Source organism: Gorilla gorilla, chromosome Y (genome assembly GCF_029281585.2).
Source record: "Gorilla gorilla gorilla isolate KB3781 chromosome Y, NHGRI_mGorGor1-v2.1_pri, whole genome shotgun sequence".
Classification (NCBI taxonomy): domain Eukaryota; kingdom Metazoa; phylum Chordata; class Mammalia; order Primates; family Hominidae; genus Gorilla; species Gorilla gorilla.
The window spans coordinates 18,957,199-19,029,287 of NC_073248.2; positions in this window are offsets into that span (position 1 = coordinate 18,957,199).

The window sequence follows — 72,089 nt, forward strand, 5'->3', positions numbered from 1 at the left end:
ATTTGAAAAATACAGAAGACTAGATGAAAAAACATGTCTAAAGTCCTGCCTGCCAGGGACAAACACTGTCAATGTTATCGTCTACTTCTGCCAGCCTTTTTCCCACTGGGCATACTTTTTTGGTGTGTTACGCATGGTCAAGATTGTACCCTGGGTTCGGATTTGCACTCTGCTGTGTGGTTGATTTTGGTCCATAGTTGGTTTGAGGCCCACTTGACTAATGGAAGAAAGAGTCAGTCGGTCTCATTTTAGTCCTGGCTATGCTGTTATTTAATCACTTTTTCAGCTATATTGGTATGTGTTCTTTATCTGCAAAGTGGAGGCATTGAAGTAACATGACCTTTGATTCCTTTAAAGTTATTGTTTTGAATCTGAAGTCAATTTTAACAAAAGTCCGATAAAGAGCTCTCTTCCTTAGCATTTAGTGAATAGGAAGAGACAGCAGTATTTTCTGACTTTAACTGTACTCTTCAATTTCTGTTTCCTCCAACATTTTATGATGAACATTTTGAAACATATAGAAAAGTAGAAAGAATTCTATCAAACACTTATAAACCTCCCACCTAAATTCCATTATTACATTGGCATTATAAATGCTTCATTACTTTTATCTGTTTATCCACACATCCATCTTTCTTTTTTGTGTATTTTGAAGTAAATCGCAGACACCCATGCTTTCCCCTAAGTATACTCTTTACTTTTGAAAAAGAAAACTGGCCTCTTACACACCTGACCAAGCTTCTATGTCCTCTTTTGACATGCTATTTTTTAATACCTGGGAAGTTTCAGCTTATTGATGATCAGTTTGCAGATGCTTACTCTCAGCATATCAAGGGTGAGTCTTTAGAAATAAAGCTAAATGAATATGAGAGAGAAATAAAAGAGCAAGTTCAGGCAGAAATGTGTCAAAATGTAAGCTTTACCTTGCTATTGTTAACAAGAGTGACATTTTTGTTTGTCTTCTGTGTGAAAAAGAGTATCTGGGTTGCCTGATGAGTTGGTCTCCCCTGCGTGAGACACCCATGGGGAGCCATGGGTGGCCTCTGAGGAGAAAAGTCTCCTTATTGCCTTCATGTCTTCATGCCCTGAGAGCATAACCACTCAGAGAGCATATCCACTCAGTGGCATTCTACAGGTTCCTCAGGGAGATAACACTCCCTGGAAAGAGTGGAGTGTAATCAAACATCTTGGCTCCTCCTGAAACCTGCTCCCGCCTGCTTCAGTCCCAATATGTTAAATATCTTAAGTAGTTTAGACACACACGTTTACTCAAGAAAATTCACAGAAACTGCCACTGCTACACATCTTATTGAATGACTCATGACTTCTCCTTCATTGATTAATCCTTTTCTTCATCCCTTCCTCCCCCCTCCCATCTGACATAAGAACAAAGAGCTTGTAAACCAACAAATTGGGTGGAGCCCAAGAACTCTGGGCCATGAACAAGCCTTTGACACTGCAGTCCCCTTAACCCACCTTTTAAACACCGATTCTGTCTCTTTCTAACTCCTTTGTCTGTGCTGGACTCAGGGGACATGCTGGGTGGTGAGGGGATGGTTTCCCCATGTGGCACACAACACAGTGCTCCAAGTAATCTCTACAAATAATCTGGTAAAGAAATGCCAGGGAGTGGAAAGTGGAGGATGCCTGATGAAGGAGGCCTGAGTACATTTTCACTTCAAGCTCCATGGGTAAGTAGGGCACTCAGAGAATTCCAGGGTAACCCCAAGAAAATATAGGTCAGACTGAAAGTAAGTTTGCCAATTATTTAGCCTGCTGCAGCAGTTACTGTGCCTCAGAGGGATAATTATGAGTACCCAAAATCTCACTTCTTTGTTCCATCACGTAGAAAAGTTTTCTCCTTGGTTCCTGGAATATGGAACCATGAATGTGGAAGATTGGGATAAAGTTGGATGAGACTTAAAACAAGCACAGCAAGAGGGCCATGATATTCCCTACTCTGCTTGGTCTGTGTGGTCAGCAATTAAAACTGCACTGGAGCCCTTCCACACAGAGGATGAGGAGGAGTTTCAGGGTGACATACAAAAGTTTAATAATCGTGAGTCTGAGGATCAGCAAAGTGAACCATCACAGTCCAGTTTTAAATAAGGGGAAGAAACCAGAAGCTCTATATGCTAACCCCCCAAAAAATTATGAAAGAAAGAGTTCCACCTACAGCAGAAACAGTGCCAACTACTGCGCCCTTATGGGAACATCCGGAACGGCCAGCCCCGCCTTAGCTTTATGAATTGTTGTTAAAGGAGCCTGTGACTTGGCTTGCCGCTCCCATTGTTGCACACCCAGCCATTAACTATGGCAAAAGGAAGCTTCAGGCTAACCCAACAGCCAGTTACAGTGAGGGAATGATCCAGGCTTTTCCACCTGTTAATTATGGTAAAGGAATGCTTTCAGCCAGCCCAAATACAAATTATGGCACAGAGACAATGAAGGCATCTATTCGCCAGGCACGAGAAATGGGGGATTTGGATGCTTGGCCGTAACCAGTAATTATTTTTCCTGCTGAGGAGCCTGGAGAACATCCTGAGGCACTCTGGGAGCCATTTACTTTTAAAATGTTAAAAGACTTAAAGCAAGCAATTGGAAAATATGGGCCAAATTTTCCTTATGTTCATTCCTTGTTACAATCTGTGGCTTATAACTGGCATTTAACCTATGGAATTTGTCCAATTTAAACCCTGGTGGATGGATGAAGCAACAAATAAGGCACACAGAAATGCTCAAGCTCAACCTGCCATTGATATCACGTCTGATCAATTCTTGGAATTGGACAGGCACGGGGTGCTGTAAATGAACCGATGGTAACGGGTGATGAGGCTGTTGATCAGTTCAGAACTCTATGCCTAAGAGCCTGGGAAAAAATTCATGGTGCTGGTACTACTTATCCTTCTTTTAACTCATTTCAACAGTGTCCAATGGAGACTTATCCAGATTTTATCGCCTGTTTCCAAGACGCGGCTCACAAGGCTGTTTCAGATTCTCATGCCAGGGAAGTGATTATTCAGCTGCTTGCTTATGAAAATGCTAATACAGAATGTCAGGCAGCAATTAGACTTATTAAGGGGGAGGCAGATCAAAATTACACTTACTGGGTCTACATTCCATTCCCACTACTGATTAGGCCTGTTGCATGGTTAGACCCTCCTGGTGGATGGACCAACAGATAAGCAAGTCCCTACTCATCTAGAGCAGGTGGGAATGTTGATGAATGTTTCCATTGATTATCGCTTTCCTCCCATCTGCCTGGGGCTGGCAGCAGGATGTTTAAATTGTGATAAAGTGGGACATAAATGTCCCTACACAAAATGGATCAAAAGCCTCTATTCATGCAATCAATGAAGCAACATTTTAATCTTTGGACACTATTAAATACTTGAGCACGGCTATGTTATGACACATTGCCAGATTACTGAATTTAAACAAACATGAATCCCTGCCCTAGGCAGGCCACTAAATGGCCTGAAAAGTTAGAGGTGCTAACTTGGGAAGATTGTGTTGCAAACAGTGCTGCGCTACTGCAAAATAATTCCTATAACATCGTCATTGATTGGGTCCCTAGTGGACACTTTGCAGTAAATTGTACTGGACAGCGCAAAGATTGTAGAGGGACTCCTGCAAACGACTACCCAGATAATGGACCAAAATTATGTAGAAGAATTGAAACAAATTACCCTATTAAGTGGGAGGAGAATGGTATGGCTCCTCCAAGCCCAAAAATGATTGATCCAGTTATAAGACCAGAACATCCAGAATTGTGGAAATTAATGATGGCTCAAACCCCAGTTTGGATTTGGAAAGGAGAATATAAAACAGTGACTCATAGTAAAAAACTTTGATTTGCTGTAGCCATGACCTCTGATCGGACGGTCCCATTGCAGAGTTTTGTTAAACCTCCTTTTACGTTGGCAGTGGGAAAAATTCATTTCCTACCTGACTCCAAAACCATACCCTGCCTTAACTCTCATCTTTTTACCTGCATTAATTCTACCTTTAATAAAGATAATAGCATTTTTACTGGTTAGGGCCTGAGAAGGAGTTTGGATACTTGTTTCCCTCAGTAGACCTTGGGAGGCCTCTCCCTCCATACATATTATCACTGAAGTACTAAAAGGAATATTTAATAGATCAAAGAGATTCATATTTACTTTAATAGCTGTGGTTGTGGGCCTTATAGCTGTCACAGCTACTGCTGCTGCACCGTTGCTGCTTTGCACTCTTCTATTCAAACTACGGGCTTTGTGGATAGTTGGCAGAAAAATTCTTCTAAGCTTTGGAATCCCCAAAGCCAAGTAGATCAAAAATTGGCAAATCAAATTAATGATCTCTGTCCAACAGTAATTTGGATGGGGGATTGGACTACGGGCTTGGAGTGCAGAAGTCAAATGCAATGTGATTGGAATACTTTGGATTTTTGTATTTCTCCTAGCCCTATAATGTCACTGAACATCATTGAGAGATGATTAGACATCACCCACAAGGAAAAGAATATAGTTTAACACTAGATATTGCCAAACTGAAAAAACAAGTTTTTGAGTCATCTCAGGCTCATCTTATCCTGTTGCCTGGAGCTGATATTCTTGCTGGAGCCACTGATGGCTTTTCTAATACCATTCCTTTAAAGTGGATTAAAACCATAGGTGGATCAACAACTGCAAATTTTATTTTGGTTTGTGTCTGCTTATGCTGTTTGTTTTAGTCAACAGATGCAGACAGCCCCTTGGGTGAGAGGCCAGACACCAGCCATGATAGCAATGGCAGTTATTAATCAAAAAATTAATATAGACAAAAAGGAGAGACGTGTGGAAAGGAGAGTTTCTGTGGTGCCAGTTGAGCTGTTCTCCCCTATGTGAGACACCCATGGGGAGCCATGGGTGGCTGCTGGGGAGAAAAGTCTCCTTATTGCCTGCATGTCTTTATGCCCCCAGAGCATAAGCACTCAGCGGCATTCCTCAGGTTGCTCAGGGAGATAACACTCCCTTGAAGCGGTGGAGTATAATCAAACATCTTGGCTCCTCCTGAAAGCTGCTCTCACCCATTTCAGTTCTGATAAGTTAAAGATCTTAAGTAGTTTAGACACATGCCTTTGGCTCAAGGAAATTCACAGAAACTGCCACTACTATATAGCTTATTGAAAGAACCACGAGTTCTTATACACTGATTAATCGTTTCCCTCATCCCTTCCTTCTGCTCCCATCTGTCCTAAGATCAAAATGCTTGTAAACCAACAAATTGGGTGGAGCCCAGGAACTCTGAATGGTGAGCAAGCCTCTGATGCTTTGGTCCTCTGGAACACCCTTTTAAATACTGATTCTATCTCTTTCTAACCCTTTGTCTCCACCAGACTCAGGGTACGTGCTAGGTGGTGTGGGGCTGGTTTACTCAATAGCCTTCTAGAGTCTTAATCTAAGGTATAGAAAAAAAAACTAGGAATTTTAATAAAGAATGGGATACTCCACTATTGCGCACATTACTTTTATTTCTGTTGACATCTGTTTATGCCTTTTGAGTGAGTCCTACAAATACAGTGAGTGAGATAAAACTAAAGATGAAGTAAATGTAATGTACTTGGACAGAGCATTAATGTTGAGCCTGGATGTGAAGAGAGTATTTGTTACACTTGTTGGAGTATAATTGTTAAAATTTTTAAATTTTTGTGATCAATTTGCAGGTAAACTTTTGTTAAGCTGCTGAGATAGCAAAAATTAAAATAGAGCAAAAAGAAAGTATGGAAAGAAAGTACCTACATTCAGGAAAGATTTTGAGAAGGCTTGTCAATCAGAGGCTGAAACCATCATTTTTTGGGAAAAGAGTATCCTTGAGAGAATTCAAAACACCAAGAGGTGGTATTTACAAATATTTTACTGTGTAACTATTTCCTGCAGCTATTAGTAGGTTGTTTCAAGATCCAAGAATGAGATGGTACAATTGAGCTAACAAGGTCCCAGGAGAGCAATAGGAATTGCGCTAAAGAGTGCAAAGAAAAAGAAGGGTGGCCCTTGAAATATATACACGGATTTGCTTCCTCTGGGACAAATGGAAAAGGAAGAGTGTCAGAGGTGAACAGTCAAGTTGGGATTAAGAGAAACACACCCTAAATAAGCTCCCATCTTCTCAGGCAGATTAGAGCCTTAGATCATGGGTTTTAGGAGCAGCTTAGAGGTGCAGAGTAGCTCATGGGAGTAACAGAAGAACAGCTCTTTAAAGCTGAGAGGACTGATCACTTGTATTGAGGGCCCAGCTGTAGTTGGGGAAGCCTGAAATTAAATGAGACCAAACCATGTGCTTGTAGGTGAGTTTATTTTTTATTTTTATTTTTTGGCAGGTCTGGGGAGGAATTGTAAGCATCTATCTCTTCTGCACTTTTCAGTGAGGTTGGAAAGATGGAGATGTTTAAGGACTGGAGCTTTGCAGAGCCTAAGTTATTTGATGTGAGAATGGCAGCCTATTAAACTGCAGATTCAGGGCTTATCTTGCATAGTGAAGGGAAGCAGGGGAGAGGGCAAGTGACTGCTACACCAGGAGGAATGTGAGTGTTAAGTAGCAGTCCCAGGGATCAAAGACTAGATCTGGAGAGACTGGCAGGTGTAATTATTACAATTGTCCAAGAGTAGAGAATTGCAGGATTAGGTTTCAGGTGGAAACTGGAAACAAAATGCATGATGCTGTCATTATATGGAGCCATGGAAATGAGGAGAGTTCAAGGTCTCTGGGGTAAAGGAATCATCAGGGCTGCAATTGTCATCCATGTGGCCTTTTGATCTGGTCATCCCGGGAGTAAACGGACAAGAGAAGGTGAGGATGAGCAGTGACAGGGATTCTATGTTGGCAAGTGGGAGTGAATCTCTTTTTTCTTAAGAAAGCATATTCTCTTTCTGAGGGTTTGTCTTAGACCACACTGGATTTATAGCAGTATTTTTGGCCTGCATCGCAAACTGCTGCTGCCAGATGTTAAAAGTAGCAAGGCTTTACCCTAGCGTCAAGTCTTACTTGGGGCTTCTCAATGATACCCAGTGGTTTAATGCTAAGGGCACACCCTCTGCAAATTTATATAACATTCCTGGGAATTGGGCTTGCTCCAGCTATAAAAATGATGTACTGGATGTGAAGAGAGTATTTGTTGCTCTTCTTATAGCAACATAGTTAAAATTTTTAAGTTTCTGTGATCAATTTGCAGGTAAAGTTTTGTAAATCTCCTGAGATAGTAAAAAAAAAAAATAAAATAAAATAAAGCAAAAAGAAAGTATGGGAAGAAATTCAAAATGTCTTGTTTCCATAGTTTACAACAAATTTACCCTTAATTATGGTGCATAGTGTACACTTAGACATTAGAATTTTAGAAATTCCACACAATTTTGGAACATCTGTTACTATTATTCACTAAAATTTAACTTAAAGGAAATTGGACATCATTTTGGCAATACCATGTGACTAAACATGCCCTGTATATGTCTTTTCTTAATGTTTCAGAAGCCCTCTCACCACCCAGAAAGCCAGGCATTAGGAAGGGCAATTTTGCAACTTGAATTATGGTTTTAGGATGCCTGTTAAATGTTAGAGGCTTAGTACACTCGGTTTGATATAGGAATCCAGATTTCCACAAATTACTTGTTTTGCCAAAATGATGGCTCAAAGGGTAAAAATCGTTTATTAGTGTTTATTATGATGTGGCTTGTCATTTGAGTATGACATCCTGCTCAAAGCCAAATTTTACCCTTTCATCAGTTTGTTAATGTTAACCTCAATTTGTTTAAATTAAATCTTATAGATCATTTCATTTAATCTCAACCAATTTGACCATGAGGTGAAATATTTACAAACCTTTTAAAACTCTTTTACTAAATGGCAGATTCGTTTCTTAAGAACTCATTGGTATTCCTTTATTTCAATGCTAATGTTATAAAAAAGACCATACAATAACCTTTTGAGTTTAGTTCATGTTCACTGTGAACATTTAGCAACTTTCATTTTTGATGAACACCCTGGTTAATAGGCGATTTTACTTACATACACGGTGTGGATCCTACAACTCAGACAGAAGTGCAGATAAAGCGTGAGGTTTCAGCCTCTCGCTCCATGTATCCCAGGTTTTACCAACCTGTAAAGCAGGTGAGAAACAACCTTGGAACATTTAGCAAATCTGGTGTCTAAATTGAATCATTTAAATGACCTATTTTCATTTTGACAACACTTGCATCTTACCAGTAATTCTCAAGACTATATTACTTAAACTCACGTGAACTAAAACATATTCAAGTGATTACTTCTCTTTAAGACAATTAATTAGAGTTTGCTTTTATAGACATTACACACACCACATATATAGCGACACAAACAGAAAATTCAGAGATGTTTCTTATGTGCCAGTTTCTTAATTGGATTACTGGCTTCAGGTTGTAGCCCTTGGAGGAATAGGATCATTAAGTTGCAGTTTTTAGGGAGTGATAAGCAGACACAGCAGAAGGCAATTAATCCATCTCCTTTGGGAGTCTTGTTTCTTAGTGGAGGGAGGGGGTGGTGAGGATGTTTCTCTATGTTTTAGGTAGACAAGAGCATGCTTCTCTGATTTATAACTACTATTAGCCATTTCATACAGTGCATTTTCTACCTAGTTATTACACACCAAAGCGCTCTCGTAATGTGAAGGAACTTGCTATCCTCAATACTCACAAAGGTAAATAACACAATGCATAACAGTACGGAGCCTTTGGTATTGGGAGGGAAACATCTGCTTTCAATTTGGGGGTTTTCATGAGCAAAACATGGGTGTTTGGTTTTGTTTTGTTTGCGTGTGTTTTCCCATATGGAGAATTTGGCACCTATTCTGTTTTTCCCCAGGAGTCCCGTGCTATCAGAAGTTATGTTAGGGCCTCTCAGGCATGCATTAAGAGGGTGAAGACAAAAAATGGGGAAAAATAATTCAGTCTACTGAGAAGAAAAGGCCATTTTTTTCAGAAAAATAATTTTAAATGTATCAATAACTTGAATATCTACTTTTAATTAAGCTGAACATTTTTAAGAAAATTCCTAAAACATTTCTTATTACTTAACTTTAGCCATGTCAAGTAGTTAAGATTTTTGGTTTTCGAACTTTAGAAAATGTAACCTCACAGATCAAACCAACCTAGGCTATGACTTAACCGCAAGTGTCCAAGGTATTTTCAGAGGAATGATAGCTTTTGAATCATTCATTGCAAACCTGTGAGGGAGACAGTGAAAGAGAGTTGACCTAAACAAATTTATTTCATTTCCCGCCCCCAAGCTGTCTTTGCCCATCTTTGGGTTAGGCTGAGCCAACTTTAGGAGGAGCCTTGTATACAGTCTGTAGTCTAAAACAAAGAGGATAACAGCTGCTTCCAAAGGTATACTTTCCTCTTGCCTGGAAACCAGAACAATAAGTTAGCCACAAGGTTAGGGACCATGGCTTAGGTGTCAGGGAGGCAGAGGCTACAAGATTTTGACCTTCCCTAAACTGCTTTCCAGATCAGTGCTTGAGATATTTTGTAAACCCTGCGTTTGACAGATCGGCTGGGATCACCCGGACTGAAAAACTGGCTTATCAGATTTTGTGGCCCTCTTCTATGAACTGACTTATGGGATGAAAAAATCACCTCCTAAAATGGCAGAGACTAAAACAAAATATTGCCACACGGTTACAGGTTATGTTCCCAAGGACATGGAACAAGATGTACGACTATAGCCCAGTTTGTTACTGGCCATTAAGTTGGTCTGGCTTGAACAGCAGGCTCATCGGGTCCTGGGCCTTCACCCCACTTAAGATACCCTTTTATTGACAGAATCGTACAGAACGACATGCAAAGCACACAAATTGTCTACAACTTAAGACCAAACTCACAAATCTTTTTTCGTTATTTATAAATTTACCTAGAATATAAACAATAATCCCCTTTTTTCTTTTTTTACCAGTTTGCTCAGTGAGAGAGAAGCCGAAAGCCAAATGGGTAAGAAATTTTTCCTTTTTGCCAGCATATCAGGCTTCTAAGTTTCCTTTCTTCTAGCTCAACTGTAAGCCAAGCATTTTAAGGTTTGTAAAATTAACTTATCCCAAGTTGGACAAACATTATGAAACAGACAGATGCCATTTTAAATTACACACACAAAAAATGAAAAACACTATAGAAAGGAGTTCCAGCTAAGCTTTTCAAGAGGTATTGCCCCTTTTCCTATTTGGAATAGTACTTCCCCTATTTATTTGCCTACCCTAGTTGCTCTTTTCCCTTTTCACCTACTATAGAAGACATATTGCTCATTTCCACAATTTTCTTTTGCTTGCAGAGCTGCCTCTTTTAGCTGAAGTTAAGGTTTAGCTTAGGAGGATAAAAACATTCCTTCATAAGAGGTCAAACACCTAAGTTAAATTTTGGAAAGCTTCTATATGCCTATCAGGATCATCAGAAATTTGGCATAAGCCTCCCTTTACTTTCCAAATTTCCTCCAATGAGAAGATAACTTGAAGGGGCCACAAATAAGGGAATCCTCAGATGGTTCCCCTGAAACTTGCTTCTCTAATTTTGGGAAATTTCTCTCTTTGGGCTTGCCGGATATGACCGCTAAATGGACTTGGTTATTTTGCAACACTTACAAAGGTGTAGAAAGAAGGCCATCAAATTGTGCAAAAGTAAATAGGAAATTTTCCTTCAACGTTTCAGGGCTGAATGAGTCCAGTTGCTTTAAAATACTCCCAGCCAGGTACGGTGGTTCATGCCTGTAATCCCAGCACTTTGGGAGAATGTGGTGGGCAGATTTTGAGGTCAGGAGTTTGAGACTAGACTGAGCAACATGGTGAAACTGCATCTCTACTAAAAATACTAAAACTAGCCAGGTGTGGTGGTGTGTGCCAGTAATTCCAGCTTCTCATGAGGCTGAGGCAGAAGAATCACTTGACCTCAACAGGTGGAATTTCCAGTGAGTTGAGATCTCCCCAATGCACTCCAGCCTGGGTGAAACAGTGAGATTCTGACACAGACACACACACACACACACACACACACACACGCACAATATGTATATTTATACTTATATGTATTTATACATCTATATATACACATTTATGCATATATAACAATGTGTGTGTGTGTATAAATATATGTATGTTCCAAGGGAATGGATGTTAAAGATGATCTCTTAGCAATCTAGAAAGAGACATAAGGATAAAAACATCTTTTTAGTCTCCTTCTTTTAAGTATATGATCCAGAATGGAGACCAGTATTGTAGGGGGCATTCTGTAACTATTTTTCTTTCTTTGCTCCTGAATTTCAGCTCCCATTTAAAAGTGACACCCGTGACTGAAGTCATGACACTTTAAGCCATGACACCAGAGAAACTAAATTTCATGTCTTATTTATGCCATCCACAGCAGTGTATTCCTCTGTCTTTTATTTCCCTTTTAATTCTTAGAGTTGTGTTGCCTGTATGACTTTCTTAAAAAAGGGATTTCTGGAAAAACCATGCAATTAGGCAAGACCCCTTTAAGAGATGTGTCTGTTAGATTGAACTCTATATTCTGCTATTGTGGCCAGTACTAAAGCTTTCACCCATAGTGAAATGGTTCCGATTAACTTCTGGACTTAAAGTCCTCTCACTAATTAAATCCTATCTTAACAGGAGAGATAATAGATGCTTTAAAGGAATATAGGGACCGAATTGAGGATTATTTTCCTGCCAGTGGGACACTATAGAGACTAAAATTGGTCTTCAGAAAACATCTTACTCCTAATTGCTAAAGGTAGAAACTGCCCATCTCAGAAGAGGCCCAGAGCCTTAATGCTAACAGTGTAAAAGAAAGCTTTGGAGATGTATTGGAAAAACAGGAACAAAGTGTGCTTCTTAGAGGATTTCCACTCTCCGTAGGTGGCAATGTTGGCTTAGAAATGCTGTGTCCTCACCAGAGAAGTGGTAGCAAGTCATCTCACCACAGATGAAAAGGGGAAATCTCTTTTCCTAGGCTGTAATAATCCCTGCCCATTTCATGCAGAGAAGGAGCGAGAGGCTGGAGATGGAGAAGAAGAGTTTTGCAAAAGGATAGTTAACGATTCTCTGCAAACACCCTGAATGGGCTGTTGGAGGCTGCATCCAGACCATAGGGCTCTGAATTATGCCAGGGTGTGCCCTGGCCAGAAATTCAATGCCCATGTGTAATGTGGTTTTTCTGCATGTTCTCTCCAGCAAGTCTCACATACAAGTTTTTTTATGGCAGTCAACGCTAACTGTATGTACTAGGCTGATGGATTCCCATTGATTTATTGGATTTATTTTAATATAGAGGCTAAGAGAACCTCAGAATGATACAACAGGTTTTAATCTTGCTTGCATACTCACCACCCTGACAAAGACTGTACCTTGGATTTCCGGCCAATGCACCAAAATGATTCAGCTCTGATGAGTGGAGAAAGACTAGGGCTTTTGTATGCTGCTAATTGGGTAGGACAACACAGACACACTTGGAATAGTTTTAAGAAGCAGAGAGTTTAATAGGCGAGAAAGAAGGAAGAAGCTTCCCTATACAGCTGAGGGAGGAAACCCCAAGTGAGGCAGGAAACCAGCCAGTTACATGAGGAGGCTGGAGGAGGTGGTGCCTGACTTGCATAGGCTCAGGGGATTGGTTTGATCAGGCATGTCACTCACGCAGCCCCTAAAAAACTGGCCCTCCCACATTACACTTTTAATATGAAGATGCGGGGTGCCATGATGTTCTGCAGACGTGAGGATATGTGGGGGCGGCCATGTGTTCAGGCACATGAGGGGGTAAGTCAAGGAAGGAGGGTAGGAAGCCATGTTTTGGTGGACCCAGTTTCTAATGGCGGGTATTTGCATATCAAATTTTGCGTGCCAGACTCCAAGAGCCAGGGCTTTCCTGCTAGACAAGAAACTTTTCTGGAGCTGCTTTAAATGAGACAAAAACTTTCCAAGGATTCTAGGTTTTCTCTATCTGCTTAAAATGATTTCTTAATAACTCTTATGACTCCATATTATTGCAGTGAATTTTTAAATTTTAAACCATATGTAAATATTCAACTTTTATATAGTTAAATTGATAAATATTTATGATTATTCCTGTCACATTTTGTAGCATACTTGGACTGGTCTTTCCTCAGATTTATTCTTAGAAGCTATAAGTGGACACAGTGGCTCATGCTTGTGATCCCAGCATTTTGTGAGGCCCAGGCAGTAGGATCACTTGAGGTCATGCGTTTGAGACAAACCTGTGCAACATAGAAAGACCCTGTCTCTATAAAAATTAAAATTAGCTTTATGTGGTGGGTGGTGGTAGGTGCCTCTAGTCCAGCTACTTGGAAGGCTGAAGTGAGAGGATTGCTTGAGCTCAGCAGTTTGAGGCTTTCGTGAGCCATGATTACACCGCTGCACTCCAGCCTTTCTGAGAGAGCAAGATTCTGTCTCTACAAAAAGGATCGATATATGATGTATAAAATGATATTGTCACATAACTAAGATTGTGTATACAGTGACTGAGCAGTGGCCGAAAGCTCTGAGAAAAAAAAACCTGAATGCATTTTTTTTTAGGTTTCCAAAAACCTAAATCATCAACAAGCTAAAATATCGTCAAGTTAAAAATAGTTGTAAAAAATTGTCAGATTATCATCAAGCTAAAAAGAGTTGTAACATGGAAACGCAGACAACTTCGACATTTATGAGAGATTCTCTAGGTAATTATACTCTTTCTTTCTTAATTTCAATTCTCTTGTTTTCATTTTGAATGAAGGAAGTTACCTGACTTACCAGATTGTGTGGTTCCTTCTTGAACTAGGGGGATGCAACCTGCAGGCAACAAGGGAATTTACTTTTTCTGGAATCATCCTGGGAGGCCAGGAAGTGCTCTCCAGTGTCATTTCCTGGCATCTTGCATGCCAGGGCTACATTTGCCAAAGCATGCAGTGATTCAAAGGCCCTGTTTGTTGAGTTTTACCTCTCTTAACTGGAAGGTCCTTCCTCATGTCTTGTTTTAACTTCATAGCCACCAAGGTACAAGATTATAGACTATTTGTTTTGCAGAGCAGTAGAGAAGTCATTGACTCATTGCTTCATATTCTACTTGAGGAAATCGAGGTCCTCAGAGGGAGAGCAAATTGAAAATATTTAGTCTGCCTCAGAGTAGCCAGTGAAGTCTAATTTCTCCCATCCATTCTCTAGAGCTTTTTGTACTACAAGGCCGGTCAAAAATACCATCCTGCCTTTTGGTTTCATGCTCAATAGAGATGGGAGAAAGTTGTTTAAACTGATGTGCTTAATTAATGTTTGGCCTTCCTTATTCTAAAATAGTGACGGTAACATGTTAGAAGATAAATTGAAATTTGTATTACATGACTAGGCCTTAAATTAAGTGTGGGTTTAATTCCATTAGAAACATATTACTGATAATTATGAAGCAGTGCGGTCCAGCAGTTGAACCATATATATAATGTTCAGCTTTCTAGTAGTCACACTGAAAACAGTAAAAAGAAGTAGGTAAAATTAGCTTTAAGATATTTAATCCAATACATCTAAAATATGATTTCAACATGTGTTTCATAAAAAAAAAAAATACGAACGAGATAATTCACTTTCCTTTTTTTTTCACTTAGGTTTGAAATCTCTTTGGTTTTTTTTTTCATTTAAGGCACATCTCAGTTCAGACTGATCACCTTTCCAGTGTCAACGGATGCATGTGGCTGGAGAGTCCTTTATTGGAAAGCATTTGAAAAATACAGAAAAGTAGATGGAAAAATATGTCTAAAGTCATACCTACCAGGGAGAAACACTATCAATGTTATCGTCCACTTCTGGGCCATGAGGAAGCCTCCAATAGTCCAGTCCCCTGGACCTGCCTTTTCAACACTTATTCGGTCTCTCTCTTTCTTTTTTTTTTTTTTTTTTTGTACTAATTTACATTTCTTTTTTTTTTTTTTTTTTTTTTTTTTTTATTATACTTTAAGTTTTAGGGTACATGTGCACATTGTGCAGGTTAGTTACATATGTATACATGTGCCATGCTGGTGGTATATCTCCCAATGCTATCCCTCCCCCCTCCCCCCACCCCACAACAGTCCCCAGAGTGTGATATTCCCCTTCCTGTGTCCATGTGATCTCATTGTTCAATTCCCACCTATGAGTGAGAATATGCGGTGTTTGGTTGTTTGTTCTTGCGATAGTTTACTGAGAATGATGGTTTCCAATTTCATCCATGTCCCTACAAAGGACATGAACTCATCATTTTTTATGGCTGCATAGTATTCCATGGTGTATATGTGTCACATTTTCTTAATCCAGTCTATCATTGTTGGACATTTGGGTTGGTTCCAAGTCTTTGCTATTGTGAATAATGCCGCAATAAACATACGTGTGCATGTGTCTTTATAGCAGCATGATTTATAGTCCTTTGGGTATATACCCAGTAATGGGATGGCTGGGTCAAATGGTATTTCTAGTTCTAGATCCCTGAGGAATCGCCACACTGACTTCCACAATGGTTGAACTAGTTTACAGTCCCACCAACAGTGTAAAAGTGTTCCTATTTCTCCACATCCTCTCCAGCACCTGTTGTTTCCTGACTTTTTAATGATTGCCATTCTAACTGGTGTGAGATGATATCTCATAGTGGTTTTGATTTGCATTTCTCTGATGGCCAGTGATGATGAGCATTTTTTCATGTGTTTTTTGGCTGCATAAATGTCTTCTTTTGAGAAGTGTCTGTTCATGTCCTTCGCCCACTTTTTGATGGGGTTGTTTGTTTTTTTCTTGTAAATTTGTTTGAGTTCATTGTAGATTCTGGATATTAGCCCTTTGTCAGATGAGTAGGTTGCGAAAATTTTCTCCCATGTTGTAGGTTGCCTGTTCACTCTGATGGTAGTTTCTTTTGCTGTGCAGAAGCTCTTTAGTTTAATTAGATCCCATTTGTCAATTTTGGCTTTTGTTGCCATTGCTTTTGGTGTTTTGGACATGAAGTCCTTGCCCACGCCTATGTCCTGAATGGTAATGCCTAGGTTTTCTTCTAGGGTTTTTATGGTTTTAGGTCTAAGGTTTAAATCTTTAATCCATCTTGAATTGATTTTTGTATAAGGTGTAAGGAAGGGATCCAGTTTCAGCTTTCTACATATGGCTAGCCAGTTTTCCCAGCACCATTTATTAAATAGGGAATCCTTTCCCCATTGCTTGTTTTTCTCAGGTTTGTCAAAGATCAGATAGTTGTAGGTATGCGGCGTTATTTCTGAGGGCTCTGTTCTGTTCCATTGATCTATATCTCTGTTTTGGTACCAGTACCATGCTGTTTTTGTTACTGTAGCCTTGTAGTATAGTTTGAAGTCAGGTAGTGTGATGCCTCCAGCTTTGTTCTTTTGGCTTAGGATTGACTTGGCAATGCGGGCTCTTTTTTGGTTCCATATGAACTTTAAAGTAGTTTTTTCCAATTCTGTGAAGAAAGTCATTGGTAGCTTGATGGGGATGGCATTGAATCTGTAAATTACCTTGGGCAGTATGGCCATTTTCACGATGTTGATTCTTCCTACCCATGAGCATGGAATGTTCTTCCATTTGTTTGTATCCTCTTTTATTTCCTTGAGCAGTGGTTTGTAGTTCTCCTTGAAGAGGTCCTTCACATCCCTTGTAAGTTGGATTCCTAGGTATTTTATTCTCTTTGAAGCAATTGTGAATGGGAGTTCACTCATGATTTGGCTCTCTGTTTGTCTGTTGTTGGTGTATAAGAATGCTTGTGATTTTTGTACATTGATTTTGTATCCTGAGACTTTGCTGAAGTTGCTTATCAGCTTAAGGAGATTTTGGGCTGAGACAATGGGGTTTTCTAGATAAACAATCATGTCGTCTGCAAACAGGGACAATTTGACTTCCTCTTTTCCTAATTGAATACCCTTTATTTCCTTCTCCTGCCTAATTGCCCTGGCCAGAACTTCCAACACTATGTTGAATAGGAGCGGTGAGAGAGGGCATCCCTGTCTTGTGCCAGTTTTCAAAGGGAATGCTTCCAATTTTTGCCCATTCAGTATGATATTGGCTGTGGGTTTGTCATAGATAGCTCTTATTATTTTGAAATACGTCCCATCAATACCTAATTTATTGAGAGTTTTTAGCATGAAGGGTTGTTGAATTTTGTCAAAGGCTTTTTCTGCATCTATTGAGATAATCATGTGGTTTTTGTCTTTGGCTCTGTTTATATGCTGGATTACATTTATTGATTTGCGTATATTGAACCAGCCTTGCATCCCGGGGATGAAGCCCACTTGATCATGGTGGATAAGCTTTTTGATGTGCTGCTGGATTCGGTTTGCCAGTATTTTATTGAGGATTTTTGCATCAATGTTCATCAAGGATATTGGTCTAAAATTCTCTTTTTTGGTTGTGTCTCTGCCCGGCTTTGGTATCAGAATGATGCTGGCCTCATAAAATGAGTTAGGGAGGATTCCCTCTTCTTCTATTGATTGGAATAGTTTCAGAAGGAATGGTACCAGTTCCTCCTTGTACCTCTGGTAGAATTCGGCTGTGAATCCATCTGGTCCTGGACTCTTTTTGGTTGGTAAACTATTGATTATTGCCACAATTTCAGCTCCTGTTATTGGTCTATTCAGAGATTCAACTTCTTCCTGGTTTAGTCTTGGGAGAGTGTATGTGTCAAGGAATGTATCCATTTCTTCTAGATTTTCTAGTTTATTTGCGTAGAGGTGTTTGTAGTATTCTCTGATGGTAGTTTGTATTTCTGTGGGATCGGTGGTGATATCCCCATTATCATTTTTTATTGTGTCTTTTGATTCTTCTCTCTTTTTTTCTTTATTAGTCTTGCTAGCGGTCTATCAATTTTGTTGATCCTTTCAAAAAACCAGCTCCTGGATTCATTGATTTTTTGAAGGGTTTTTTGTGTCTCTATTTCCTTCAGTTCTGCTCTGATTTTAGTTATTTCTTGCCTTCTGCTAGCTTTTGAATGTGTTTGCTCTTGCTTTTCTAGTTCTTTTAATTGTGATGTTAGGGTGTCAATTTTGGATCTTTCCTGCTTTCTCTTGTGGGCATTTAGTGCTATAAATTTCCCTCTACACACTGCTTTGAATGCATCCCAGAGATTCTGGTATGTTGTGTCTTTGTTCTCGTTGGTTTCAAAGAACATCTTTATTTCTGCCTTCATTTCGTTATGTACCCAGTAGTCATTCAGGAGCAGGTTGTTCAGTTTCCATGTAGTTGAGCGGCTTTGAGTGAGATTTTTAATCCTGAGTTCTAGTTTGATTGCACTGTGGTCTGAGAGATAGTTTGTTATAATTTCTGTTCTTTTACATTTGCTGAGGAGAGCTTTACTTCCAACTATGTGGTCAATTTTGGAATAGGTGTGGTGTGGTGCTGAAAAAAATGTATATTCTGTTGATTTGGGGTGGAGAGTTCTGTAGATGTCTATTAGGTCCACTTGGTGCAGAGCTGAGTTCAATTCCTGGGTATCCTTGTTGACTTTCTGTCTCGTTGATCTGTCTAATGTTGACAGTGGGGTGTTAAAGTCTCCCATTATTAATGTGTGGGAGTCTAAGTCTCTTTGTAGGTCACTCAGGACTTGCTTTATGAATCTGGATGCTCCTGTATTGGGTGCATATATATTTAGGATAGTTAGCTCCTCTTGTTGAATTGATCCCTTTACCATTATGTAATGGCCTTCTTTGTCTCTTTTGATCTTTGTTGGTTTAAAGTCTGTTTTGTCAGAGACTAGGATTGCAACCCCTGCCTTTTTTTGTTTTCCATTTGCTTGGTAGATCTTCCTCCATCCTTTTATTTTGAGCCTATGTGTGTCTCTGCACGTGAGATGGGTTTCCTGAATACAGCATACTGATGGGTCTTGACTCTTTATCCAACTTGCCAGTCTGTGTCTTTTAATTGGAGAATTTAGTCCATTTACATTTAAAGTTAATATTGTTATGTGTGAATTTGATCCTGTCATTATGATGTTAGCTGGTGATTTTGCTCATTAGTTGATGCAGTTTCTTCCTAGTCTCAATGGTCTTTACATTTTGGCATGATTTTGCAGCGGCTGGTACCGGTTGTTCCTTTCCATGTTTAGCGCTTCCTTCAGGAGCTCTTTTAGGGCAGGCCTGGTGGTGACAAAATCTCTCAGCATTTGCTTGTCTGTAAAGTATTTTATTCCTCCTTCACTTATGAAGCTTAGTTTGGCTGGATATGAAATTCTGGGTTGAAAATTCTTTTCTTTAAGAATGTTGAATATTGGCCCCCACTCTCTTCTGGCTTGTAGGGTTTCTGCCGAGAAATCCGCTGTTAGTCTGATGGGCTTCCCTTTGAGGGTAACCCGACCTTTCTCTCTGGCTGCCCTTAACATTTTTTCCTTCATTTCAACTTTGGTGAATCTGACAATTATGTGTCTTGGAGTTGCTCTTCTCGAGGAGTATCTTTGTGGCGTTCTCTGTATTTCCTGAATCTGAATGTTGGCCTGCCTTGCTAGATTGGGGAAGTTCTCCTGCATAATATCCTGCAGAGTGTTTTCCAACTTGGTTCCATTCTCCGCATCACTTTCAGGTACACCAATCAGACGTAGATTTGGTCTTTTCACATAGTCCCATATTTCTTGGAGGCTTTGCTCATTTCTTTTTATTCTTTTTTCTCTAGACTTCCCTTCTCGCTTCATTTCATTCATTTCATCTTCCATTGCTGATACCCTTTCTTCCAGTTGATCGCATCGGCTCCTGAGGCTTCTGCATTCTTCACGTAGTTCTCGAGCCTTGGTTTTCAGCTCCATCAGCTCCTTTAAGCACTTCTCTGTATTGGTTATTCTAGTTATACATTCTTCTAAATTTTTTTCAAAGTTTTCAACTTCTTTGCCTTTGGTTTGAATGTCCTCCCGTAGCTCAGAGTAATTTGATCGTCTGAAGCCTTCTTCTCTCAGCTCGTCAAACTCATTCTCCATCCAGCTTTGTTCCGTTGCTGGTGAGGGACTGCGTTCCTTTGGAGGAGGAGAGGTGCTCTGCGTTTTAGAGTTTCCAGTTTTTCTGTTCTGTTTTTTCCCCATCTTTGTGGTTTTATCTACTTTTGGTCTTTGATGATGGTGATGTACAGATGGGTTTTCAGTGTGGATGTCCTTTCTGTTTGTTAGTTTTCCTTCTAACAGACAGGACCCTCAGCTGCAGGTCTGTTGGAATACCCTGCCGTGTGAGGTGTCAGTGTGCCCCTGCTGGGGGGTGCCTCCCAGTTAGGCTGCTCGGGGGTCAGGGGTCAGGGACCCACTTGAGGAGGCAGTCTGCCCCTTCTCAGATCTCCAGCTGCGTGCTGGGAGAACCACTGCTCTCTTCAAAGCTGTCAGACAGGGACATTTAAGTCTGCAGAGGTTACTGCTGTCTTTTTGTTTGTCTGTGCCCTGCCCCCAGAGGTGGAGCCTACAGAGGCAGGCAAGCCTCCTTGAGCTGTGGTGGGCTCCACCCAGTTCGAGCTTCCCGGCTGCTTTGTTTACCTAATCAAGCCTGGGCAATGGCGGGCGCCCCTCCCCCAGCCTCGCTGCCGCCTTGCAGTTTGATCTCAGACTGCTGTGCTAGCAATCAGTGAGATTCCGTGGGCGTAGGACCCTCCGAGTCAGGTGTGGGATATAGTCTCGTGGTGCGCCGTTTTTTAAGCCGGTCTGAAAAGCGCAATATTCGGGTGGGAGTGACCCGATTTTCCAGGTGCGTCCGTCACCCCTTTCTTTGACTCAGAAAGGGAACTCCCTGACCCCTTGCGCTTCCCAGGTGAGGCAATGCCTCGCCCTGCTTCGGCTCACGCACGGTGCGCGCACCCACTGGGCTGCGCCCACTGTCTGGCACTCCCTAGTGAGATGAACCCGGTACCTCAGATGGAAATGCAGAAATCACCCGTCTTCTGCGTCGCTCATGCTGGGAGCTGTAGACCGGAGCTGTTCCTATTCGGCCATCTTGGCTCTCCTCCCCCGGTCTCTCTCTTTCTATCAGCTTTGTCGCCGCTAGACTCAGGGTACCTGCTGGGTGGTGTGGGGCTGGTTTCCCCCAACAGTCTTCTAAAGTCTTAATCCTTGCTATATCAAAAACAATCTAGAACTTTTAATAATGGGATACTCTACCATTCTGCACATTATTTTTATTTATGTTGACATTTGTTTATGACTTTTGAGTGAGTCCTACAAATACAGTGAGTGAGATAAAACTAAAGATGAAGTAAATGTAATGTACTTGGACAGAGCATTAATGTTGAGCCTGGATGTGAAGAGAGTATTTGTTACACTTGTTGGAGTATAATTGTTAAAATTTTTAAATTTTTGTGATCAATTTGCAGGTAAACTTTTGTTAAGCTGCTGAGATAGCAAAAATTAAAATAGAGCAAAAAGAAAGTATGGAAAGAAAGTACCTACATTCAGGAAAGATTTTGAGAAGGCTTGTCAATCAGAGGCTGAAACCATCATTTTTTGGGAAAAGAGTATCCTTGAGAGAATTCAAAACACCAAGAGGTGGTATTTACAAATATTTTACTGTGTAACTATTTCCTGCAGCTATTAGTAGGTTGTTTCAAGATCCAAGAATGAGATGGTACAATTGAGCTAACAAGGTCCCAGGAGAGCAATAGGAATTGCGTTAAAGAGTGCAAAGAAAAAGAAGGGTGGCCTTTGAAATATATACACGGATTTGCTTCCTCTGGGACAAATGGAAAAGGAAGAGTGTCAGAGGTGAACAGTCAAGTTGGGATTAAGAGAAACACACCCTAAATAAGCTCCCATCTTCTCAGGCAGATTAGAGCCTTAGATCATGGGTTTTAGGAGCAGCTTAGAGGTGCAGAGTAGCTCATGGGAGTAACAGAAGAACAGCTCTTTAAAGCTGAGAGGACTGATCACTTGTATTGAGGGCCCAGCTGTAGTTGGGGAAGCCTGAAATTAAATGAGACCAAACCATGTGCTTGTAGGTGAGTTTATTTTTTATTTTTATTTTTTGGCAGGTCTGGGGAGGAATTGTAAGCATCTGTCTCTTCTGCACTTTTCAGTGAGGTTGGAAAGATGGAGATGTTTAAGGACTGGAGCTTTGCAGAGCCTAACGTATTTGTTGTAAGAATGGCAGCCTATTTAACTGCAGATTCTGGGCTTATCTTGCATAGTGAAGGGAAGCAGGGGAGAGGGCAAGTGACTGCTACACCATAGAGAAAGTGAGGGTTAAGTAGCAGTCTCAGGGATCAAGAACTAGATCCGGAGAGACTGGCAGGTGTAATTATAACAATTGTCCAAGAGTAGAGAATTGCAGGATTAGGTTTCAGGTGGAAACTGGAAACAAAATGCAGTGTGCTGCCATTGGATGGAGCCATGGAAATGAGGAGAGTTCAAGGTCTCTGGGGTAAAGAAGTCATCAGGGCTGCAAATGTCATCCATGTGGCCTTTTGATCTGGTCATCCCGGGAGTAAACGGACAAGAGAAGGTGAGGATGAGCAGTGACAGGGATTCTATGTTGGCAAGCGGGAGTGAATCATTTTTCTTAAGAAAGCATATTCTGTTTCTGAGGGTATGTCTTAGACCACACTGGATTTACAGCAGTATTTTTGGCCTACATCGTGAACTGCTGCTCCCAGATGTTAAAAGTAGCAAGGCTTTACCCTAGCACCAAGTCTTGCTTGGGGCTTCTCGATGAGACCTAGTCATTTAATGCAAGGGTGCACCCTCTACAAATTTATATAACATCCCTGGGAATTGGGCTTGCTCCAGCTATAAAAATGAGTGTTGAAAGCACAGTTTTTTGAGATGTTTGGATTGTGTTTAGACTGATAAATTCATCTGCAAGATAGGTGACTGACTAGATTCCTGTTTATTTAACTGTGAGTATCTGAAGACTTTGAGGAAGATTGCCATCCTCATACAAACCACCATGGCTGTATTTCCTCACCTGGAATGTCGATCCTTTTCTCTTGTTGATGAAACCATACTGTCTTTCAAGACACGGCTGGACAGTCACCTCGTTGATATCTTCCCTGACTCCCACTGAGCGAATCTTTTGGATTTCATTCCTGTGTGCAGTATTTACCTCACTTGTGAAATAATCATGTCTTATTGTGATTGTTTCTCCCTGACTAAATTGTGAGGTCTTTAGAGATGGGGACTGTATCTGGCCACATTTGTATATCCATCTTCCTGTATGCTGCTTGATATGTGTTAGGTAGTTGGTAAACTCTTGCTCTGTGAAAACATAAATGGAACGATAGTGCATTCATTTAGGATTTCACATAAGCTTGCTAACTCTGAGTCAGAATGTCCCATGAACTGAAACATTCAGACAGCACCGCCACTAAAAACTATGTAATTATATTCTTTTTGAGCATTATTGCTGATTGCGCATTTTGTTCAATGGTTCTTCCTGAAGAACTTAGAAAGTTTTAGTTAATGGGGCCAGGTATGGTGGCTTATTCCTGTAGTCCCAGCACTTGACAGGCCAAGGTGGGCATATCATTTGAACCCAGAGTTTCAGAGCCATCTGGGCAGCATGACAAAACCCCATCTCTGCAAAAAATTAGCTGGACTTCTTGGTGTGTGCTTGTAGTCCCAGCTACTTGGGAGGCTGAGATAGGAGGATCCTTTGAGCCCAGGAGGCAGAGGTTGCAGTGAGTCAAGACCACACAGATGCACTAAAGGCTAGGCCACAGGACAGGATACTGTCAATTTTTTTTTTTTTTTGATAAAGGCCTGAGAATAGTTAAAGCATTAAGTAGCATATATAACATAAGGGATGTTAAGAACATATGAAAATACAGTTTAACAGAAAGTAGGAGAGTCAATTTATATGCAGCTAGAATATCTAGTTGACTAAATTTGAAACTTTGCTTTCCAACAGATTGAAAAGATTCAAACTCTGAGGTTGGATTTTTTTTTTTTTTTTTCTGTTACCGAGGCTGGACTGCAGTGGTAATCATCAGAGCACCAGAACCTTTGCCTCCCAGGTTCAGGTGATTCTCCTGTCTCAGCCTCCTGAGTAGCAGAAAGTACAGGTGCCCACCATGATGCCAGGCCAATTTTTGCATTTTCTTACAGATGTGGTTTTACAATGTTAGCCAGGCTGACCTTGAACTCCTGATCTTAGGTGATCTGACTGCATTGGCCTCCCAAAGTGCTAAGATTACAGTTGTGAGCCACAGTAACCAGCCAAGTTGGATTCTCTTGAAATTGAAATTGTTGCTTTGTGGAATTTATGAAACAGTATATTTGTTTACACCCATTTGGCTTTCATCAGTTTTCTTGCTAAAAATTAATGATTTTCTATGTAGATTGAAATAAAGAGAATTTATGGCCACAGGCAAATGTAAGTAAAAGCCATGGATTTACTAAGAGGAAGAGAAGCAGAGGGTTGAAGCTTTTGAATTTTAAGTATGCATGTTTAATTTTCAAATTCAGAATTATGAGAGTACAAAAATTACTCTATATGCCAAAATATTCTAGTGTTTATTGCCAAGTAGAGTTCTTGTTTATAAAGGTGATAGCACCTAGAATTAGAAAGTAGAAATTCTAATACTTGAACAGATCATACATTTTGCTGTTAACTTCAGTCCTTCAGGTCTGATAGTTTTATGTGTTTATGTAGAGTAACTGAGTTCCATATTTCTATATCTGCAGCTTTTACCAGCTCTGTGCTCAACAGAGAAAGTATGGTAGTCTGACTTTGCTTTTACTGGGTGAACCTGTTTCTCTTGTGTTATTCGCTTGTTCTAAGTGCTGACAAATATTTCATTCTTCAGATCTTACCTGGGATTGACAGCAAGCGCATCTGTCTATAGTGTGTGCAATAAGCCTTATTTTCCATTGGGAATGTTTTCTTAATTGGCACCCATAGATACTCCAGGAATCTTCGTTCATTAAAGAATATGCCTCCATCTTCTTTAATGTTGTTTTCGCACTTCTATAGATTTGATTTGTTGGATTACAACCTCTGCCTGCCTTAGTCTCCTTTTGGCAATAATGAAAAGGTAAACTAATCGAGAGAGAGAGAGAAAAATAAGGAACAACATTTTGGCAGAGAGAGTTTATCACTTCCCTACCTCAATTTTCTCCACTCCTGTTTTCTCTCTCTCAGGATAGATACAAAACAAACGTAGTTTTTACCTTTCCACAGCTTTCCAGATTACCAGCAGAGGGAGCTAATACCTAGCGCCTTTAACTTTCCTTAGACCAGTCAGTGTTTTGTAGCACTTCTCAGAATGGCTGCATCTCAGCCCCTGTGAACCCACCTCCCTGGCTTGGGAATTGGTGCTGTGGTTAATCTGATGTCTCGCTATAAAGACCGCTCTACTCTTAAGTATTGGGAAGCCCATATTGATTCATCTATCTTTTGCCCTCTCTTTGGGTACTTTTTCCATGTTTAATCAACAGTTTTTGTTGTCTAGGTTTTTGTTGTTTGTTTGTTTTGTTTTAAGAGACAGGGCTTTGCTATGTTGTCCAGGTTAGTCTCAAACTCCTGGGCTCGAGTGACCCTCCTGCCTCAGCCTTCTGAAAAGCTGGGATTATAGGTGCTGGACGCCACACTTGGCTACCTCTGATAGATTATTAAATGACAAAAGGAAATATTCTCACTGAAATATCTATGGGATAATTAAAGCCCACAGTTAGAAAGAACATTATAAAAAATCAAGCATGTGAATCCACTTTTATGCCTTTGTAACTGATAGGATTATTCTTTCATCCCACAATTGACTTTGGCCATCACTCACCTACAACTATTGTTTTAAGTTTTAATTGTCTTCTATAGGAAATCACTTCCCACTAGAGAAGATCACATTCCCCTCCGTCAGATACCACAGCTCTGTGGTTCTGCTAGTTTCAATACACTGTAACTAGATTAGTTCATACACTGAGGACTTCTAGCTCGTTCTTCTGCTTCCCAGCAGGAATAGTCATTAGCAGTTTTAGTCTGTTGAATCAAAAACACTGAATTTTTTTTTCTAAATTTGTTATCTCAGCTATTGTAGTTTATTTAGTTTTTATGCCTTTGCTATATTCAGATCCCAGAAGCCCCAGGAAGAAAAACATAACACCATGACTGAGGCACTTAGAAGGCAGGAGCGAATATAAGGAGTCTTGAGGAGACCTGTGACCAAACTGCTAAAGTACATGTTTGACTGTTTTGAAGAACTAATATGTTTAAAATAAGTTAGTGTAAACACAACAAAAACTGAGGAAGTAGTCTGTGCATCACATTCTATGCAAACTTTAGTGTTTGAAAAAAATACATATTTTATTTTCATCAATACCCAATAATTACCTGTGTTTGAGATAAGGTACCTTTTAAAAGATAAGGTGCAGCGAAGCAAATCCTCTGCTTTTCTTACTCATGGCTTCTCTAACATTTATTGAGGTCTGTGATTTGCTATAATTTTCAGGGCACCTTGTTACTTGCTCAGCTTGCCTACTCGATAATCTGTAAAACTGGGATTATAATCACTTTTAGTGATTTTTTTTCTCTACTCCACTCATACTGCCACAATGATGGATATCTAACAATATAGAAATTATATCAATGGTCATAGTATTTGCCAGTGAACATGTGCCTTTAATTCCTTCACAATTCTGCAAAGCAGGAATGAAAATAAAAGGGCTAAAATTAACTGTGTGAGGCAAATGTGATAAAGGGAAAGGAGAATAATGGCAATTACAGATTCTTTGGCTTTTCTGTACTCTAAGTTTTGTGTATCAGTGGATAATATCACAGGGGTAAGACATTGTGCCCATGTGGGAACGTTTCACTGGGTGGAAAAGGATCTGGCACATAAAACGTGCCCAGTTAATATTTGTTGTAAATGTGCCACGAGGAAATGATGCGACTCAGGTTTTGGGGGCATTTATTTGGCCTGTTTTTATTGCCTTCCTCATGATTTGACATTGATATTTTATTACATAGTAGGTGCAAAAGTTTCTTGAGGCTGTTATTTAAACAAATCCTATTTTTAAAAAATATAGCAGTTTTTAAAATCGATTTTTAAATGAGGCATTTTACTCACATCTTCTATGTCAATTCCTCTGCTAGAACAAATAACATGGAGGTTGCTGTAGTTACCACATATTTAGAAATAAATAAACCAAAGTATGTGCGTTAATTTTACATACTTATGGAGCTAGTCAACTATTTGGGAGCATTGCGACAGCTTCCACGGGCTGTGTGGTGTCTGTCTGGCTTTAGGATTCCGCATATGATTTTGGCAAGTGTTAGAGTTTGGAGGCTGATCCCCACAAGAGTGTATGATGCTGTTGGCACTTGCCTCTCAGGACTGTTCTTAGTCCCTTGGCACAAAAATTCATACATTGGTTGAGGGTGTGCAGATATTACAGGAGGATTGGAAGTGTTTGTCTAACTATCATTTACAATTGAGTTTATTGTATGCCGTGTAAATTTAATTTTCTTCTTTGCTTTTTGTGTCAGATGAGACCAACGGAAAAGTGATTACTTCAGTAACCTTGTGACAACACGACCCTTTATTTTGTGTGTTTGAGTTTTATAGGATTGAGGCGGGGTTTTAGTGGACATTTTATCTATGGCTTTAGTAATGAGGGACTTTGAAGTTTACGCAACATCAGGTTAAGTGCTCTCAGGTATACCTGTGCCACGCATGAGCCCCTGCATTGATAGTGGGCTTTCTAGAATGATAACTGAGAAACTCATTCGGATTCTCAGGTGACAACTTGAGCTAAAGGATGACTATATCATTAGTACGAATTGACTAATTGAAGGTGAAAGGAAGAAATAATTATTGTTTTTTGAAACAGATTTTAACCAATATATGAAATTTTAGTGATAAATAATTTATCCTAAGTCATCTGCTAGAGACGCTTGCATTTCTATTTGTATGGCTAAGAGGATGATGGCTGGAGTAAATTAAGTAATATTTATTTTCAATCAATGTCACACAGAAAAATGGAGATAGTGCCTTGGGTCCTGAAGTCCTGCTTCAAACCTATTTGTGTGTCTAGTTGCTTGTGTGCTTTTGGGCAGATTCTGTGACTCAGGTTCCTGAGCTGTAAACTCTAGGAAGTTTTCCACATTTTAGGGCTGTTGAGGACATGTAGTGAGCTAACTGACATGCCTAAGTCATAGCAGGTGGTCAACACTATTATCTTCTACACCAGCCTGTTCACTCTTTCCATCAGCAACAGGTAAAAATTCTGTCATTACATTTTTGTCTTACAGATTAAAACAAAATATGGGGCATTTTTCACATGCCATTGCTTCTTTACTTTTGTCTTCATCGTGTGCTTGCTGTTGGAAGTTAGAACTTCAGGTACTTACAAAATATTTTGTATATAAAATTTATTTTTGCAACTTTGACATATGTGAGAACTTTGTAGACTCTCATACTCAAATATGAGCTATAGTATGTTAAGAAAATGGAGGCACTTCACATGTTCAGATTTTATTTTATTTTCTCTCTTACAAGGTAGTGTTATTCTGTCACCCAGGCTAGAGTGTACCGGTGTGATCTCAGCTCACTGCAACCTCCACATCCTGGCTTCAAGCGATTCTTGTGTCTCATGCTCCCAAGTAGCTTGGATTACAGTCGTGTCTCACGACGCCAGGTAATTTTTGTACTCCCCCCTAACCCTGCCTGGAGATGAAGTTTCATTGTGTCACCTAGGCTGGAGTGTAATGGCATGGTCTCAGCTCACTGCAAACTCTGCCTTTTGGTTTCAAGTGATTCTCCTGATTCAGCCTCTCAAGTAGCTGAGATCACAGGTGCCTGAGGCCATGCCCAGGTAATTTTTGTATTTTTAGTAGAGATGGAATTTCACCATGTTGTCCAGGATGCCCTCGAATTTCTGACCTCAAGTGATTTGCATGCCTCAGCCTCTCAAAGTGCAGGATTTACAGGCACGAGCCACCAGGCATGGCTATCTTTTCAGTAGAGATGGGGCTTTGCCATGTTGCCCAGGCTCATCTCAAACTCCTGAGCTCAGCCAATTCTCCCACTTCAGACTCTGAAATCACTTGGATTACAGGTGTTGACCACCATGCCTGGCCATTTTTACCTTACCTTTTCATATTCAAAAAATACGTATTGCTATAATGTGTGATTGTTGCTGGGTTCTTGGTGGACTCTGAAAAGTGGGGTGATAATCTTAGAAGGACTTGATTCATGGGATATGTTCTGTAAGTTTCCTCTGTGTCAACTCTGGGGCAGAAGATAATTTTTGTTAGCGTAGTTATTGCAGACATTCAGACATCTCTTTAGTGACCTTAATTAAATTTTGACACTATGCCTAAAGGAGCATGCCAGATTTTCATTTTACAGCACTGTAAAGTCATTATTCAATTGTAAATATTCCTTTTTAAATTCCAGGTTGAGTTAGAGTGTCTCAAAACCCAGTCTTGCCAATAACAAAACAAAACCTTATGCTGAATGAAAAGGCTAAAAGGATGAGTGATTATTCACTACTTAAAAGAGAGTAGAAATGAAAACTTGCATGTCCTAAACCATAGATCTTTCTTCCTGATTTCCATGTTTTAGTAATTTATATTAAGGCAGTATTATAAAACTATGCTTTGTACTTGTAAGGGGAAAGTTAAATTTGAAAGATTTATAAAATTAAGATCCTTGGATTAAACTCTGCAAACATGCCTGTAGGTGGTTTCAAGGTATCCCTTGCCCTCTGCTTGCTGATTGGGTTTGGCCAGTGAGGACTACAGACTCCACATACACTGGCCCAAGACTGGCCATTGTACCTCACAGCCAAGCGAGGTCATGGTGCCTGTGATGACCTCTTCCCAGTGTTCTGCACCACCTCTCTCTCTCCAGCGCTGAGAATTGCACCCTCCTCTGATTCTCCAGGCACAAGGAGTGCTAATACAGTGGCCCTGTTACTATCTCAGGGAGCTTTGCTATCATTTGTGGGCATGCTGCAAAAGTCACCCTTTATTAAAGCATCCTAGATGACTTTGACTGTGGGAACCATCTGCTTTCTGCCTGGATCCCAACTGCTGCTGACAGATGCACAGATTATGTTGAATCTTGGGGATGTCATCAACAGGTAGATCAGATAGGGAGCTCCTTCTGTGCATGGTAGAGGAGAGAAACAACCTTTTAGGTTAATTTGAGGATTTGAAAGGGGTCTTTTACTTGGAGTAGGACTCCAACGGTAATCACGTTTACATTAAAATGCACTAAATTCTTTTGTTCTGAAATTTGGGTGTCAGCATTACTCTGAGCTCCTTAAATAGAATTAATATTATATTTATTGCATGAGTACCAAGAAAAGAAACAACAATGTAAAACCCCTTTAAATGTTTTTGTTAAATGAAATAAGAAAACTTAAGGTAGATAATGACTAGGATTTCTTTTGAACTTCTTAGGTCTAGATCAGCTGGCTCATGAAATTGTGGTATTTCAGAAAGAACTGCAGAAAGCAGAAAATGCTATCATAGCTGAGCATGAGGAGTTCAAGAACCACAGGCCAGCTCTGCAATACAACTGCAAGATGCAGTGAGTATTGCTCCTTGCCAGTCCCAGTATGATACCAGTACACTTCGTCAATATGTAAACCGGGCCCAAGTCACACCTGTGCAAATCAGATTTATTTTTACATCAAACATTACTCCCCCAAATATAACAAAGGTAATGTTTGTCATCTCAGAAAATTCTCTAGTGATAATATGATCGTATATTCATAAAATAACATGGAGAAGAAAGCAAACATACCTAAACGTGAAATTTTTGGAGTGCCTGATTGTATCCACTGTTTTCCCTTGATTCTCACCCTCAGGATTTCAAACATTCACTGTGTCTTCTGTCCACATGCCCTAGAATTTTTTGATATGACTGAAAATAATGATGAAACCTGTGAAACATGCCTCATTTGTGTTCTGTTTGTCATTTTAAAAATAGGGACCCTGTTGTTTACTGGCATAAATGTTCCCAAATAAAGATTACAAAAGGATGAGAAAACTTTTCCTTGTGAAGCAAGCTGTGATTTGTTTTAAAATAATTTCTTTTCCTATTCTGAATCTTGTCATATTGTGCATTCTGCCTGGCTGAAGGCCCAGATACTAGATTACGAAGCTTCCATGGCAAAGTTAACTATTCAGGTGGCTGATTTAAAATTGCAACTGAAGCAAACTCGGACAGGTTAGAGACATGTTAAACCCATGAATATTTTTTCTTTCTGTAAAGCTTCTGATGTTTGTGAAAATGTAATGATCCCAATTTATTGAACATTAAGTAATTATTTTGTTAGAGGAAAAGCCACAGAAATATGTGTCATCTTAGAAGTAAAACTCCCTATCCACTTTGGTAATACTATCTGGACCATCAACAAAAGTGACTTGTTTCACAGGTGCCTCATGGCTCGGGAGAACCTCATGTCCCAAATGGGAAAGGTGTGGTGGTGATATAGAAGTCTCCAAGTTTATGTTAGAATTTTGTTTTCTGTTTGTTACCCCAATGTTAACACCAGTTCAGTAGTTTTACAGATTCCTTCATAGACAGATGTGCACTCATAGGAGGAGAAGGGTTATTTAGCAAAGAGAACGTTGCCCTCAGAATCAGAGAACTGTTCTTCTTTTGGACCCCAGTTTTGAAGTTACTTGTTTGATCTTGGACATGTTAACTTAAATTCCTTGGGCCTCTGTTTCCTCATTTGCAAGGGGAAAATTATGCCTATTGAGCCATAATGAAAATGATGAAATGAGATGGGTTTCAATGCAGTGTCTGGGACATAAGAAAATACTCAATAAATGGTGATTTGGTACGATTTTATTATTGTGTCTTCACTGGGGATACATCTCTGCCACTTCCTACTTCATAGGAAGGATGTTGAAGCTTAGATGCTTTCTTCTTCAGTTGCTTTCAAGCTCAAAGAAAGCGTGTACGTGTTACCAGTTCAACTGTATTCTCACACTTATTCTGAGCCTTCCTTGTTCCTATTTGCAATCTTTCCTCATAAGTCCCTTGCTCTCTTCTGCAAGAGCTCGACTGATTCTTATCTCTTTACTCATTTCTACTCATTTCTGTACTTCATTTTTCTGTCAGTTCTGTCTGTGAAACTTCTCACAGCTGAAACCACAGTCTCATGTTCATAAAAGCAGTTGAATGAGAATAGAACATTTGCATGCACGTGCATTGCTGAGGGCAAGCTTCTTTCTAATAGCATCATAGGAAGGCATTGCAGGAGAGTGAGATACATGCACTGGCTTTGCCTTAGGGAAGTCCAGTAGCTATTGGACCTGCTAACTGTGTAACCCAGCCTCAGTAAACTTTAGATCCCATCTATGAAATGGGAGCTGTGAGAGTTCCCTGAACACAGTGTTGTTGTGGAGGCAGATTCTTACCTCCTTGCCTGAAACTCATTCCGTATGCTGTGGATTTCATAGCATAGGAAATCCGCAGCATGCAAGTTCTGAAGCACCTGCTGTAGTGAAATGCATTAATTATTTTCCAGTCAACCGTATGAATATTCATGCTGGGATAAATAAGGATAATAAATGGGTTCACATCAGTTCAGGTCAAACTTTTCATTTTGTTTTTTTTTTTTTTTTTGATTTTTGAGATGGAGTCTCGTTCTTTCACCCAGGCTGGAGTGCAACGGTGCTATCTTGGCTCACTGAAAGCTCTGCCTCCTGGGTTCATGCCATTCTCCTGCCTCAGCTTCCCAAGAAGCTGGGACCACAAGTGCCTGCCACCATGCCTGGTTAATGTTTTGTATTTTTAGTAGAAGGCAGGATTTCACTGTGTTTGCCAGGATGGTCTTGAGCTCCTGACCTTGCGATCCATCCACCTAGGCCTCCCAAAGTGCTGGGATTGCAGGCATAAGCCATCAAGCCCGGCCAGGTCAAACTTTTCAACCAAATGAGTTCAAGTCTGGCTACGCTTTGCCACCAAATGACTTATGAATACATTTTTGGTTTCCAGAGCTTTTGTGATGTGCAAATTGTTCATAATGGATTCTGAAATTATACCAGGTTACAAAAGACATATGAGGCTGTAGTTGGTACAATAAGCCCTCAATAAGCGTTAGTCGTTGTTACTACCATGGCTTCAGAAACTGTTTAATGTGCAAGTTTGTCCTTATTATTGCTCCCTTCAATTTTTCAAAAAAAATGATATTCTCAAGTATATGAATTTTCTTTTCTTCCTTGTCCACTGACACCTGAAATTACCTTTTTGTACTCTGCAGACCTAGAGAATAAAGTATACTCCAATCCAAAACAGTCTCTGAACAATCATTCTGTCAGTGGATTAATAAGTGGCAATATGGTACCCTGCAATGATGTTATACATCAGGCTTTCTTGAACAATTCTTCTAAACAGAGAAGAGTTCTAGCAGATATGGTTACATCAACGATCCCAAATTATCCAAATGGAGGTGTAAAAGGTAGTCCTTCCGGTTCTGACCTTGAGTTTGTAGTTAATACTAAGCAAGGGTCAAAGAGCTTAAGCAAGAGTCAAAGAGCTTAAGCAAGAGTCCAGACACTTGGAAAAGGCTTTCGGAAGTTGCCATCAGAGAGTCATTAACATCACTGCCAAAAGCCCACTACCAGCAAAGAGCTCACCATCTCTGCACTTGCTGAAAGCTTTCAAAAACATTACTTCCAGTTCTCCAGAAAGACATATATTTGCAGAGGACAGAGTTGTCTCTGAGCAACCTCAAGTGCAAACACTTAACGAATAAAGGAATGGCACCTTGGAAGCACTCACAGGTAGTGCAGCCTCGAGGCTACGCAGGCACACTTCCTCCAGACAACGTTAATCCACACCGTTCCAAAAGCAAAAAGAAACCTTAAAAGAGAAATATATCTGGAAGTTTAGCCACCTGGACAAAGCCTTGTGTGCTGCTCTGGAGATGAATAGCTACCCTCCCCTCCCCCTACCCATGATACAGTGTTGCTGTGAGGGTCAGCGGGATAGACTGGCTACATACAGTGTTTTCTTAAAACACAGAGGTGTTTCAATAGTAATAATTGCCTTTCCTTTGCTACCTGTTGCTTTCATGCATTTTATTATTGCCACTGCAATTAACTTAGGTACTTGAATCATTAGTTTTGTGGATCTTATGCACGTTATTTGCTATCTGCAAGGATAACAATTTATTTTCAAACTAATAGAGCTCTTTAGAAACCTGCTGGTATCTTCGTGCAATTGGTAATATTCTTGCCTTGGTTCCTTCTGAACCTTAGGCCTGGGCAGATCACATGATGCTTCCCCCCAGGCCTTGTTCTGACAGAATGCCCCAGCAATCACTCACTGAATCAAGGCACAACCTCTCCATCCCTACAGACCAGAAGTTGTGGTAGGCACAACTGCCTGATTGACTAGCTTCAGCTGAATCACGTTACTTACTCTGTCAGCCTTCGCTTATTTTGTTCGTTTTGTTTTTAGATTAATTTTGCAGATCATTTGGCAGTATAGAAGTTAGAATCAGATTGCAAAATGATGTGTCATCTTTGAGAATCATCTAAATTGTGAGGAGAAAAAAGGATGTTTTTTAGCAAATAAGTGGGTAAGGCATATTTGCTAAACTGGACATATAGACCACACAATACGGTATTAATAAGCATCTTCATAGTTCTGTGAATAGACTCAGCTTATTAAGATCAAACACAAACGTACACAATCTGTGAAAGTAAACAAATGGAGGTTATTTCTCCAGTTGGAAGTTGGAACAATTATGCACATCAAGAAACAGTCATTTAAAAATATTTTGGCATTGAAATATAAACAGATAAGTTTTTGTTTTTGTTTTTTGGTGAGTGAGGGCAGAGTCTCACTCTGTCACCCGGACTGGAATGCAGTGGAATGACCTTCACTCCCTGAAACCTCTGCCTCTCAAGTTCAAGTGTTTCCCCTGCCTCAGCCTCCCAAGTAGTCTGGATTACTGGTGTGGGCCACCACACTCAGCTAATTTTGGTACATTTATTTGAAATGGGGCTTCACTGTGTTGTCCAGGCTTGTCTCAAACTCCTGACCTCAGTTAATCTGCCCACCTCTGCCTCCTAAAGTGCTGAGATTACAGGTATGAGCCACAGTGCCTGGGCTGGATAAGGTTCTCACTTTCATATCATTGCAATAAATTCAAACGTGGCAGTGGGATCTGGAGCATGATTATTGAAACAATACAAGTGAATGTTTTTAGGAACTAGACCAGTGGGTTACCCAGGCTGTGATTTGAGTCATGAGAAGACTTCTAACCATAACTGAGCCCCACAGCACAGAGAACTGACTGCATACTTCCAGGCTGGAGCTTCAGTGTCTGCATGTTGAATATGTTTCTCTTCCAAAAGTGCCAGTGTGGCAAGACGAGGGTTAAATAGAAAAGGAAAAAAAAAAAAAGATTGTCTTCTGCTTAGCCAGCTGATTCCAAGGAACGTTATAAGACAACACTGTTTCAAAAGAGTTATAAGATAACACTGTTTCAAAAGAGAACGCCAAAGGAATGTGTTCCAAACAGCCAACTCCAGAGCAAAGTTGAAAAGAAAAATGGATACCTATACTCTCTCTCCTTCTCTGGACCATTAATTTTGACTATGTTTCCGAATGCTTGTATTTAGTACAATTAAAAGTTACTGTTTTTTGTTTTTCATTTTTTTGTTTTTTGTTTGTTTTTTAACAGCTGCAAGGCCACAAGCTATGCAAGGCTACAAGTTATGCTAAGTCAACCGTTATGCTATAAATTATGTAACCTATCATTGTTTAAGTAGCTTCTTTAATTCTGCTTTTGTAATTTTGCTTATAAATACCCCACTCAGTCTTTATTCAATGATCAGCCTTTTGGGATATCAGTCCACTGAGCCAGGGCACCTAATTAAATCCTCCTTTTTCCTCATATCGATCTCTTTGGTCCTCTGCTTCTTGCAACATTATTGACCAGCCAGCTAGGAGAGGAGATGACAGGTTTACTGTCTCCTTTGCCTCTAGGAGCTTAAGCCCTGGGTCTCAGGAGTCCTGAGACCCCAGCAGCACCATCGGGAGAAATTCAGCCTGGTTGGGAGATCAGCCCATTTGTGACCCAGTGCCCCTACCCAGCAATGCAATGGTATCTAATGGGCTACAGGATGACTGCAGGAACAGCTCACTTCAGAAACCACAGTAAGGTATTGGGACCCAAGGGATGACCTGTCCCATAAAGACAGAAAGGGAGTCTAATCACCTCCTAGGGCATAACTAGTAATCCGACCAAGAAGGGCTGCAGACAACGAGAGTGTCTCACTAATTCACAAGAAACTTACACCCCAACCAACACAGCATGTGAGAGTGGCCCACTAAGTCAGCTCAGAAGGAAACTGGACGTAGGGAAAGTGGCTCACCACCCCAACTGGGAACATGGAAACTGGTAGCAGGATGGTGTGGGAAAGTGTGTGAATGGAGAGGCCTAACTAGGCTCATCAGCCACGAAGTGAGGAACCACAAGTCTCTTAGTGAAGACTGTGCTCCAAGCCAAGTGTGTGGCCGACTAAGACTAGTTGTGATCCGCATATGGCTAACGGAAGCTACCTCACAACTACAGCACTTGTGGTGGGCTTAAGAAACTCTCCAAATCTAAGTGATATCTAAAAACCCCCACAATAGGACTAGGTCTAGCTGGTGCAAAACAAAAGTAAAAAGTGAGCACGAGCGTACTGCATCATAACTAGGAGAAAATGGGAAGAGAACCATCAAAATATATACCATTCAAATATATGCTAAAAAAATGAGAAAGGTTTTACAGGGAACTATAAAAATAAACTAACCCCCCAAAAGTGTAAAACTTTCTGTAAACTAAAATAGCCCTCTTTTGGCGTTAAATAGATGACCCAAAAAGACTATACCCAGAGAAACAACTGGAAATGAGTTTGAGGTAATGACAGGGGTCCAAGGACAGCCAGGGCACCCAGGCCAATTTTCTTATATTTACTCATAATTACATATAATACAAACAAGAACAGCATGTATCCAGCCATGTTTGGCTGCTTACTGAAAAACACGTAGCGCTAGCTGGACCAAAAGTGAAATAAAATCAGCTTCATCAGCAAACACTCAGTTAAAGGAAAAGTCATCAGGACAGCCAGAAAAACCAGTTTTACAAAAGCCAGAAGAGGGAAATAAATTTCTCCTGCATATATCACAGCCTACCTCCCTTTGCTGAAGCCAACAGTCCCCCAGGAGCCTGGTTCCATTGCCAGCATTCCCCAAGTTTCACCACAGAGAGAAGAATCGGAGACTTGAGAGGCCAGGGAAGGAAGTCACAATAGTCAACCAGGCTGTCTCGAATCTGGTCGTCCTCAAGCTATGCAAATGCCTCTCAGGGAAATATGAGGACTCATCTATTATAACGACCAGTGCCACATGCAGGTTGTGGGGGGCAAAAAGCCTTCATCTCTCAGCCCTTTTCAGCCACCAATCTACTAAATTTAAACCATCACACTCCCTCCTACAGGGAAAAGCCCAAAGCTCTCATAAACCTATTGCAGTCCATCTTTCTATCACACAGTCCAACCTGGCTAAATCGCAGGCAACTTCTCTTAATGTTGTTTAACACGAAGGAATGCCAGGGGATAACTCAGGCAGCCCTTCATTGGCTACAAGCCAATGCATGAGCAAACACAGAAAATGCTTAGGCATATACTCAGGATCAGTTTCCAGAAGCAGGCCTCAGCTGAGACCCAGATAACGCCAGCCAGCATCAGTGCCTGCAGAGGTACTGGGAGGCATGTTTCCCAGAGATAAAAGCTTGTGGAGAAAATAGAAATTAATATAAAAAAATTCAAAATGCTTCAGAAAGATAAAAAACCAAGCCAGTTTTATTTAAACAGCTCTGTAAAACAATCTGGTTTTAAACCCCGTTTGACACTGAGGCTACTGAAAATTAGCACATGGTAAACACAGCATTTATAAGGCAGGCCAAGGGTGACATCAAGCAAAAGCTGCAAAAGCTACAGGGTTTTACAGGCATGAATACATCCCAGTTTATAGGAATGGCTGTCAAAATATATGTTAACCATTACCAGGAAGTAAAAAAAAAAGTGTAAATCACAGGCTAAAAAAGAGAGGTCAATCTCTTAGCAGCATCCTCATTAAAAAAAAAAAAAAAAAAAAAAAAAGTGACCAGCTATATACAAGGACATGGACTTGCATGTGCATGTGAAAGAGGTCAAGTTAGTCCAAAATTTAAAAGTCAGTTGAGGCTAAAGAGAGAACAATATGTGCGATGGGAAAGAAAAATATTGAAAGAATAAATGTCCAGAAGGGAATAAAAAATATAATAAGGACTGTTGTATAAAAAAGTCACCAGCTAAAGGCTGCCTCAATGTGGTAAAACCAAATACTAATCTAAATAGGCTGGCTTGCACTAAAGGATATAGCAACTAGGAGAGACCAGGCTCCTTCTTACTATACTTCCATGAGCCCTTGGTTACATTAAAAGTTGAAGGCCAGCTGGCGGACTTTATGGTAATCACCAGGGGTACACATTCAATAGGCACTCAACCCATAGGGCCATTATCCAAAAGCAATAAAATTATTATAAAAGCCATGGGAGTCACAGAGAAAAAGCTGTTCTCTCAGTCAAGGAGGTGTGTTATAAAGGGCCAAGAAATCCAACATAAATTCCTATACCTCCTGAATTGTCCAGTTCCTTTGTTAAGAAAAAAATTTACTCCAAAAACTGCAAGCACAAATTGCTTTTCATGTGCAAAAAGTATAACGTTAAATCTGACTCACCCAAAAACCCTGGTGTTAACATTCACCATCCTGCAGGCTAAGAAATGGAAACTTTATACAAAGCAAGTGCAAGCAGCAGATTAGACATGCAGGTGCAATGAAAAAACCATTCTCTCAGTTACTTAACACCACTCCTGGAGTATGGGCTAAAGACAACCCAGCTGGGTTAGCTGTAAATCATGCACAGGTGGTAGTCCTGTTAAAACCGAAAGAAACTCTGATTTATGTTTGACAGTACCCAGTCCCCCGAGAGGCTATTCAAGGTGTCTGTAAACATTTAAACCCACTTTACCAACATGAAATCTTTGTTTGATGTCAATTGCCCTAGAACACTCCACTTTGGCCAATATGAAAACCATTGTCAGGACCAGGGTCTAATAAGTATAGACCAGTGTACGACCTGTGTGCCACAAACCAGGCCACAGTGACCATCCATCCAGTGGTACCAAATGCATGCATTTTAATAAATCTCATTCCAGCATTGCTACCTGATTTACAGTCCTAAATTTAAAGGATGTTTTCTGTTATATCTGCTTAGCCCAAGTTAATCAACCTATATTTGCCTTTCAATCAAACAGAAAAGCTATGCAACTCACCTAGACCAGGCTCTCACAAGTTCAAAGACTCACCCACAATCTTTAGGGAAGCACTGACCTTAAAGCCTACAACCTGCCAAAGGATAACTGTGCCTTGTTGCAGTACATAGATGATCTTTCTTTAGTAGCACCAATCCAGGAGGGCTGTTATCAAGAAACCCAAGACTTCCTCTATCTCCTATGAAAAACAGGTTACAAATTATCTCAACAAATGGTCCAATTTTTCATAAAAATATCAAATATATAGGTTTCATTGTAAGCCACGTGGATTGCCACCTTGGCCATAAGTGGAAGCAGGCCATTTGTACACTCCCAACCCCAACCACTAGGCATTAAAGAAAACAAATTCTTAGAAGCAGAAAAATTTCACCATATCTGAATCCCAAATTTCTCACTGATGGCTAAGCCATTATATAAAATTATAAAGGGGGAAAATAAAGAAACCCTCCTCTGGAAAAGGATAATACAGCAAAAAGCATTTAAACAAATTAAAAAAAAAAAGCCTTAACTCAGGCCCCAGCGTTTGGATGGCCAAACATAACTAAGCCTTTCTTTCTATACATCCATAAGTGAAAAGAAATGGCTTCAGTGTTCTTAACTCAAATTATAAAATTATAGCCTTGTCCAGTGGCATACTTAACTAAACAATTAGACTCTGTGGCACTAGGATGGCCTCCTTGCCTTAAGGCATTAGCCACCACTGCCTTGCTAACACAAGAGGCTAACAAACTTAATTTGAGACAGCAGCTAACCGTCCAGGTGCCACGCTCAGTCAAAACATTGGTGAGCCAAAGAAGGTCCCACTGGTTATCAATTCTGAGAATAATGCAGTACCAAGGGCTTCTGTACGAAAACCCTTACATTACTTAAAAAACAGTAAACCCCTTAAGCCCAACCACCCTGCTCCTAGTTGAACCTGAAGCTCCCCTCCATAACTGTGTCTAAAAAGTGGATGAAATATTTTCTGGAAAAGGAGACCTTACAGATCACCCCCTCAAAACTCAGATGTTTAATACTTCATAAATTAAAGTAGTTTTCAGCTAGAAAAATATCCAACAAGCAGGGTATGCAGTGGTAACATTAAACTCAATGGTAGAAGCTCAATCTCTGCCTACTGGAACATGAGCCCAAAAGGCAAAATTAATAGCCCTACCAAGTGCCCTTTTGCTACCAAAAGACAAAAAGCTTAATATTTATACAGACTCTAAATATACTTTTACAACACTACATGTTCGTAGAACTATATATAGAAAGAAAATCTCTTAACAGCTGGAGGCAAAAAAAATAAAGTACAAAGAAAAAATTCTACAGCTCTTAACAGCTGTATAGGCTCCAGAAAAGGTAGCAATAATGTGTTATTGGGGGCACCAAAATGCAGGGACATCAAAAGCCAAAGGAAATAGGAAAGTTAACAGGAAGGCAAAACAGGAAGAAATAATTATGCCATAATTTTTAAAAGAACCTTAAATATGCCTCTCATCACAGAACCTCCACTCCAAAATATCCCAAGTTACACTCCAAATGAGAGGGCCTCGCTTATCAAAAAAACTAGAAAATATATTAACAAAAATTGATAAAAGTTGTATAACAGTAAATTAGCCATTCCAGAAATAATTTTTAAAGCAAATTATACAAAAAACTCATATGTGAAAAATGGCACTAAAAACTTACTGAAATGCCACTTCTGCATGCCAGAACTCACTGCCATCATTCAAGGTGTTTGTGAACAAACTTAACTTATATCTGGGGACCCTGCCCCCAATATTTCAACATAGGTTCTTTTTATATTTTCTAAGTGTTGGCCAGCCTGAGAAATAAAGAGAAAGAGTACAAAGAGGAATTTTACAGCTGGGGCACTGGGGATAACATCACATACATGTAGGACCCTGATGCCCACCTGAGCCACAAAACCAGCTGGTTTTTGTAAGGACTTCAAAAGAGGAGGGGGGTGTACAAACAGAGAGTAGGTCCCGAAGATCACACTTTTCAAAAGGCAAAAGGAGAACAAAGATCACATTCTTCTGAGGCCAATAAAGACCACAAGGCAAAGGGCAAAGCAAGATTACAAGGCAAAAGGAAAAATCAGAATTACTGATGAGGGTCTATGTTCAGCTGTGCACTTATTGTCTTGATAAACATCTTAAACAACAGACAACAGGGTTTAAGAGCAGAGAAATGGTCTGACCTCAAATTCACCAGGGTGGGGTTTTTCCCCACCCTGGTGAGCCTGAGGTTACTGCAGGAGACCAGGGCGTATTTCAATCCTCATCTCAACCGCATAAGACAGACACTCCCAGAGTTGCTGTTTATAGACCTACCCCCAGGAATGCAATTATTTTCCCAGAGGATCAATTATCAATATTCCTTGCTAGTAAAAGAATTTAGTGATATCTGTCATACCTGCACATCTATTTATAGTCTCTCTGCAAGAAGAAAAATATGGCTCTTTTTGCCCAAGCCCACAGGCAGTCAGCCCTTATGGTTGTCTTCCCTTGTTCTCTAAAACTGCTGTTATTTGGTTCGTTTTCAAGGTGCACTGATTTCATCGTTTTCAAACACACATGTTTTACAATCAATTTATACAGTAGTGGTCCTGAGGTGACATACATTCTCAGCTTACAAAGAAAACAGGATTAAGAGATTAAAGTAAGATAGGTGTAATCTATACAGTAGTGGTCCTGAGGTGACATGCATTCTCAGCTTATGAAGAAAACAGAATTAAGAGATTAAAGTAAGACAGGTGTAAGGAATTATAAGAGTATTATTAGGGAACTGATAAATACCTATGAAATCTTCACAATTTATGTTCTTCTGGTGCAGCTCCAGCCAGTCCCTCCATTCAGGGTCCCTGAATTCCCGAAACAAACTTATGCTCAAAATAACCCAAGGCAAGGGCCTACCCAGCCCCCAGGGATCTAAAAAATAAAAGCTATGTCTTGTAAAAACTTACTTGTAAACTTCACAAAACTGTCCCATGTCAGGTGCTATTGTTTTATACTAGCACTTATTTACACCTTTTCAACATGGGTTAAGGTTTTCCAATGAGGGCAGAAAAGGCAAAAAAGTAGTTAAAATACTGTTTAAAAATATTATCCCCAGGTTTAAACTACCTCTAACTTTGAAGTCAAACAAGAGTTTAGCAATTATAGTTGAAATAATTTAAAATCTAGCAAAGTTGCATTAAATAAAATGAAAGTTACACACAGCCAACCAAAAACAAAGTTAAAAAAAAAAGAAAAGAAAATGCATAAACAAATCACTGAAGCACTTACCAAAAGAAATTATCAAAAAAATCAACTATAATAAAATCAAATCCTGCCCATGGTGTTCATCTGAGTCAGGTGCACCCCCACTAAACAAACTAGGTATTCACCCTATAAATTTTTTTTCAATCAGCCACACCAAATCATAGGTCAAATTAAAAGTAATCTCTGCAAACTAAGGAAATTAATCTTCAAAAAGCAAATGCAGGTTTTAAAAATAGCCATGTGAAGTATTCATCGTCAGGTACATTAAGAAATGCCTATAAGCCCAACAGGCCCAGCATGCTTCTTTAAACCCAACTACTCTCTTTGGGTTATAAAATGAAACCCAACTTCTGTAGAACCCATAAGGGATGGGCCCATATTGTAATCTTATCCACTCCCACTGCTGTTAAAATTGCAGTAATCATGCCTTAATCGATCCATCATGGTTTGCTGAAACAGGCAGCCCAAGACAAGTGAATGAGCCAGCAGGACCCAAACCATCCAACCCAGCTAATCATGCAACAAGACCGAGTTGTCACTGAGAACAATAGCCCTGCTCTGGTCCCTCCAAAAGCTGACCAATCCACACAAGACTAAAGATGAGAAGAGGACAACAAGCCCAGCCCTAATCACACTCCAGAAGATAACTAGTCTACGCACAGCCAAAACTTAAAAACTCATCAAGCAAGTTAAATATAATTAAAAATCTTAGATCTAATTTTCACTGTAATACTAATTATTTTACTGTTATTCTGTCACTATACTCAACCTCCTCCCCTGGGTATGAATCTCTTCTAACCATACTAAACATAAATATGCTACTCATTGCTTTGCTCTTATTTCCCCACTTAACCTTGATAAAAAAAAAAGTACCCATAAAAGGATTCCCAACTTCTACACATACTACATAGTCCAAAAACAATATGACCAGGCATACTGCTACTGAGTTAATAGCCCTAACTAAATATCAACCTTTGACCAAAGAAGAAAACATGCTTTCCCATAAAGAATAAAATAATACTAATGCCTTCTATTAAATTTCTCCCATAAAAAGTATCAAGAAAAATAGAAAAATGTGACAAGACACGTATGACAAAGAAAAAATGAGTATTTTCTCCACCTATCTAGCTCACTTCAAGGACAGTCATAAAATAACAGTGTCTAAAAAGTTGAGGCCAAGTGAATGGGTTGCAAATACCCCTTACTGGAGCAAAGTTGAAATTAAAAGCAAATTACTTTACTGTCTCTCCTTCTTCTGAAGCATTAATTATGACTATGTTTACCAATGCTTGTATTTAGTAAAGTTTATAGGTTCATTTTTCTTTCAACACAGCTGCAAAACCCAGCTATGCAAGGGAAGATGTTACGCAAAGTCAAAAGTTATGCTATAAATTACATAACCTTTCATTGTATAATCCACTGCTTTAGTTCTGCTTCTGAAAGTTTGCTTATAAACAGCCCTGCTCGGTCTTTATTCACTACTCAGCCTTTTTGGATATAAGTTCGCTGAGCTGGTGCACCTAAATAAATCCCGCAGTTTCCCCACATCAGCCTCTCTAGTCCACTGTTTCCAGCGACACCAGTCATGTTTCCAAAGCTTTTTCTTTTTTTGAGACAGAGTCTTGCCCTGTCACCCTGGTTTGAGTGTAGTCTCATCTTACCACAGCCTCTGCCTCTTGGGTTCGAGCAATTCTCCTGCCTCACCCTATGAGTAACTGGGACTACAGACATGCACCACCATGCTCTGCTAATTTTTGTATTTTTAGTAGAGATGGGTTTTCACCATATTGGCCAGGATGGTCTCAGGCTCCTCACCTTGTGATCTGCCAGCCTCAGCTTCCCAAAGTGCTAGGATTACAGACATGATCAACCACACATGGCCAGGTGTTTTTTTTTTTCTTTGTACTTGTGATAAGCCAAAAGGAAGGATAAGACATACACATATGCTGAGTAGGGCACTCTGCTCACTCAAGTTTTTGCTATTGCCACCTCAGCTGGTTCATGCTGGTAATATGCAGAATTTTTTAGAAATGTTTTATTACTATTGAAAAACGAAACTCCTTGGAATAACATTTAGAATCCAACATTATTCTTCTCTAACAACTGTATTGACTACTTCACAGCATAACATAGTTACAAGGAGTAACTGAGTAAACAGGTATCAATTGCTGAGAAAAATACCTCATTGTGGTGGTGAGGTGGAGTTAATCTTTACAAAAAAAAAGAGAAAAGGAATTTTTCAGGGCATTTTCTTGAGTAACAGAAGGCCTTTTGCCACCTGATGCTCTTGGCTTTTCCATTACTAAAACATCATATTCTTGAATTTTATTCTTCCGATCTAGTCTTTACCAGAGACAGATTGAACTTCAAGGTAAAAGTGAATTTTCAGATGTGGACAAGCTAACTTTTAAGGATTATGAGTAATTCGACTCATCTTTTAAATGTAAGTTGCAACATAAGTACCTGTTTTCGTAAGCTGAAGATCTGGAAAGTTTCATTTTGGTGAAGCATATCTATTGATATAAAAACAAAACAGCAGTTAGAAATTGGATTATTTTTATTCTGTGACAAAACTACAAATACAGCTATATCAGCTCATTTTCCTATCATGAAGCTTTTTGTGATTGTGTCTGTTTACTTTTAAAGTATTTCAGCATGACAAATTTTAAAGTTTGAGCTAAGCTCATAAATACATTAACTTATAAGATTTAAAATAAGTGATTTTAAAATATGTATTTCTTCCTTTATATGGAACACAAGGATGTTATTTTTCTTTAAACTAACTGATTCTGTTGATTTCCTCAGATCCAGAAAACCTCGTTTTTCTTGAAAGAGTGGAGATAAAAGAATATTAAGAGTCCAGAAACTGGTGTTCTGGCTATGGCCCTGCCTTAGACTGTCTCACTTTGTAGTCACTTTGTAAGTGTAAAATAAGCATGTAGAGCGTATCATCTCTGTGGTTCTTTCCAGCTTGAGAAATCTTTATATTTGTATGTAACCCACTGGTTAGTCTTGTAAAAGTCATCTTCAAATCTGGAAGTATAATATTTTGAAAAGTCAATGAGAGGGCTCAGTAAATTTTGTGGAAATTTGTTAAAGTATTTGGGTGAAATCATGACATTTCATTAGAATTCAGATTATTATCAAGAAGCCATATGGATTCTTCACTGTCACTGGGTTGACTTTCTTGTTGGGAAATCTAGTTTTGTAAACAAAGTTAATTCTTTTAAGTACAAGAAGACTCTGACAAGCTAATACATTGGTAAGTGGTTATGTTTGGAAATTCACAAAATCCGCTCAGGAAAAAGTGCACCTAGTTACTTAGGCTGCAGTTCCCATGCTCCAGCCAGTTGCCCCCACATGGCACTGTGGCCCTCCCACACTGTCATAAAGCCTGATATGCTATTCAAAACCCAACCGAAATGCCATATCCTCCTTATTTCTGAAGGAGGTTATTGCTAAGGAACGACTCATGGGAAAACCATTGGTGCCTCATGCAGATGCAGGAAACATGCCCAGGCATCTTGAAATGGATGAGTTCTCTTCTGGAGATATGTCTCATGTGTACGCATATCTGCAGATATGCCTCTTGTGGGTGCTGCTGCAGCTGCTGTGCCCATCTCATATCAACACCCAAGTAAGTAATTTATTTTAACTAACAGTCTGCAGGGTCACGTCTGTGTAATGTGTACTCTGTGAATTATTTCATGTATCACTGAAGGTCTTTTTGTAGGTGTAATTTAGTCTATGTATTGTCATGGGGGTTATAGTGTTGTTATGTCATTAATGACGTTTCTGAAGTAATTTCTGTGTTATCTTGTAAAGACCATGCTGAGGAAAGCACACGTTGCAATGAAGGACTTCTCATTTTGGCTCCCCGGATCAGTTTCTTGAAAGTGTTTTCATTAACTATTCAGTGTCTAGCGTACCAGGTAGACTTTTCCCCAAAACTCTTCTGCAAAAACTATTTCATGAAGGCCTTATCATCTTGAGAAATCATGATGAAACACTGAAATAATAGTTAACTCCCATTATGGAACTTTATGTGACTGAAACATTTAAATATTATTTCTTTTTCCACCTATATTCTTCTTTCGTGTCTTAAGAAATTAGGGAAAATATTTGTATTTTAATTTTTGGAAAAGCTGTTACGCGGAGTTAACTTAGCACTAGAGAAAAACTGGCCATCAGACTTCTCTTGTCTGGCCCACTTTCTCAATCCAGTCTTCTTTCAGATTACCCACTTTCCTTGCTGGAGGTGCAGGGAGATTGGAAGAGAGCTGTGGGAGCTTTGCACTTTGATCTAGGGCTAAGCGAACAGCCAGGCTCTTTTGTTTTGGGATCAAAGTGTTTAATTCTCAAATGTGAAAGAAAATTTCTCAAGTTAAACCACACTTACTTCCCCCCAAATATTGAAAATGCATCATGTTCAAAACATTTCCAAAACCTCTTGTTAGCAGTTTCTTGCTTATAGTCATGGCACTCAAGAACATATAGAATTACTTAAAGAGGCAACGGGTTTTGAGAAGTTGGACTTTGCTGATTCAAGAGTAAATCTGCTTTGGAGAGCATTCAGAGAGATTTGATCTAAAGCCTATCTCTCCTTGGCACTTTCCTTGGGGCTGAACGTACAACAGTGAACCCAACCAAGCCCTTGTCTTCCTGAATTTCTAGTCACTGAGGCAGATTGCCAGGAAGCCATTACCCAGGAGCGCAGAAGAAATGGGCTGCAGCTGATCATTAGGGAACGTGGCCCCAAGAAGGGGTTTCTGACAGGCAGCCATTTGTCCCAGGCCTGAGCAAGGGAATGAAAATAATGTGATAGAATAAAGAAAATCAACTGAGTAGTGAGGTGTTCTGCCTCTGAGAGAGAATGTACATTATCATACTAGCTTTAAAATTATTAAGGAGCATAGTGAGTAACATTGTTGTTATTGAGAAATTTTTATATTCATCATTTCACCTCTTCATCTGGGCACAGATGGAAGGGAAAAGGCTGTAATTTGGTGTCTCTGATATGAGGTGCCCAATAAACATACTTTATTCCTTTGCCTTGGTGTCCAAAGAGGTTTCTGTATTCCACCGTGCAGATGCAAAACATACACCAGAGCAGAAAAGCAGTTTGTTCTTCCTCTTTGTTTCTAAATATAGAGGTGCTTAAACGACATCCCTATTTTGAGATTACTATTCCATAAAAGAGAACAATCTCATTTTAGAGTAACTTTCACTTCTTGTTCTAGCAAAGAGAAAGTTGCCTTTCTGCCTGCAGAAATTATCAAATGTCTCTTTTGTATTCTAATTTCATGAGAAGGATTGAGAAGAGATGGGGGGGTGGAGAGAGAGGAAAAACTGTGTTGCTTCTCTCTTATTCATGATATTAACTCAGTCACTGCAGATGAGTTTAAAACAAGGCAGAGCAAGAAGGTTCAGAGTCCTCTGGTAAACCTATGAATTTTTCTTCGTATTAGCATTTCTAGCTGTAAAAACATTGGTTATGTGTCAGAACTGTAAGAGAAAGGTCAGCATAATTGTTTCTGAGAATGATGTCTAATGAAACATTTGAGATGTAGGGATCTGTGCCAAGATGCAGAGAGAACAGACAATTTACTAAAATATGGGGCTTCACTGGAAAAAAATAGAAGTGGACAAGACAAGTATGTGTAGGTTTTCAACAAGCAGGTGCAAGATATGGTGTAAGTAAGCTGCTGGAGTGGTTTGGTTACTTGTCCCTTCAGAAGTAAGGAGGATATGGCATTTCAGTCGGGTTTTGAATAGCATAACAGGCTTTATGACAGTGTGGGAGGGCCGCAGGCCGAGGAGACAGTAAAGGCGAATACCAAGCAAGGAAGACACAGCCATGGCCAGGTCCCAGTGAGTGGGTTGAGACAGATGAAATATTTCTAGGTCAAAGCTGGTGGTGTTATAGGAAATCAATATGGAAAGATAAAGGCAGATTTTCGGAGCCCAGACTACCATGGTGTTGAACTCTAACAGAGCAGAGACACTGCACAGAAGATACACACCTTCCCCTCAGGAAATTCCTGGTGCAAATGACCACAAGTTACTAGAAGGCAGAGACTGACTTCACGGAGAGTCTTGACTGGGTGGGCTCTTTAAGTATTCCAGGCAGATGGTGAGAAAGGCCCCTGGTGCAGCTGAATGACAGGGAATGTGAACATGCCAGCACTGGTTGCTAGATGGATGGAGGATAGAAAGAGCATGAAACAAACAAACAAACAAACAAACAAACAAACAAACCGGGATGATCCCACCCAGGACAAAGCTGGTGCTGTGAGGATTTCACATGTATATGGCAGGAAATTGTCAGAACTGTGGATGTGAGGGCAGGTAGAGAGACCAGCAGTAGAAGAAAAGATATGGAAAGGATTCATATCTGAGTAATTGTGAAAACCCCAGGAAGGGCTGCCGTCCATTTGGTGGAAGTGGGGAATGAAAAGTGAGTTGGCTAGAATGGCTGGGGGAGTGCAGGGGTGTGAGGTCTGTTCTGTTTTTTCATGGGAGAGCAGACTTGAACACCTTTATGAGAGTAAGAGTTATAAAACTGCTCTGTACAGAAATAGGGATCAGTGGCTCAGTCAGGATCCTAAAGTTAGGAGAGGGATTATAATCAAAGGCAGAGGCAGAAATGTAGGCTTTGCTTTCAAAAAGGGAAAGGAGATATGTGTAAAGGACAAGAACTTGTGACGTGGAGGGAGGATATGTCACTTGGAGTCGGTCATGATGAGGGTGACTACAAGTCACCCTGAGATGAGCACAACTCATCTCAGCCAAGTGAAGTGGGAGGCAGTGGCAAGGAGCGGGATTGGGGGCTTGAAGTCGATGAACATGGAACAGCAACTTGAAGCAGGTCACGTGTCAAACAAAAGCCAGGCAGAGTCTCCCCGGGTCTTGGCAAGGACTCCTGCAGACTGGTCTCACATTCATTTGAACAATCTGATACGGGCAGCTGCTCTTTATTTTCTGAACTATTAGGTATAGATCAGAAACCAATTGAGGAACAAAAGCAAGAAGAAAAAATATGGAAACAGCAAGTGAAAGAACAGAGGCAGAGAAGAAAAACGGCAGAGTAACCTACATTTTATTTTAGCAAGGGAACAAAGGGAGCTAGAAAATCTAGATCACAAAAGGGTAATGAGTTGCTTCTCTGTGCAAGTTCCGGCATTGTACAGCTTTCATAAGTACATTGAGGTCAGGGAAGGGAGTCAATTAGTGTCCAAAGTCAGAGGAGTGGCAGATGCCCTGAAACGCACCCCTGTTCTCTTCTTGTCTCACAAGCAGTAAGAAAGGCTGCATAGAATATGGAGCTTAGGAGTTTCGTAGTATATGATTGTTTTTGAAGGTAATTTTTGTGCATTCTGTTTGATCCTTAAATAAGTCTGTAAAAAATGTAGACTGTGCTTTGCTTCAGAATGTTGCTTTGAAAACAGACTTTAAAGAAGAGGCTGTCAATGTCAGCTAGCTGGCATCAGAAGAACCCAAGGGCGGACATGGCCGCCAGTCCAAGGCTGCTTCCAGGGGCATTTGGTGCCTCCCTTTTTTCTGCAGGTTCTCTTCTTCCCCTCTGGGTTCTGATTCTTGTCCTATCAGATGGATTACTCTGTCCACTTAACACACTTGTTAAGTCTTGCTTGAATTACCATAACATATCGATGTTCCCTGGATTCCTGGTTAATTCAGATCTAAAGCATAGGACGCTTGAGGGAAATTCATCGCTCCCAGCATTTAGATGATCTATTTGTTTTCCAATGATGATAGCAATGACTTGCATTATAAAAACCTACTTCACTAGCATACACGCTGTGGGTGGGGGACACACAGGGCTTCTGTGGTTTATTTTAACTTCTTGGAACAGGAATCCACATCTGAGTAATCTTTCTCCTCCATTGAAGACAAAAAGGTGGAAAGCATAAAAAATCTAAATTTCACATGGAACCTTGAGTCATTTAAAGGTAATACTGTTTTGAAAACAAGTTATAGATTTTTTTTCTTAAGACAAAATATTTAATAGGTTTTGGTTTATCAATGTTTGTAAAGGTAGGGTTTTTCATGTTTTTTAGGAACAAGAAAGAAAGCAACTATTATCATATAACAAGTACATATGTACTGACATTAATATTTTATGTAAGTCTGAAGTATCGTGGTGTTAAATGCATACCTGATCGTTTATTTTGATGTGCTTGCTAAACTTTGTGTTTATCAGTCACAACTTTTTTAGTCTTTTAAATGACATATATGTTTCAAAATAGGTTCTTAGAGAAATTTATATCATAAAATTAATACATACCTACTTTCAAAAATCTTCCCTTTCCACCATGTAATCAGAGCTCAAGAAAGGTGGTTCAGGAAGGCTCCCTATAGACATGCTTCAATCTACTGAAAAAGTTGAAATGGACTTGGTTTCCCCACACTGTGTTTTATATGTGAACAGTTAATTGCTCATTGTGTCAGCTAAAGAAATGGATAGAAATTTGAGGTTGCCCGTAGGAAGTTATTGAATCAGTCAGAATTACTGACTATAAAAAGAATGGATTGAGTTTTTTAACTTGTGAAATTGTTCCTATTGTAATTTATAAGCTAGGCCAGAAACTCCCCAGGGTATAAGTTGAAAACATTATAAAGATACCAGATAAATCTGACACAAATTTTCAAAATTTTTACCCTTTAATTTTTGTCTTTCCTTTATTAATTTAACAGGCTTTTCTCATGAAGAATCAGATGACTCTTGGTAACCAGGTTTGCTCCCCAGCTTCTAATTTTAATATGATGAGAAGTTACATAATGTTTACTCCTTTGTAAACGTTTCTCTGTCATCAGACAAAACTCTGAATAGAAACCAGTGGGTAATCCAGTGTATTGGTTTTTCCTAATGTGTTTGGTACTAAAGTATATGAACCGAGAATAATCGAGTCAAGTGAAACCCCCTTTTCCTCTCATAAAATATCTCATTCCTTATACTAAAAGGAGCTGTTCTTTAAAAAAGCCTTCTTATTTTTCTACTAAATTTTTAGATAAGTATAACCTATTATATTCATCAAATCTAGGCTTACATTTGAGAAGGGTAAGCTGTGTTCTTTCCTCCGAAGAGTTGGGCTGTGATCTTTACAACAAGACGTCATTCTTCCCAGCATATTTCTGTTTTCTACCTGAACATTAAAATACACATTTTTCTAGGCATTAGAAATAGTACAATGTTGCCTCTGGTCTTTCCATTTGACACCTGTGGCTGGAATATATGTGTCGCTCCAGAATTTATATGTTGGAATTTAAATGCCCCTGTGTGATAGAATTAAAAAGTGGGGGCTTTGGGAGGAGATTAAGAGTGGAACTCAATGGAACTAGCTAGGCTTTTTTGCCCTTCCACCATTAGAGGACACTGTATTTGTCCTCTCTGGAGAACACAGCAACAAGGTGCCATCTTGGAAGAAGAGACCCACCTTCACCAGACATTGGACCTATTAGTGCCTTGATCTTGGACTTCTCAGTGTCTAAAACTGTAAGAAATTTATTTCTTTCCAGTTTTATAAGTTACCCAGTCCAAGGTACTGTGTTATAGCATCAGGAACTACTGAAATAGCATATTTATTGTGGAAATTTTGGTCCTCATACTTAATGAATGGGCTTCAAGTATTTCATTAGTTTTTAAAAACAGGGCTCCTCCTTTACAATTGATTTCATTTTTATTTTTTAAAAGTTAGCTTTTACAACATAGAACTGGAAAAAAATCTCTACTCAAACCTCTAGAGTGTCCTAGATTTTGTGGCAGAATCACTGTGGATAATTAATAGGTGCTTGTGATCTCATCTGTGTATTATTTACAGTTTCCTCTATCTATTCATGTGACAAATAATTGCACAAAATGCTACTTAAACAATAGGCAGTAAGCAGTGTGACAGATAGCCCAATAATTGAACTGCTGACTGTTTTTCTGTCATGCTAGAATAAAGGGTGATGATCCAGAGTCAGCACCTCAATTAGGAGTGGCCATGTGTCAGTAGTGACAAATCCTAGGTCTCACTAAGAAAGGTCGTATGCAGAGAATCCAAATTCAGAATTATGTTGACAGATAAGGAGTTCAAACACATTATATAATAAAATTCTGAGTAACATATTTAGCTCTGCAACTCTAGAGAGTGACAGAACTGTTTTTCTATATATTTCTGAGTAAATCTTTCCATTTTTATACCTTTGATTTGAAAAATAAACAACTACACACAGGCCTTGATCATTTGTAATTTGCAAAAGTTCAAGCCTTGTTAATCTCTTAGGTAGGTGGCATTTATTTATTTCGAAACTAATCAGAAAAGCTATTACTTTCTACAGAAAACCACAGAAATGCTAGTGGCACTTTTATGCCCAATACTGCCCAGTAGGCTATAATATTTTCTTAAATTGCTGAAGAGATTTTTGCCAGAAATAAACAAAGTAGCGCTCACAGACTTGATTTCCACACCAATGTGCAATCTTTACTATGCACATTATTCCAAAGTGACACCACACTGAGGACAAAGAAAGATTGGATGTATACATGGTAAAAAGGCAAGTGAATGAAGCTAAACTTTTATTGCATTTCTCTTACTACATCCACTACTATTTTCACCAATATAGATCTCTAAGCATACACAAATATTGACTATTATCTACAATTATTTATTGTAACACTTGAGTAGAACTATAGGAAGCCTTTGACACTGATTGAAAATATGTATTCACTGTTAGGTTACAAAAATTTATACATAGCAAAATTTAATCCTCTTTACGTTAAAAATACTAGGCTACATAAACAAAACTTTCAAAAGTTTCTGATAACAGCTACCACACTACCTTTGAGCCGAAGTTTAATAAATGTCAGCTGTCAGAATTGAAACTTCACAACAATTTCAGTTTATCTCCTATGTACATAACAATTAACTGAGAATAAATGACATACATGTAAATGTATGGTCTCATCTTTTGATGCTGGCATGTCACCAGTCCATATCAAAGAGTACCACATATTACATTGAGTGTTTTGGGAGAAATGTTCTAGCAGTAAATGTGAATGTGCCCCCAATCTCCAAAGAGTGAAAGGTCATTTTGCCAAAGTGTTGCCTTTTAAAATGGCTAACATGAAACTTCCAATATTTGCTCTAAAGAAAAAGATTTCCTCACTGGAAGGTATTCCAGGTGCTGCATCCCAGCAGCTTGAGAGAGAAAGTGAGGTGTTTGAATGTCTACATTAGTTTGGTGGAATACTCATCTGTAATGCAGAGCAGCTGTCTCATAATTTGTCAGGGCTGTAAATGCATTGGCTGAAACCCCCCGGCAAACATTTATGTGTAAGAATTGAGTTACTTCTTTTACTGAAACTGGATATATTGTAGTTCCTGTTCTTTCTTTGCTTTGATACCCTGGTAAGCCTGCATTTTGCTGGCATCCAAGTAAGACCAGTTAGAAAACAGTATCATGAGAAAGTGGATCTGGAAGAGAAGGGTGAGCATGATGTCTAGTGAGCATGTGAGAAGGCAAAACAAAGTGCTAGTTGAATGAGATGTACTTGATGTTAAAGGGGAAGAGAGTTATTCTGTATTAATACTTGCTCTGCTAGCAGAGCTAGTAGAATCCTAAAAGTGTGCTCTACTACTTGGCTTCACATTAAAAAACTGAAGAAAAGTAAGTACACAAACATTGCAAAGTCTTTCTATTAACTCTTAAATGTCTGTGTACTCATCAGTCTAGGTGAGTAACATAATAAACACCTTGTACTACAACTGGGAGTTGTCTACATAAATAGATATTTATAAAATTTGCCTCCGGTGTATATTGAGTCAATGCTACTGAGGCATTTAAATTCCTGACTGTTATATTATCTTTAAAAGTTTCTTCATATGTTGATATTTCTTATTTTATCTGTCACCTTACAAGTTATATATTATTATCCCTCTTTATTGCTTGCATTTTTCTTAAAAATCTCCTTTGCCTCATAGAATATCAGTGGCCTTACTTTTTTGACAAATACTTGTTAATTTTCTCTAAACCTTCATTTTCAATATTTCAGTGTGATTATTTCAAGGTAAAAGCAATTTTTTCTCTCAATCTAATATGGGTATTTTATATTTTAGCACAGAAATTTAAACAGTTTATATCTAATATGGTTACTCTGTTATCTACATAACCGATATCTGATTAGACAGTTGTTCTACCCTGGATTTTCTCTGTCTCTGCCTTTGCCTCCTATTTGCCTTAGTTTTTCTCTTCCTCTCCCCACCCACCACATGTTTTCCCTAACTGTGTTGATTTAATTGTCTTACTCATATTTATTTCTTTTCCTGCTTTTGACATTAATCACGATATTTCTACCCTTTCTGTAGTTAGTCAGTAGGACCCAGTTAGTTAACTTTTTTCTAACAAAGTAAAACATTTATTAGCCCCATAAAAAAAATTCTTGTAATACCTCCTTCATCTAGAGGTTTACTTTCCTTCATTCTGTAAAAAGAAAGAAGGAAACTTTTATTCTTCTTTTCCTTGGTCTTTTGATAAGTCTTTGATATTTGCACAATCTTTGTGAGTTGAAACTTTGTTTTAAATACCAACAGTGTATGTGGAATGATATTCTGTGTAGAGATTATTTTTGTATTCTGCCTGCTGCCCTTTCTACACATTTCTGTCTTACGGTGATTTTCATGAATGTAGATGAAAGCTTCCTACTCTGAGCTTGACTTTCATAACTTCTCTTTCATATATGGTCACCAGATAAAATGTAGGCTTCTCGGTTACCTTTTCATTTTAAATAAACAACAAAAAGCATTTTAGTATGATTGTCAATATTCTTGTAACTTAGTAATATTCTCAATATTACTAAGCATGGACAGACTTATACTAAAAATAATTATTTGTTTTTTGTCAACAAATTGTCAAATTTCAAATTAAAATGTGACATTTAAATTCCTGTATTTTCTCCCTACGTGTGGCAACCTTACTTTGAGATCTACTTAGGAAACTACTTATTCTTGCTATATTTATACTGAATCTACTGTATAAGAAGCAAACAAAAAATTCTTTGATTTCCTTTAGCATGTGCTTCATTTTTCAATGATGAATAATTGTCTATTTAAAATATTTATTTCTGTCCTGCTACTCACCTGCTTTTGCCTTTAGATTCTATTTCTTCATCTCAAACAATACCTAAGCCTACTTATGATGAAGACTCGTGATTTAACTTTTTGTTTTTGAGTGTGACGCCTAAGTGTCTTCCTAGACTAGCCCGTAGGGCATGGAATATCCACCATTGAATTAGCAATGTTGCCTTTGAAGTGGTAAAGCAATCTTAAGTTCTTGAATGCAAAGTTATTCTTGTGGGGGGCAGTTTTACGTTAATCTTTCCAGGTTTTTAAGAACTTAATTGTTCATATCTAGTAGTTTATACCAGTCTGATTTCGAGGAAGTTATATATTTTAGGTAATGTGAAAATCCTCTCCTCCGTCTCGCATATACCACAGGATAGAGGTTGAGTTATAAATCTTTCTCTCATGGATTTGAATGAAAACCTCATTCTGTGTTAGATCCTAGTATCTGTGGGCATGGCTTTTGGTATTGACTCAAATGTTCCCACTGAATGTCTGAACAACACCTACTTTCACCAATTATTTAGGAAGGGTGTCCAGCCCCACTGAACAGAGAAATGGTCTCTTTCCTGGGAATATATCCAACATTACTCCTCAATTGACTATTTCAACAAACTACCAATGTTGACCTCAAACTAATATTATTGGAGTCCAAACCTCAGAAATGATTTCTTTCTTGATATTGAGTTTATTTTAAAAATAATTTTGTCTTACACTTATAATCTCTTGCTTTCATAAGAGTTCCTTTTGCAAATTTTCACTTTGCTCCGGAGAGCTAGAAATAAGTGCTTGATTTCTTTTAATTCACTCATTACTTAAGAAATAAAACCTCTTAGAAAGGTGTTATTACTATATCCTTTCAGCAATTGTGGCAAGACATATTTTTGCTTATACTTTCTGGAAGCATTGCCAACTATATTATCTTCCCAAGTGTATGGCAGGTATTCTATCTTTTCTTCCTTGATCTATATTATTTATGTGCTATCAATCATTGGCTGTTTCACATATATTATGAAGACTTTGAGATCATTTAATTTTGGTGAAGACTTTATTTTATACAATCATTTTATTGTAGGTAAATCACATCATGTCATTCTCTGTAATAATATCTTCCCATGATTTGCATTACGAGATTTCCTTTCCATGGTACTTTAAAAGCCTTTCTATAAATTTCACTTTTTAGAATTTCCAGTTACAATGCAGCACGCCAGTGTTTCTGACATAATGTTAGAAAACAAAGTCTCTGAAATGTAGAAAGAGGAAGACAGTTTCTCTAGGGACTTCACGACTTGAAGAGTGATAGTATGATAACTTTATGGGATTCTTTTAGGTCTTGCATACAATATCCCAGATGATGGACTGTAAGAGCTTTTAATTGAGAATCTCCAACAGGCACAGAAAAAAAGGGCTTCAAGGAAATCCTGTTCTCTCCCAGTCAAAATACCAGGAGAGCATGACCTTCCCAACACACAAATCCAAAAAACACTTCTAGAAGGAATAATGAAGCTATTCCAGCACGATGGAACCTAAGGGGTTACAGAACAATTCCACGGACAGCGTGCTGCTGAACCATGGGAAGGTTTGGGGCCCAAGGAAGGACCCATCCCATAAAGATGGAACGGGAGCCTGATCACCTCCCAGGGTGTATCTAATTATCCGACCCAGGATGCAAGATTTGCTCACTAATTCAAATGAAACCTACACCCCAACCTATGAAGAGGAACTGAGGGTGGGGAAGTGGGTGAATGCGTGTGCAAGAGTAGGGTGATGTGTGTGGGGCTGCAGGCCTCTTAGCATAGACCGTACATCATGAGTGAAGGGTGGGACTGACCAGGACTACGGGCAAATGTCCTCTGGAACTAGCACATATGGCTTAGTGAGGCACCCCACAATTTAGTGATTGTGGTGGTCTGGGTTCAGGGTTTATACAAACCCTCCATTAAAGCTAAGCAGCATCTGAAATACTCCTGCAAGGGAGGCTGTCTAATCAGTCTGAAGCAAAAGTGAAAGTGTAAGTGTATGGTGCCATAACTGTAAGGAAATGGGAGGGAAGTCGTCAAAACCCACCCCATTATAATGTATGTTAAAAAGTTTAAGAAGGGAATTATAGGATCAAGTTAACTCCCCAGAGATAAAAGACCATTTGTGAAATGGAGTGTCCCTCTTTTAGTGTCACGTGGCCAGCTGAAAGAACAATAGACAGGGGAACAATTGGCCATGTACATCAAGTGGTGACTGGGGTCAGAGGACAGCCAGGACATCTAGACTAATTTTCTTATCTTCACTCATGGCTAAATATCCTCCAAACTTGAGCAGGATGGTTACAGTCCTACCTGATGGCTTGTTGCAAAACACTTGTGGCTTGAGCCGAGCTTAAAGTAAAAGAGGAATTAGCTTCACCACCAGCTATGGAGAGAAAGGAAAAGCCACAAAAAGGGCAAGAAAAACTTTACAGAAATCACAAGAGGAGACAGAAATCCCTCCTCCCTATACCCCTATCTGCCTCCCTTTACCAAGGCCAACGGCCTCTGAGGAGTCAATTCAGAAGGTGACACACCCCAGGTTTCACCCCAAAGGGAGAAATCAGAGCCCCTGTCCCAGAAGGTCAAGGAGGAATGTCAGAATAATCAAGAGAGCTGCCTCTGGTCTGGCCATGCCCTGGTTCTGCAGATGCCTCTCAGGGAGGCTTGGGGACCCCTCTACTATGATGAACATGGCCATATTCAATGGGGGCAATGGACCTCCATCTGCCAGCCTACTTCAATCACTGATCCCCTAAACTGGAAATGCCATATTCCCTCCTACATGGAGAAGCCCCAGGCCCTCTTAGATCTGATGTAGTCTATTTTCCAGACACATAATCCAACTTGGCCAGATAGTAAACAGCTTCTGTTGCTGCTGTTCAACACCAAAGAGCACCGATGGATGGCTCAGTCAACCCTCCACTGGCTAGAAGCCAATGTGCCATTCCAGGCATATGCTCAGTTCCAGTTCCCAGAGGAAGACCCCCACTGGGACCCACATGCTTTGACCCAGTTTCAGCACCTGCAGAGGTACTGAGGAGCACTCCTGCAAAGTCTGAAGGAAGGCAGAAAACAAGCAGTCAGTATATGAAAAATCTCTAAAGTGCTTCCGGAAACTGATGAGATCCCCAGCCAATTTTATTAGAAATTCCGTGAGGCATTCTGGCTTTACACTCCTTTTGACACTGAGGATACTAAGAATCAGCAGATGGTAAACACAGCATTTGTAGGACAAGCCCAGGGGGATATCAGGTAAAAACTGCTGAAGCTAGATGGTTTTGCAAGCATAAAGGCAACCCAGCTTTTAGAAGTGGCCACCAAGGTGTACATTAACCGTGACCAGGAGGCACAAAGGGAGGCTGATTGGAGACTGAGGAAGCAGGCCAATCTGCTAGCGGCAGCCCTCATGGAAAGGGAAGCTATCATCACAAGCAGACGCAGATACAGATGCAGATGTGGAAGGGGCCAAACAGGGCAGAGACTCAAAAGTCAGCTGAGACTAGATAGGGATCAATGTGCACAATCCAAAAAGAGGGGACACTGGGAAAATAAGTGTTTAGAGGGCAGTAAAAGAAATAACGGTGGACATAAATCTATAAAATGGCCAGCCAAGGACCACCACACCCTAAGGGGGCCAGGCATCAACTTGATGAGGCTGGCAGAGACTGAAAAATATGAAGACAATGCAAGACTGGGCTCCATCTCCCAAGGCCCCCAGGAGCCCATGATCACAGCAGAAGTAGGGGAGCAACAGATGGACTTTATGGTGAACACTAGCGCTAATCACTCGGAAGTGATACAGCCCATAGAGCCACTGTCTAAACATGATGCCACTATTATTGGGGCTACAGAGGTCCCAGAAAAGAGGCCATTTTTCTGGCCAAGGAGGTGTGTCAGAGGGGGACAAGAAGTCCAACATGAATTCCTATACCTCCCAAATTGCCGAGTTCCCTTACTTGGAAGGGACCTGCTCCAGAAACTGCAGGCACAGATTGCTTTTGGGACACACTAGGATATAACTTTAAACCTAACTCACCCAAAGGTCATGGTGTTAACCCTCATCATTACACAGGCTGAGGAATAAAGAATATACACATAACAGTCACCGGAATTGTCTCAAAAGCCAGGGCTGGAGAAGTTATTTATGCTACCTAGTAAAATTTTTGGACTATGGGCTAAGAATAACCCACGGGGCTGGCTCTAAATCAGGCACCAGTAATAGTAAAGCTAAAACCGGGAGCAACTACAGTTGAGGTTCTCCAATACCCATTCCCCTGAGAAGACACACAGGGCATTCACAAACATTTAAAGTGACTTTTCAAACACAGAAACTTCGTCTGGTGCCAGTCAACCTGGAACACTCTACTCCTACCGATACAAAATCCAGGGTCTGGTAAATATAAGCCAATGCAAACCTTACATGATGTGAACCAGGCTACTGCAACCATCCACCTGGTGGTACCAAACCCATACACACTAATAGGACTCACTCTGGCAAGTGCTGCCTAATTTACTAGCCTAGACTTAAAGAATACATTTTTCTGTCTTCACCTGGCACCAGTTAGTCAGCCCATCTTGGCATTTCAATGGCACGATTCAGTCACAGGCATGGGGGAGGAGCTCACATGGACTAGACTCCCACAGTCTTTGGAAACACACTGGCATCAGACCTTAAGGCCCACACCCCACCAAATGACAACTGTGCCTTGCTACAATATGTTAACAACCTTCTCCTGGCAGACCCAACCCCAGGGGACTGCTACCAAGGAACCCAAGTCTTCCTCCACCATGTTTATGGAAAACTGGTTATAAGGTATTCAGAAAGAAGGCCCAATTTTCCCAAGAAAGCATCAAAAATCTGGGCTTCATAGTAAGCCAAGGGGAACACTGGCTTAACAGTGAGCAAAAGAAACGTGTTTATGCACTCCCAACTCAGGCCACCCAGTGCCAAATAAGAAAATTCTTGGGGAAAGAATGGTTCTGCTGTATATGGATCCCAGATTTCTTACTAATGGCCAAGCCCTTACATAAAGGCACAAAGAGGGGGTGAAGGGAACCCGTCCTTTTGGAGGTTGTCCAGGAGAAGAAGGTGTTTAAACAACCCAAACAAGCCTTAACTCAGGCCCTAGCCATAGGACTGCCAAATATAATCAAGCCTCTCTTCATGAACAAAAGGGATTGGCTATAGGGGTCCTGAGTCAAGTCGTGAAATCATGACATCACCCAGGGGTGTACTTATCGACACAATTGAACTCTGTGGCCCTAGGGTAGCCTCCTTGGCTTGCGGCACTAACTGTCACATCCCTATTGGAACAAGAAGCTAAAAAACTGACTCTAAGACAACAACTGACCATCCAGGTACCACATTCAGTTCTAACTTTAATGGATTAGGCAGGACACCATTAGTTATCAAGTCCAAGAATGACTCGGGACCAGGTGCTCTTATGCAAAAATTCCCACATAACTTTCAAAATAATAAACACCCTTAAGCTGGCTATATCTCCTGCTCCCGATCGAACCTGGAGTCCCCTTTCATGACTCTATGGAAACAGTAGACACGATACTCTGTATCCAGAGATACCTTACAGAACAACCCCTTTGGAACCCAGATGTTAAATGCTATACATATAGAAGCAGCTTTACACTGAAAGGTGTCCAGCAAGCTGGGTATGCTGTGATGATATTAGACTCAGTGGTAGAAGCTCAGCCACTGCCCACCAGAACGTCAGCCCAAAAGGCAGAGCTAATAGCCCTAAGGAGACCATTTTGCTAGCAAAAGGCGAAATGGTCAATGTTTATACAGACTCCAAATATATGTTTGCCACGTTGCATGACAATGGGGCTATATACAAAGAAAAAGGACTCTTAATGGCTGTAGCAAAAAAATACAGTACAAAGAAAAAATTCTGCAACTCTTAGATGCTGTATGTGCTTCAAAGAAGATGGCTGTTATGCACTTCAGGGGGCACCAAAAGGCAGGAACACTGGAGGCCAAAAAGAACAAAAAGATAGACAGAGAGGCAAGAGGGGCAGCAATGACTACCCTTCAGTTTAAGAAGAAAGCCATAGCTATGCCTCTACTTCCAAAGCCTCTCCTCTCAGAGGTTTCAAGTTACCTCCAAATGAGAAGCCCTGCTTTGCCCAAGAGTCTGGAAAATATATAAAATGTTATGGTGAAAATTCTCCAACAGGAGGCTAGCCAACCATGAAACAGTGGCTCTACAATTTGTAAGACAATTCTATCAAGGAACCCACATGGGTAAAACGTCACTGAAAACACTATTAGGACACCATGTTTATGTGCTGCGGCTGCCTGCCATCACTTGATCCATCTGCAAACAATGTCTAACTTGTGCCAGAACAAGCTATGACAAGGGCCCACTAGGCCCCTGGGAATTCAGGAAATGGGAGCCACACCCTGTGAAAAACTTCTTATAAACTTCACCAAACTGCCCCAATCAGGGGACTATCAGTACATACTGGGGCTTGTCTGTACCTTTTTGGGATGGGTTGAGGCTTTCCACACCCCAACAGAGAAATCAGGAGAAGTAACTGAAGTACGGTTAAGAGATATTATCCCCAGATTTACACTGCCTCTAACTCTAAGGTCAGAAAATGGGCTGGAATTTACAGCTGAGATAATTCAGGGACTAACATGGCTGTTAAAAATAAAATGGAAACTAAACACAGTCTACCTGTGACAAAGCTCAGAAAAAGTAGGATACATGAACTAGACACTCAAACAGCTTCTAAAAAATATTGCCAAGAAACCCATCTGGAATGGAATCAAGTCCTGCCCATGGTGCTCCTCTGAGTCAGGTATACCCCCACAAAACAAACTGGATATTTGTCCTATGGAATCTTCTGCCGGCCACCCCCAATCATAGCTCAGATTAGGGGTGACATTTGTGAACTAGGGAAATTAACTTGAAGAAGGCAAATGCAGGCCTTAAAGACAGCCATGCAAGTGGTCCATGGCTGAGTATGGGAAAAACTGCCCATAAGCCTAGCAAACCCAGCATACCACTTTAGACCTGGGGATTCTGTGCACGTAAGAAATAAAATCCAACCACTTTAGGACCCACATGGGATGGGCCCTATACTCTAACCTTGTCCACTTCCACTGCAGTTAAAGTTGCAGAAACTGTGTGCTGGATCTACCACAGTCAGTTAAAACCGGCAGCCAACATGACCCAGATCACTGGAGCCAGTTAATCCTGTGACAGGACCAAGTTGCCATGAGAAACGATGAGAGCCCTGCTCTGGTCACTCCGAAAGCTGACCAGTCTCTGCTCAGCTAAAATCTGAGTAGTCAACAGCCCTGCTCTAGTCATCCTGGAAGTTGACTAGTCTACATATGGTCAAAGCTGTAGTAAAATAATAATGAAATAATGATAAAAATCTTAAATCAAATCGTTGTTTTACTATCGTTCTGTCACTTTCTTCAAACTCCTTCGCTGGGTAAAAACCTCTTCTTTTCCTCTTGGATATAAACATGTTACTCTTTACTTAGTTCCTACTCCAGGCACAAGGATAACTAAGCCCACTTCTTTCCCTCCTAACTGTAATATTCCCCTTATTTGTGTCAGAAAAGGAGACCATAGAAGAGTGCCCCCACTACACTCACAATACTCAGACAGGGAGCACCATAACCAAAACCCTGTTATACCATACTTATCAAAAGTACACAGGGACCCACCTAGGAACTTGTACTCACAACCAGACAACTTACTCAGTCTGTGACCCAGGAAATGGCCAGCGTTATGTATGTTATAACCCAAAATTCCTACCTGGGACCTCTTTTAAAGTTCATGGGTCAAAAGAAGGAAACCTGCCACACCAAACCAAGGGCTCACCCTCCCACAGGGGAGTTATGTCCTTATCTTTTAATATGTGCCAGTTAACATTGATGGGCACAACCTTTCCCATAATCTCCAATTCTGAAGAGCACCGTAATAGTTGTCACAAAAATATATGTGCACCCCTTGCTTGCTTTGCCAATTTCTCAGACAACTTGCTGGAACTGCATAATTCAGTCCTCTAACCTGCAATCGCCGGGGCCAGTCATACTTACCAAAATACCTGAACAAAAAATTGTAAGACAAGTTGTGGCAATCCTGTAAATCTCACCACCTTAAACTGGATCTGCCCATATGGAATACAGGTTTAAAGACTCCGCTAGAAATACAAGGTAGTGGCCAGAAAACAGACTCAAAAGTCTATTGATATATTATCAAGAAATCTTGGATACATTCCGCCCAAAAACTCCAAGTTTATAAGTCATTCCTTAAAAATATCAACCAGAAAATATTTGAGCCCTCTCCCTTAACCAGAATCCCGTTTGCTTAATTGGATGAAAACATAGCCGGCAGCCTACATATCTCCTCGTGCTATGCTTGACGGGGCACCAATGGCCATGGAAGGCAAGAAAGCTAATGCCCCAAAATAACTTCACTCTTACTGTCTCTTCCCCCGAACCTGTGTTCACAAGCAAGAGCATCTGGTTCTTAAAGACCTCCATTATCAGAAAATTCTGCATTGCTCGTCGGAGAAACACCTTTACAGACCCAGCAGGAAAGTTAACTTGCCTAGAACAATATTACACTAAAACACTAAGAAACACTGTCTGTTGGAGTAAAAATATTTCCAAACCACCCCAACCAAGCCCATTTTCCTGATTCCCTTCTCTGAACCATTGTTCGTACCAACTTAAAGCTCCCAATACCTGGCAGGTACCCACTGGCCTCTACTGTATCTGTGGGACATAGACATATTGGCCGCTGCTGGCTAAATGGTCAGGGGCCTGGGTACTAGGAACAATTAGGCTGTCTTCTTTCTAATCCCCTTGGAACAGGGAGAACCTTTAGGATATCCAGTCTATGATAAAACAAATACAAAACAAACAAAAAATCAAAAGATATAACCATAAGAAACCGGTAAAACAATAAATGGCCCCCTAAAAAAGAAATCGAATACCATGGCCCAGCCACCCAGGCAGAAAATGGAATGTGGTGATAGTGCATCCCTATTTTCATGCTCTACCACCTCATAAGATTACAGGCGGTGTTGAAAGTTATTATTAATAATACTGCAAATGCCCTAAATCTGCTGGCCCAGCAAGCCACAAAAATGAAGAATGCCACTCATCAAAATCGACTGGCCTTAAACTACCTCCTAGTCCAGGAAGGAGGGGTATGTGGAAAGTTCAGTCTAACAAATTGCTGCTTAGAAATTAATACCAAATTAAAGGTCATCAAGAATATAACTGCCAAAATTCCAAAATTGGCCCATGTTACAGCCCAGACCTGGAAAGGATAGTCTCCAGTTTTCCTATTCAGGGTCTCATTTTCATCCCTTGAAGAATTTAAGACCTTAGTAAAAATAGTTCTAGCCATACTAGGATTCTCCCTTGCTCTCTCTTGTCTCTTACCTTCCTTGTTTGAAACATTCAAGCAGCCATGGAGGGCATGCACGACCACTCAACTAATGGCTCTAACTAAATACCAACCACTGACAAACAGGGAACTGCCCTACCTTGAAGAATTAAATGGTGATTATATTCTCTACTAAACCTCATTTGAGAAAAGCACCAAAGGTGGAAATGAATTGGGGAATGTTAAACAACAACACCACAAAAAAAAAAAAAATTTTCTCTGTACTGAGGTGACTCACTCCAACACCCAGTGATAAGCCAGACCCTGTTGGGGCTCTAATAGCACTATTAGCAGATCTAGGGCCTGGAAAGAATGGATTTGAGAAGCAGGAATGAGAAAAACAAGTTCTTCTTATCATTTTCCCCTCTTTAGAACTCTCACTCCACACCAATATTCTTTGTGCTGCTCTCACAGCTATTTTTGTAACCACTTCTGGAGGTTTACAGAAATGTTGAAAGTTGCTGTTTTTCTATCCAAGTATTATTGCAAAGGTCATGAGACGTGCGTGAGTTACAACACCTGTCACTTTCTTTAAAAAAGTGTCTTTGTTCTGCTTCTATAAGCTTGCTTGCCCATCCTGCAGATTTCATGCCACTAGCTGGCCAACACTCTTTGGGTGCTTGTGTTAAAAGTCAAGCCCTGTCTTTGTTCAGGGCTCAGCCTTTAAATGCTATTCCACTAAGTCAAGCTACACCCAATAAAATCCTCCTGTTCCACTCATTGGTCTCTCCTGTTCCTTAATTCCCACAACAGTAGGAGATTTGTCCTTTATTCTAGGGATGAGCAAACAGCCAGGCCCTTTTCTTCTGGCACCATAGTGTTTACTCTTCAAATATGGAAGCTATTTTCACAAGTAAGGCCACCTCTTCATCCCTCCCAAATGTTGGAAATACATCATCTTACAAACATTTCCAAACATCTGGTTAGCAGTTTTCTGGTTAAAGTCATGGCTTTCAGAAACATACAGAATTACTTAAAGAGGCAAGGGGTTCTGAGACGTTTGATTTTGCTGATTCAAGAGTAAATGTGCTCTGGAAAGCACTCTGTAAGTCCTCATCTAGAACCTGTCTCTGCTGGGCAGTTTCCTTGGGGCTGATCATATGACAGTGAATCAAACCAAGCTCGCTTCATCCTGAATTTCTAGCCACTGAGGCAGATGATCAGTAAGCTATTACTCCGTACTGCAGCAGGGGTGGGCTGAAGCAGGTGAGTAGGGGCCATGGCCACAAGAGGGAGTTTCTGACAGGCAGCCATTTGTCACAGACCTGGGAAAGGGAGTAAAAATAACACAATAAGATGAGGGAATCCAACTGAATAACTTGGTGTTCTGCCTCTGAGATGGAATGTCGATTATAATATTGGCTTTAAAAATTATTGACTGGGCTCGTTGGCTCATGTCTGTAATCCCAGCACTTTGGGATGCTGAGGAGAGTGGATCACGAGGGCAGGAGATCAAGACCATCCTGGTTAACATGGTGAAACCAGATCTCCACAAAAAACCAAAACAAAAATTAGCCAAGCGTGGTGGCATGCACCTGTAGTGCCAGCTACTTGGGGGGCTGAAGCAGAAGCATCACTTGAACCCAGGAGGCAGAGGTTGCATTGAGCTGACCACTCAACTGTACTCCAGCCTGGGCAAGTTAGTGAGAGTGCGTCTAAAAAAAAATAAGAATAATAAAAAGAATTTATTAAACAGCATAGTGAGTAGCATTGGTGTTATTGAGAAATTTTTATATTCCTCACTTCACTTGTTCATCTGGGCTCAAAGGAAATTGAAAAGTCTGAAATTTGCTGTTTCTGATATAAGGTGCCCAATGGACATACTTCATTTCTTTCCATTGTGTCCAAAGATCCTTCAGTATTCCACCATGTAGTTACAAAATATACACCAGAGCAAAGAAGTAGTTTTTCTTCCTCTTTCTTTCTTAACAAAGAGGTGCTTAAATAACATTGCTATCTTGAAATTACTATTCCATGTAAGAAAGAAATCTCATTTATGAGTAACTTTTTTCTTCTTGTTCTTCTAGCACAGGTGATGTTACATTTCTGCCTGTGGAAATGATCAACTGTCTCTTCAGTTATTTTAATTTTATGAGAAGGATTGAGAAGAGATGGCAGGTGTAGATAGAGAAAAAAATGGTGTTGCTTTTCTCCTATGTTTGAAACTAACTCAGTCCCTGTTGATGACTTTAGAACAAGGTGAGCAAAAAGTTCAGAGTCCTATGGTGAACCTATATATTTTTCCGCTTATTTGCATTGCTAACTTACAAAAAAAAAACAAAGAGGTTATGGTTAGAACCAGAAGAGAAAGGTCAGCATAGTTGTCTCTGAGAATGAGGTCTATTTAAATATTTGAGATGTAGGGACCCATGCCAAGATGCAGAGGGAAAAGACAATTTGTTCAAATATGGGCCTTCCCTGGAAAAAATAGAAGTAGTAGAAACAAATATGTGTATGTTTTCAAGAAGCAGGTACAAGATATTGTGCAAGTAAGGTGCTGGAGTGGTTACTTTTCACTTCAGAAATAAGGAGGAGACGAAATTTCATTTGGGTCTCCAACAGCGTATCAGCCTTTATGACAGAATGAGAGTGCCACAGGTTGAGGAGACAGTGAAGGCAAATGCCAAGCAAGGAAGATACAGCCATAGCCCAGCCCCAGCAAGCAGGTTGGTACAGATGAAACATTTCTAGTACAACTTTGGTGGTGTTATGGGAAATCAATCTGGAAAGAAAAAGGCAGATTATCAGAGCCCAGAATACCAAGGCATTGGACTCTACCAGAGCGGAGACACTGGACATGAGATACATATCTTCCCTTCAGGGAATGCCTAGTGCAGATGACCACAGGCATCTGGCAGGCAGAGACTGAATTCACAGAGAGCCTTGACAGGGCTGTTTCAGTATTCCAGGCAGATGATGAGGAAGACCCCTCTTGCAGCCACAGGACAGGGAGTGGGAATGTGCCAGCGCTGGTTACTGGGTGGATGGAAGATAGAGCGTGAGCGAAGGACTGGGACAATCACTCCTGTGATGAAGCTGGTGCTGTGGAGTTTCTGCATGTGTTTGGAGGGAAACTATCAGAAATGTGGATGTGAGGCTATGTATAGAGATCAGGAGTAGAATAAAAGATATGGAAATGGTCCACATCCGAGTAATTGCTAAAACCCGAGGAAGGGCTGCCGTCCACTTGCAGGACTCCGTTTCAAAACAAAACAAAACAAAACAAAAAAACCTAAACAAAAACCAATTAAACAAAAAACAGAGCTTAAACAAGAGGCTGTCAACGTCAGATAGCAGGCAGTAGAAGAAACCAAGGGCGGAGGTGGCTTCCATTCCAAGGTTGCTTACAGGGACATACACCGCCTCCCTCCTTCCTCTGCACCTCTGCTTCCCTTCTGTGTTCTGATTCTGGCTTAGCAGATAAATTTCTCTGTCCAGTTAACACACATTCTAAGTCTTGCTTGAATTACACCAACATAGGATGTTCCCAAGACTCCTGGTTAATTCAAATCGAAAGCACAGGCCACTTGAAGGAAATTAATCGCTTCCTTCACTGAGATGACCTATTTGCCTTCCGTTGATGATAGCAATGACTTCAATTTAAAAAATTAGTTCACTGACATACAGGCTGTAATTTAAAAATTGGGATTATATTACTGCATTTTTAAACACTTAAAATATTTTACAAATGTATTTGTGTATTTCCTGCTTTGGTGCCCGTGTGTTTTAAAGAGGATGATTCAGGAATAAGTGAACACTGAAAAAATGAATTAGATTTAAAAAAATGAATTGAGAATGAGTAACGAAGAAACCAAAGACAAATGTGCTCACTGTGAGAATTCCTTAGAGAAATACATAAAAATCATTCAGTGGAAGCAAGACCAGGAGTCAACAGATAAGTTGCCAATGCCCATGGACAGGGGAATCTGTGGGTGGAAGACATCCAGGGCTTCTGTGGTTTATTTTAACTTCTTGCAATGGGAATCTTTCTTCCCCACTGAAGACAAGAAGGTAAAAAGCATTAAAAATCCAAAGTTTATGTGGATCCTTGCGTCTTTCAAATGTTTCACTCTTTTGAGAAAAATTTATAGTTTTTTGCTTAAGATAAAATATTGAAGAGATTTTGATTTGTCAAAGTTTGTAAAGGTTGAGATGACTTACTATTTTAGGAGTAAGAAAGAAGAGACCTATCATCATATAACAAGTACATGAGTACCGACATTAATATTTTATGTAAGTCTGAAGTATCCTGGTGTTAAAAGCATACCTGATGGTTTATTTTGATGTACTTGCTAAATTTTATTTTTATAAGTCACTACAGTTTTTAGGCTTTTAAATTACATATATGTTCCAATAATGGTTCTTAGAGCAATGTATTTTATAAAATTAATGCATACCTAATTTCAAAATCATTCCCTTTCCCCCATGTAATCAGTGCTCAAGAAGGATGGTCCAAGAATTCTCCCTGCAGACATGCTTCAATCTAGTGACAAAGTCAAAATGTACCTGGTTTCCCAACACAGCATGTTCCATACACAAACCCTTAATCGTTCCTTTAGTCAGCCAAGAGAAACTATTAGAAATTTGCATTAAAGAATTTATTGAATCATTAAGAATTATTGACTATAAAACCTGTAAGCTAAGGCAGAAACTCCCCATGGAAGAAACTGAGAACATTATGAAGATACCAGATAAACCTGAAACAAAATTTTTGATTTTTTTCTATCATAACTGTGGTCTTTCCCTTAATAATTTAACAGGTTAAATAAAATCCTGAGTAACATATTTAGCTCTGCTACTCTAGAGAGTAACTGTTAGAACTACGTTTCTTTATATTCCTGAGTAAATCTTTCCATCAACTTTTGTACCATCCATTTGAAAAATAACCAACCCTACAGGGGCCCTTGTTTTGTACTTTGTCCAAGATTCAGCCTTGTTAATCTTATAGGTAGATGGATTTAATTTGTTACAAAACTAGTCAGAAAACTTTTAACTTTATACAGATAACTACAAAGTGCTAGTGGCAATTTTATGCCCAATACTGCACCAGTGAATTATAATATTTTCTTAAATTGCTGAAGAGATTTTTGCCAGAAATAAAACAAGTGGCATTCACAGACTTGATTTTATAACAATGTGAAATCTTTGTTATGCACATTATTCAAATGTGACACCATACTGAGGAGAAAAAAATATATATAGGATTTATTATATGGTAAAAAAGCCAGTAAATGAAGCTATAATTCTATTTCATTACTCTTAATACATCCACAACTATTCCCACCTAAATATATCTTTAAAATAAGTATGCATAAGTATCGACTATTATCTACAAGTATTTATTATAACACTTGATTGGAACTTCAAGAAGCCCTTGGCACTGATTGAAAATATTTTCTTTTTTTCTTATTTTATTTATTTATTTATTTTTTAGACAGAGTCTCACTCTGTTGCCCAGACTGGAGTGCATTGGTGGGATCTCAGCTCACTGCAAGCCTGCCTCCTGGGTTCATCCCATTCTCTGGCCTCAACCTTTGGAGTAACTGGGACTATAGGGGCCCACTACCATGCCTGGCTAATTTTTTTAACTTTTTCGTAGGAACTGGGTTTTACCGTGTTAGCCAGGATGGTCTTGATCTCCTGACCTCGTGATCCATGCACCTCAGCCTCCCAAAAATGCTGGGATTCAAGGATTGAAAATGTTGATTCACTTTTAGATGTCAAAAAATTTATACATAGCACTATTTCATGCTCTTTACATAAAAAATGTCAGACTACTTAAACAAAACTTTCAAAAATTCCTGTAGCTACCAGAATTAGAAAAGTAAAATTAGGGTGGAGACACTGCCTCTTCTAGAACACTGGACTCTGATGTACCACGACTGCTGGAAAAAAAAAAAAACAGTTAAATCTGTCATGAAACAGGAAACCAAAACACTGAAATATTTTGAAATAGCCGTCCTATACAGAAGACAGCTTCTCCCAATTTAAAAAAACAAAAACAAAAACACCCCAAATAGGCATTTTTACGGAGTAATCAAAAAAAAAACCTCAACTGATATATGATACTTGATGTTCAAGTTTAATAGCACCCTGATAAAGTGGTGCTTCCTTCTTCAATTTTGAATACATTTCTGCACATGTATATTATAAAATACAGTAAACAGCCAAATCACATTTATTCTTAAGATGAATATACATAGTTAATCCTAAATTAAGCAGCCCATTTAAAAGCACTGATGTACCCAACAGTTACATACATTATTTCATAATGAAAAACACAAAGATTACCATCACTAATACCCAGTACCTATAGTAACTTAATGTCTGGAACACAATAATAATGCAAAAGGCAAGCTTGTTTTGAAAATGGCTTAAACTCAAGTCGGTTTCTTGCTGACATCAAAATTTATTATTCCAGGAAACTAAGATTACATTAAAAAATTAAATACTAACCCCAATTATATTATGTCTTCAAGTCTATGAAAGTAAGAGATTAGTGGTCTGTGGTCAGTTTGAAATTAGGTTTTAGAGAGTTGGTATGAAACTGTTTACACAGACCATGGAACAATGGTTAAAAATGGTGGTCATTTTAATAAGGTAACACTTTTTAATTAAGAAAAATATGTATGGAACACAATTCTGTGAAAGATACTTAGGTCTGTGGTTGTGATATAAATTCTTAGAAATTTAAACAAATACTCCTTAAGTTGGAGCTGGCATTTATTTCCCAAGGATAATGAAAACTGGATGAGAGTGTTGTTGAAATATAACCTATTATAACATTGCTTTTGGAAAGCTTGTCAATGAGTCAGAATCCAGATCCTTTAGTAGTAGATTATAAAATCATTTCTGGAAAGGTTATCAATGAGTCAGCATCCAAATTCTTTAGTAGTAGACTCAGCATAATTGTAGTTAATTTTTGCATTTTGGAAAAAATATTTTCTTACTGGGTGAGGAAATTAAGGGGGCTGGGGCATGGGAAGAAAATCTAATTTGAAAAGT